Source organism: Ursus maritimus, unplaced genomic scaffold (genome assembly GCF_017311325.1).
Source record: "Ursus maritimus isolate PB19 unplaced genomic scaffold, ASM1731132v1 scaffold_3, whole genome shotgun sequence".
NCBI classification, from domain to species: Eukaryota; Metazoa; Chordata; class Mammalia; order Carnivora; family Ursidae; genus Ursus; species Ursus maritimus.
In genome coordinates, this window is record NW_024425563.1 from 100,566,138 (window position 1) to 100,638,226 (window position 72,089).

At 36.4% G+C, this 72,089-nt stretch overlaps 1 pseudogene; it reads left to right on the top strand.

The window, feature by feature from the left end:
- Positions 1–32,841: 32,841 nt before the first annotated feature.
- LOC121105916 lies at positions 32,842–50,893 on the top strand (annotated as a pseudogene).
- Positions 50,894–72,089: the final 21,196 nt, after the last annotated feature.

Here is a 72,089-nt window from a genome sequence, read left to right on the forward strand (position 1 = left end):
ATATTATTTGGAAAACTAGCGAAACTTCAATGGTGTCTGAAGAATACATGGTATATCAAAAACAGTTTCATCAGGTAACAGCCACTGTGAGTGATTTAGATTTAGGGATTTACAACTTTAATCTTTACATCTGGATTTGTAATGAGAATATATAAAGAATCTTAAACTTAACAATGAGCCAAACAATATAATTTTAAAATAGGAAAAATGCATAGAAACAGAAAAAAATCAGTTCAAAAAATAATTATACAACATAGCCTTCTGGGTTGTAAATCATGTATTCAGGCCTTGTCCAGTATTTGAAAATCACTCAGTACAATCCTTTATACCAATAATAAAGAAAAAACACACATGAGTATACCAATAGTTGCAAAAAAAAGTATCATTTCAACACTGATTCATTATAAAAACTGAACAAACTAGAAATACAGAATAATTTCTTCACTTTGATAAAGAACATCACAAACATATAACAAACATCATGCTTGATGGAGAAAGAATAAACGCTTCCCTGCCTCGTGTCAGGAACAAAACAAAACACAAGAATGCTTCTACTCTTCTTACTCAATATAGTACCAGAAGTAAAGCCAATGTAATAGGACAAGAAAAGGAAATAAATTTTATATAGATTGGAAAGGAAGAAACAAACTGTCCTTGTTTATGGATGACATTTGTATATGTATAAGATCCCCAAAAGACTTCTAGAAAATGAAAAAAAGTTAGAACTAATATATGAATTCAACAAGGTTTCAGATCAACATATAAATCAACACAAAATCATTCTTATTTATCTAAATTAACAATGACTGTTAGAAAAGTGAAATTAAAAAATACAATGCCATTTACAATAGCTCCAAAAATGAAATACTTATGTATAAACCTAACTGAACATGTACAAGACTTGTATACTATGAAACACAGAAGGAAGAAATTATATAAGACTTATAAATGAATTACAGGTCATGGATTGAAAGATGAATTTGGTAGTATGGATAATTCTCCCAAAATTGATCTATAGATCAATGTAATGTTTTTCAAAATCCTTGCAAGCTTTTTTTTTTTCCTCCTCAGATAGACATGCTTTCTCTAAATGATATGGACAAGCAGAGGAATTAAATAACTAAACAATTTTGGAAAAGAGGAATAGATTGGAAGGAATCATTCCACTTGGTATTAAGACTTACCATAGCTACAATAAATAGCACTATATGTTATTAATGAATGGATAGACACATAGATCAATGAAAAAGACCCCCCAAATAGACCTACACAAATACACCCCGCTGATTTTTGTCATAGCTACAAGAACCATTCAATAGAGAAAGGATGGTCTTTTCAATAAATGGTGCTGGAGCAATTGAACATTCATTGACAAAACAATTAAATAAATAAAATAAAAAATAAAATAAGTAAAATAAAATAAAATCATATCTTATAGGAAAAGTAACTCAATATGGATCATGAATTTAAATGAAAAACTCTATAAAACTTTTAGAAGTAACATAGAAAAAAACATTTTAGCACCTAAGGGAAGGTGAAAAATTCTTAGACATGAGACAAAGAGCACAATCATGAAAAGAAAAATTGATTAAATTTTCTCAGAATTTTAAGTACACTTATCAAAATTATTTATTTATTTATTTATTTATTTATTTATTTATCTATCTATCTATCTCCTGAGAAAAGGATATTGTTAATTGGATAAAAAGACTGGAAGAAAATGCTCAAACCAATTCCTTGACAAAAAACAAATCTTAGACTTCATAAAGAACTCTCAATACTCAACAGTTAAAACAATTAAAATTACACAATTGAAAATGAAAAACAGGGGTGCCTGGGTGGGACAGTGGTTAAGCGTCTGCCTTCAGCTCAGGGCGTGATCCCGGCGTTATGGGATCGAGCCCCACGTCAGGCTCCTCCGCTATGAGCCTGCTTCTTCCTCTCCCACTCCCCCTGCTGTGTTCCCTCTCTCGCTGGCTGTCTCTATCTCTGTCAAATAAATAAATAAAAATCTTTAAAAAAAAAAGAAAATGAAAAACATATATGAATGGACACTTTACTTGGAAAGATATACAGATGGTAAAAGAGCATGTTGCTATTAGAGGAAGCCACATTAAAACCATAATGAAATATTACTACATTCAAATGGCTTTTAGAAAATAATGATAAGTAAAAAAAAAAAAAGAGAGAGAGAGACTAAACAACATGATACTAAACAACTAATGGGCAATCAAAAAGAAGCAATCAAAGAAGAAATCAAAAAATACATGGAGACAAAAATTAAAACATAATGGTCCAAAATCTCTGAGACACAACAAAAGTAGTTCCAAGAGGGAAATATATAGCAATACAGGCCTCCCTCAAGAAAGAAGAAAAAAAAAAACTCAAATAAACAATCCACCCTTAAAGGAACACTTAAAAGAACTAGAAAAAAGAAGGGCAAAGCTCAAGGTGAGTAGAAGAAAGGAAATATTAAAGATCAGAGTAGACATAAATAACATACAGACAAAAAAGAAAAATAAAAAAGGAAAGGAAGGAAGGATGGAAAGAAGGAATGAAACTACAAGCTGGTTGTTTGAAAAGATAAACAAAATTGACAAATCCGTAGACTCATCAAGAAAAAAAAAGACACAAATAAATAAAATCAGAAATGAGAGAGGAGAAGTAAAAGCTGATACCACAGAAATGGAAAGGATTATAAGAAAATACCATGAAAAATTATATTCCAACCAACTGGACAACCTAGAAGAAATGAATAAATTCCAAGAAACACAGTCTTCCAAAAATGAACCAGGAAAAAATAAAAATCTGAATAGACTGATTACAAGAAATGACATTGAATCAGTAATCAAAAAAACTGCCAAAAAATAAAAGTCCAGGACCAGATGGTCACAAGTGAATTCTACCAGACATTTAAAGAATAGTTAATACTTACTCTCCTCAAACTATTCCACAAAATAGAAGAGTAAATAATGCTTTCAAGTACATTCTATGAAACCAGCATTACTGTAACACCAAAATCAGACAAAGGTATCACAAAGAAAGCAACAGGCCAATATCCCTGATGAACAAAGATGCAAAAATCCTCAGCAGAATATTAACAACCCACATACAACAATACATTAAAATGATAATTCACCATGATCAGGTAAAATTTACTCCTGGGACACAAGGATGGTTCAATACTTGAAAATCAATCAACATCATACACCGCACGAACAAAATGATGGATAAAAATCATATGATCATCTCAATAGATGCAGAAAAAGCATTTGACAAGATTCAACATATATTCATGATAAAAACTCAACAAAATGGGGTTAGAGGGAAAATACGTCAATGTAATAAAGGCCATATATGAAAAAATCACAGCTAACACCATCCTCAATAGTGAAAAACAGAGTTTTCCCTCTAAGGTTAGGAACAAGACAAGGATGTCCACTCTTGCCACTTTTAGTACTTGAAGTCCTAGTCACAGCAATCAGACAAGAAAAAGAAATAAGAGATATCCAAATTCATGAAGAATTTAAACTATCACTATTCATAGGTGACATGACACTATACATAGAAAATCTTAAAGATTCCACCAAAAAACTAGTGGAAGTAATAAATAGAAGTAATAATCTTACTAAAGGGGCATGATACAAAATTAATACCGAGACATCAGTAGTGTTTCTATATACCAACAACAAATTTACAGAAAAAGAAATTTTTAAAAAGCAATACCATTTACAATTGCACCAAAAGGAATATGATACTCAGGAATAAATTTACCAAAGAGGTGAAAGATTTGAACTCTGAAATCTATAAAACACAGATGAAAGAAATGGAAGATGCCACAAACAAATGGAAAGATATTCCATGCTCTTGCATTGGAAGAATTAATATTGTCAAAATATCCATATTACCCAAAGCAATCTACAGATTCAATGTAATCCCTATTAAAATACCAAGAGCATTTTTTGCAAAACTAGAACAAATAATACTAAAATTTGTATGGAACCACAGAAGACCCTGAATAGCCAGAACAATCCTGAGAAAGAACAAGCCTGGAGGTGGCACAATTCCAGATTTCAAGATATACTACAATGCTGCAGTAATCAAAACAATATGGTACTCACACAAAAATAGATGCCTAGGTCAATGGAACAGGATGGAGAACCCAGAAATACGGCCAGTTAATCTATGATATTTATATGGTCAGTTAATCTATGACAAAGGAGGCAGGAATAAACAATGGGGAAAAAGATGGTCTTTTCAATAAATGGTGCTGGGAAAACTGGCCAACAACATGTAAAAGAATGAAACCATACTGCTAACATCATACACAAAAATAAACTCAAAATTGGTTAAAGACCTAAATGTGAAACTTGAAAGCATAAAAATCCTAAATGAGAATTCAAGCAGTAATTTCTCTGATGTCAGCCCTCTAAATACTTCTCCCAAGGCAAGGGAAATGAAAGCAAAATAAACTATTGGGACTATATCAAAATGAAAAATGTTTGCAAAGCAAAGAATACCATCAAAAAAACAAAAAGCCTACTGAATGGAAGAAGATATTTGCAAATGATACAGCAGATAAAACTCGTAAACTCGATACCCAAAAAAAACAATCTGATTAAAAAATGAGCAGGGACCTGGATAGACATTTTCCCAAAGACATCCAGAGGGCCAACAGACACATGAAAATGTGCTCCACATCACTCATCATCAGGAAATACGAACCAAAACCACCATGAGATATCACCTCACCCATGTCAGAATGGCTAAAATCAAAAACACAAGAAACAGCAAGCTCTGGTGAGGATGTGGAGAAAAAGGAAACCTGTGCACTGTTGGTGGGAATGCAAACTGATGCAGTCACTGTGGAAAACAGTATACTACTGTTTCCTCAAAAAACTAAGGATGGAAATACCATAAAATCCAATAATACCACTATTGGGTATTTACCCAGGGACAATGAAAACAGTAACTGGAAAAGATATACCCATTCCTATGTTTATTGCAGCATTATATGCAATAGTCAAGGCATGAAGCAACCTAAGTGTCCATTAATAGATGATTGCAGAAGGAAAAGGTGGTATAAATACACAATAAGCCATAAAAAGGATGAGATCATGACATCAGAGACAACATGGATGGACCTAGAGGGCATTCTGCTAAGTAAAATAAGTCAGACTGAGAACGAAAAAATACCATATGATTCCACTCATAAAATGAAATCTAAAAAAAATAAAATAAAATAAACAAACAGCAGAATCAGAAGTATAAATTCAGAGATCAGATTAATGGTTGCCAGAGGAGAGGGGTGTGGGATTTGGGGTAAAATGGGTGACAGGGAAAGGGAGATACAGTCCTCCAGTTATGGAATGAGCAAGTCTCAGAATAAAGAGCAAAGCATAAGGAAACAGTCAACGATATCGTAATAGTGATGTGATGGGACAAATGGTAACTATACTTGTGGTAAACATAGCATAATGTATAAATTTGTTTAATCACTAAGTTATATACCTGAGACTAAAGTAACATATTCCAAAAACAAAACCAATTAAAAAGGTGTGTCCTAGGTATCACTACCTTTGTAATCCTTTTCTGATCCATTCTCCAGACTGCATTAGATGCCAAAGAACACTTTGAGCACATTTATCTCAACTGCTAGCACACAAGAAAAACCAAATTTCCTTTTCTTCTCCTGCTGGTTTTGAGCATTGTGAGGACAAGGCTAACTTCTTATCATTTAATCGTTGGCACCTAGAACTCAGTTTTAACTGCAGAAGATATTAAAATCTGAACTAATAAATAAAAGAATAAATTAGTGACTCTAATAATAATCTCTATTAAATTAATATGATGGGGATAGTGGCATATATGAAGTTTAAATTATTCAACCTGTTGTTACTTAGAGTTATTTAATAAATTGTCTGAAGACTACAGATAGTCTACTTAATTAAATCTATTTAACACAGTCACCAGAATAGCAGAACAACAGATGTTTCTTCCTCTTCAAAACTTGTGTTTTTGTTATGTAATAGAGTTTAGATGGATCTTATATGTGTAGCTTTTTATCAGAGGAATAGGGGGAAAAAACAAGCAGATGCAAAAAATACCTTTTCTAATTAATTTTATGAATTGATATCGCTAGCAATTTTTTATAGCCTTCAGTGGTCTAAAACATCATTTCATCTGCCAGAAGGAAGAACAATTAATGTTTAAAATATGTGCTTTATTAAGGAAACTTTATAAAACATCTACCCTTAAAGGTATAAAATTAGGACCCCCACGTAGCTCACCATTTTTGATAGTATGTTGCACTGGATGTATTTTAAAAAGATGTTTGCGAGATAAAATTCAAACATTTTAATGGTAAGATTAATTTTGTGTAATTTCATTTCACAATATCCCCTTTGTATTTTTACTATATTCATAAGTAATGAAATGCTGACTTAATCTGATGTGTTTTCCTGAGAATACTATATTGGGATTCTAGGTTAATCAAGAAATATCAGAGGGAGTTGTTAAAATCTAGCTTGGAAGAGATGTCCTAGGGTGCCCGTAACATCTATTAATTTACACTTCTTTGTGCCACATGACTTGAAAAAGAGACAAAAATGAAAATTATTCCTTTTGATCCTAATGCTTGATTAGCTGCCCTTGTCACTTACCACCCAGTGCCTCAAGTTGCTGGTCAGTCAATGATTGGTAACATGGGTGCAACTGGTATATTCCTACAGTTTGCATTCACTTAATCTTTTCCTTCAGGATTTATTTTTCCGTTTGAAAATGAAATCATATCTAATACTTGCTGTATAACTCTCCCTAGTTTTCTGCACAAGGTCTCGACCAATAAACCAGATCTGCTACTTTACATTATTTTCCCTGCTAACTCACACATTTCAAACCTATTATTTAAAAAAAAAAAAAATCAACTCTGCTGCTCATTTCAGTTTTAGGAACTACATATTTTGAAGAGAGTCTATGGTAACGGTTTAGTTGAAATAAAATTGAACTTTATTGGACAGCACTGAATTCAAATCCATGGCACAGAAGCCAGGGCTGAACAGCAGTGAGTTGGATCCTGTTATCTACAACATGGGAAATAATATTTTCCTACTGCCCTTTCAGAGTTGTTTTAAAGCTGAATTGAGATAATGATATGAAAGAGCTTTATGGTAACGTTACATGAGAACACAAAACTTTTCCAAATGGAAGAAAATGTGAAAGCAGATATGAATTCAAGAAAAAAAGAAAAAGGGCCAAGGGCAAAAGAGTGGTTCAAATCACACAACTTCATCTGCCAAATAGATTGACCTCTGTTCCAACTTTGAATCCTAAGGGTAGAAAGGTAACCAATAAACAGTCAGTAAAACAGAAGGTGCTTTTCTCTGAACTACTGTAAGATACTAAGAAGAAAAAGCTTTCATAACCTTCCCAACAAAAGCATCGAGGACAATAAGTGGTAAACCCTAAGGTGTGGACAACAGGGATGGGCATCCGTGGGCTCACCTGCAGGAGCAATCAGGGGTCCATGAGCACACGTTACAGAGAAAGCAGCAGTCGAGCCCCCTTCACATACTGCAGAGGATGCAGGCCAGACTCCCGAGAGGACTGCTGCTCCTCAGTGTCCCATTGCTCTCTGTGGAACAGCACCTGCTGGGAGCAGTTGGCAGGTAGCATAGACGAGGATCATCTCACTGTCAGGGACACTGCTGATGGGTGGGGGGACACAGGAGGAAGGAGTGAGGAAGACCTGAGGGTGGAAAAGTACAGCATCAGTGGGGCCCCAGTGGAGTCTCCCAATAAGGAGGTCCCCAAATTAAGATCTCCAATAAGATGACCCCCAGAGGCACCTCAGTCACTTAAGCATCTGACTGTTGATTTTGGCTCAGGTCATGATCTTAGGGTCGTGGGATCAAACCCCACATCGGCTCCTCTCAGCACAGAGTCTGCTGGAGATTCTCTCTCTCCAGCCCCTCCCCCCACCCGTGCTAAATAAATAAATAAATAAGAAATAAATAAAGAATAAATAAAATCTATAAAAAGGTAAGACTACCCCCAGATATGCAGATGAACAGGGCAGGTCCAGGGAGGACTGAGTTCTTAAGGCCAATGCCCTCAGACAACTGTGACATTCTGAGTTTTTACACTGAGGCTGCAGTGGGGACAGTACCTTCTTTCCGTGAAGCCTGCCGGGCAAAGCCTAGAGGCAACCTTATGATCCTGACGTGAAGAGGCCCTGGGCATCAGCCCCCTCAGGAAAGATACAGCCTCTGGACAAGAGTTGGCAGCATTACCAGAGCTCTGGCAGATGTCTGTGTGGGTGAATACCCCGTCAGTGTTGTTTCTGTGTTGGTGATTACACCACGGTGGGCACTGATGATGAGCTTAAAACTCCTGACAGTAACACTTGCTTTGGTAAGAAGTATTATCTGAGAGATCTGGAGTCAGGCCACAGGATCGAGATCAATATCTCCAATAGGCATATATAGACTTTCCTGGGAATCATCTAGAATGAACTTAACTGAGGCTGGAATTGAGACAAATAAGGTTAAAACAAATAGAATTAACATATTTAATATACTGCTCCCAATCCTGGAATTGAGGGTCAGAGGAGGATTTATACACCTGCTCCGTCAGTTAGGATCTGGGAACCCTGAGGACTTAGCCAATCTCCCTAAGCTTCAGTTTCTGCATTTTGAAGGAAGGGATAATAACAGTACTCAGCACGTTGGGCTGTTGTAAGGGTTAAAGTGATACTTCATGTGTTACAGGAGTGAAAAGGAAATCAAGACATTCTCAGAGAAAGGAAAACTAAGAGAATTTATTGCCAACCAACTTCCTCTAAAATAACACTTCATGGAAAGTACTTGCCCTTTGTCTGGCACACAATAAAGTCTTAATACATTTCAGATATTAGATTGTGATCTCATTTTGTCGCAAAATATATGTAACCTCAGAAAAATGTATTTTTCATATTTATGTGTATTTGTGATTCCTTTTAAAAGTTACTGCTTAAGGTTTCTAATTCTTTGCAATATAGTCCTAAAATTAATTTCCAGCAAGAATAAATGTTCTATGTTCTCAATTTCCTCCATATTCAATGAAAAGTTTAAAATAGACATTCTCCATTTTCCTGCCAAAGCATATTCTGTGATTCCATTAAAATACACTGCATTTTTAATAGTTTTTCCATCCCTCTCTTCAATATTTAATCACCAAAGTCTTATATCGACCAGGTGACAACCATTTATTTAGCACGTGTTCTCTACATATTTACAGGCTGTAAGGTTGGGGGTGGGGATGGAGAGAAAGAAAAAGAAAGTTAAAAGTGATGAAGCCAGTGGGGCAGCTGGGTAGCTCAGTCGGTTAAGCATCCAACTCTTGGTTTCAGCTCAGGTCATGACCATGGGTTCCTAAGATCAAGCCCATCTTCAGGCTCTGCACTCTGCTTGAGATTCTGTCCTCTCCTTCTGCTCCTTCCCCCCCTACCGCCTCAAATAAATAAATAAATAAATCTTAAAAAAAAAAGTGGTGAAGTCAGGCTGTATTTATGTGCTAGCAGTCAGCATGGGAGACTGAGATTTCGCTTGACAAATGGGAGCATGTTGTTACAGATGTTACAGTAGGAATACATTATTGTGAAAACAGAAATTTGTAATTGAAAAGGTTAATTTCTTTTAAGACTATGAGGGAATGACGACCAGAGTGGAGAAAAACCAATAATTTAATAAATATAATTGTATATTCTCCATGTACTTTTTACTCATCTAATTAATTGGAAAATGGGAGAATCCTATAACACAGGTTTCCTTTGAAAAAGAATGGAAATTACCTTAAATAAACCTTGGACCAAGTCGCATCGAGATGTGAAAAACAAACAGCGTCCATAAAGAAGTAGATGTGGGAGTATGTAGAGCGTGGATATAAACTGGACAGATTCTGTTTGTTTTTGGACCGAGGGGAACAGTCCAAAATACAGAAGATTAAGGCAAATCTGAGGTGGAGTTGGCCTCTGCTAATTTCCTAGCATAAACTGTAATCCTTATTTTGCTGATCTATAAATTCAGCACCATAATAATATGTACCTTAAATACTATTTTGAAATTTTAATGGTCTAACCAACATAAAGGGTCACCAAGAAGTAGGAGACGTCAGTTAAATATCACCTTTTTATCCCTCTTAGACGTTTCTAACTCAGTCATTGGTAGCTTTTCTAGGAAGAGTTCCTCGAGCTTTTGTTCCTTTCTTTTTGACTCACCTACTCTTCTATCTCCCATATTGTGTTGATCAGTAATAAACAGCTGTTTTGTCCTATACACTAATTCCAACTGTAATAAATGGGTGTGTTTGTCCTATATATTAATTCCAAAGCATTGAGGCTCGTCCTAAATTGGAAATAGTCAATTTTATTGGAAAGCTCCTCTAGGATGATGAGCCTTCGGCTGGATGTAAGATCTGAACAAGAACTCCTCAACGTGATTACTAAGAAGAGAAACCTTGTCAGAATCCCACTGAAAAAGGTTACTTTTTTGTTTCTTTTGCTGTTTCTGTCTTTTCTCTCCTTTTATTTATGACTTACAGTATAACTTAATAGTAAAAATAATGGGTTTTGGAGTCAAAGTTCAATGGTGTGTAAGGATGCACTCAAACTTTATGAGAGTAGATTTTACTTAGTTCTTTACTCTGCATTGGTCATGGTAAGGGTATTTACACCATGGACATTGGCAAAGGCCTACAAAAAATGACCTTTCTTTTGAGAGCTACTTTTTAATCATTTTGCATCATGCCAGTGAGTTAGACAAACTTGTAGTTGAGTCCTGGTCACATACAAACTCAATGAACTTCATCGAATTTCTTATTTCTCTGTGAGTCTTAGCTTTCACAGCTGTAGAATTGGTAAAAATAACAGTTATCCCATAGGATGATTTTATTAAGTGAGATAAGGTATATAAAGCGTCTGATACATTGCAAATTCTTAAATGTTAGCTATAATCGTCATTATTCATATTAAAGTTTCTAAATTCCTTTGCTAAAATTAGAGCTCAGATGTATCCTGATAATTACCCTCTACGGACTGAATATGGTCTTCAAGAGCTGCCAATTATAATGACTGCTAATACCAATGTACTGGTCCCCTCTGGTCTGCTTAACCTTGGAATCACCCGGGTTCATAAAAAGACCTAATTTACAGAGATATACTTTTGTACCTATACAGATATATTTTTATTTTTTTACTTTTTCTTTTTCTTTTTTTTTTTTTTTGGGCTGAAGCATATGTGCATTATACAATCATCCTTTTACTCACAAGTTGAAATCTCCCCTGGCAAAATTACTTCCAAAACGAAATGTAAAAATCCCTGTTGCTTTGTTTGGGTACGGTGCCAGTTTTCGTGACCTATTATCATCATAAGTATGCACACAAAACTCACAGGAACATTTAAAATGCAGACCAAACATTGGCAAACTTTTTCTTGCATGTTTTATTTTTGTTACATTATGAAAATAAATTCCATGGTAACCTCTGAATTGTATAGTATTGATTCCTACACACTTTTCACATATACACTGTGTCTTTGCATCATTTGACCAATTTTCTGGACCATAGAAAAGGTCCTTCTCTCCAGTGCGATAGGTTCAAGAATTCTCTTGGTATGAAAGGTGAGAAAAAAGTAGTAAAAGCAGAAATTTTGCTTAGAATCCTATACAAATGAGAATCAGTCTCACTCCAAGGAAATGTGAAATGGCATACAAGAGTAGTTCTTTCTTTTCTATTCTCAGAAGACCCATATACCCTGTAGCAGATGGGAGTATCAAGCTCATTTCCTTAAACATGGAAATGTAACTGAATTATAATACATGGCATTTAAATGGAATATAATGCAAATACATCTGAGCACACGATTTGATAAGCTACATCAGCCCATCAGCCCATAGCTGCATTATATCCGTTACAATGACTTAGCCCTACCCTTCAAAGGAAGGTGAAATATCCCATTAATGTTCCTCTATAATTACGCCACTGGTGGCAGGATGCTTCTCCCTATGACAATCAGCTAAAGTTCTCAAGCATGAGATTTGATTACCATTGTTTTGGTATGGAAAGCTAACACATAATTGTCATAAAATTACCAGCATCCCTTGTTTAATGTTCAATAGCAATCACATTTTCATATCAAAAGCACCAGAAGGTGCTTTATTGAATATTGACATTAAAGTCACAGCAATATAAAAAAAGTTTAAAAATGGAAAAAAAAATCTTCACAGCCATCTTCTACTTTTCAGAAAATGGGAATTCAACAGTATGCTTTTATAAGTGTATGCATATATAATTTGCGTTTTTCTATTTAGGATAGAGAAACTACAAAATAACCCCGCCTCTTTTTTTTCACTTCTCTAGTTTCTGCAAAGAGACAAATATTCTGTAGGGTGATTTTGAGAGTATGCAAATCTTCCGTATCCACTACATGGTATCTTCTTCAAAATGGTGTATTACAGAGTGTGTTTCTGCTCTGCTGACTACACTGACAAACAGCTTCTCAATCTAGAAACACAAGACTGAAAACAGTTCTGTAGAGGGAGGATCCTTCAGCTTGGGTCTTGAATAATGAAATATTCCTCGATTACACACGATAGAGCAGCAGTAGGTGACAAAGGCGTTAGGTCACCACGCGGCACGTCAGTGCTCTTACCATCATGCCTCCAACTCCCCTTAAGGCTCCCTTGCCCACATTAAGGACATGTGCATATTTTCTAAAACTTAAGATAGAAACTTCAGAGAATATAATCCTATCCCCAAATCTTTATGCTTTTCACATTTAATAAATCACAACATGCTTCAACTTTACTTCAGAACTGAGTTCCAGTATTTATTTTCCTTGTGTGTTCCCGAACTCACCACCACCATTACTCTTGTGCTATCCTCTTTTCCCATTTCCCAACCAGTGTGCACATGGCTAAGGGAAATTTCCTTCTAAAACACAACACTGAATCTTTCACCTGCCTGTTAAGAAATAGCTATGTCCACATTTTCTAAACTATAAAGTTGACATTCTTGAATATTGCAAAGTTCTTTAGATTCCAAATTTCACAGTTAACCCCGTTCTCCAAATATAGACGTAACAGACTGCATCCAATTCCCACACCCATCCTGAAATTCTAATCTCTACATTTTTCTTCACTTTCTTTATCTCTTCAACAAAACTTAATCCAACTTCCCTGATATCATTAAGTGTCCCTTCTTCCTTGGGGCCACTATTTCCTAATCAGATGGAACTAACCAATCTCTTAATTTTCATGACATTGATTTTATAATCTATTTTATCTCTAAAGACTTAGAGTGTCTATAAATAAATATAAATCTATAAATTATACAGAGTAATGTACTAGTCATTTATAGAGTTGGCACTTTTCCCTTGTATTCCTTGCAGTGTCCCACACAATGTCTTGCTCATAATATATATGAGGAAAGAAAATGTTACTTTACCTGTAATTAAAAAAAAAAATTTCTTGGGAGGCCTGGGTGGCTTAGTGGGTTAAGCGGCCGCCTTTGGCTCAGGTCACGATCCCAGGGTTCTGGGATCGAATCCCACATCAGACTCCCTGCTCAGCGGAGAGCCTGCTTCTCCCTCTGGCTGCTGCTCCCCCTGCTTGTGTGTGTTCTCTTTCTCTCTGACAAATAAATAAAATCTTTAAAAAATAATAAATAAATAAATAAATATTTCTTTGTAGATGCATTCAAGAAAGGAACCACATATTAATCTATAGAACAATATTTCACAAAGTTTAGTTTCTGAATTTCTGCCTTATAATTACCTGAGGATGCTGCCCTAATTGTAGATTACAGGGTCTTCTCGATTTATTAATTCACTGTCTCAGAGTGGAACCCAGAAAACAGTATCTTAATGGGCTCCCTTGCTGATTCTCATACACACTAACGCTGAAGAACCACTTATGCTACTGAACATATTTCAGAGCTTTCTTTTGCATAAGTAATTAAGATATTAGCAGAGACAATGCACCATATAGGATATTATCACTAGCCCATTTGACATTCTAATCTACAATTCTTGCACCTGTTCTAATTTGCACATGTGAAATGTGAAGATAATATTGAAGTATAAATGTACCACAGGTAAGGGGTTTCCAAGACATTTTATTAAGCTATTGAGATAAGCATATTAAAATGCTGGGGAAAGCCAAAATATCCTTATATTAAGCATTGGGTCTAAAAATAAAGCATCCTTTTGTAAATTAGATAATGCATATTTTCTTAATTTTTAAAAATGTTATATAAAATGAGACTTAGACTATAAAGATCATACTTTATATGGTCCATGGTATCTTTTTATACCTATTTCCCTTATGTAACTTCTTTTTTCTTAATGTCTTTTTTTGTCTTTGAAGAATGAAAATTGCTCTAATGTTTTTGATCATGAAACTAATATATTTTCATTGTAATTCTAATAGTACATTAAGTATATAAAAAAGGACTCTTAAAAGCCACTCATAATTCTATTACCAAGCTTAACATTTTGGTGAATATCTTTCCAATTTCTATCACTATGCTTGTATAAAAATATACAATTTTAACAATTATAAAGACTTAATACATAATAATTTATAGACTACCTTTCTTACCTTTCAGTATGTTGTTGACATATTTCCTGTAAACATTGCTATATATAATCATATTTTATGTTATGTAGCATTTAATCTCTTTTTTTAAGGATTGATTTATTTATTTTAGAGACAGAGAGAGTGGGGGAAGGATAGAGGGAAAGAGAGAGAGAAAGTCTTAAGCAGACTTCATACTGAGTACAAAGCCCCATTTGGGGCTCAATCTCACGACCCTGGAGATCATGATCTGAGCTGAAACCAAGAGTCCAATGGTTGACTGACTGTGCCACCCAGGTGCCCCTGCAGTATTTAATCTGATCCACTCACCATTCCTTATTTAGACATTCCTAACACATGTTTGTGCCCTTACCTGGTTAGTTACTTAAGATAATCTCTTAGACGAGAAATGCAGAGTATCAAAGTCTTTCCTTATTTTCTCAAAAAAGTTTCTTGTAAAATTTCCCCAAATTGAGACTATTTGGATAAGAGACAGATATTTTAGCTGCACGTAAACATACCCAATTGATAGGAGAGAATTATTGCTGGCCAGTGAAGTTGTTGCAGTCTGACATCAGAAGAAAGACAGCAGTGGATGAGTAGGTCAGTGACATAAAGGGGGTATAAAATAGCAGTTTCTTGCCCACATGCAATTCCCTTATACAAAACAGCATACCTTAAAAGTCTATCCCACTTACTTTGCTTTTGTATTTCCTTTACTATTAACACTTCCAATGGATTTACTAGAAGATCAGCATATGTATATATAAGAAATTAGGGAGATGTGAGGTGTATCTCAAATTACTCAGTAACTTCCTCCCTTGGAGGAAATCCACTCTGCATAGTCTCGTAATTGTGGTAGGAATCAGCAGTAGGATTGCAAGAAATACTGATGCTGGAAAAGTTGAAGTTGACGTGAAATGAACCCTCTTTATACTGCTCTCGGCTGCCAAGCTGTGCTAGGAACTCATGGCTATGTTCCAGGAATGTCAGCGAGTGAACTGGGTCATTGGTGGGGCAGGGACAGCCTCTAAATTGTCTGCAGGGACTCATCACAACTAAGTCCACCTGCCCGACTGGGTGCTGGGCTTTATGTTCTGGCATAAAACATCAGATCCAATTGCTAAACTCCTCCATTGCCGCATGTTAAAAACTCCTTGACTCGTTAGTGTTTGTAAAATTTATGTTTATATTTCCCTCTCTTCCAAAATTAGCAAACTAAAAATCCCTAATCTTTATGTGACCTCCTGGAGACTTCTGTGCACATTTCTGTTATCGGACATTTTGATGCATGAGTCATATATCAATATCAACACATCAGTTTTAGTGACAATACTTTAAAGTCTGTGCTCACAGAGACGATAACACATATCCAAATGAATAATAAAAGACACCATCATAGAACCTATAACATGGTCAGTGGAGCATGTCTAGGATGTGAGCGTTTTTCAGTTCATTAAATTCACACACACGCAAACACACACACACACACCCAGAACCATGCTTTCAAAGACTATTTCTCTGTTCAAGATATGTTTGATGTGAAGTCAAAGTCTTTTGTCAATGTATAAATTAACCTTAATAGGATTAATAGGTAATCAGGGAAAACCTTCAGTATTATCCAGTGGCCTCCATCATATGGGAGAATATTAGTTTATCATGGATATAAATACCCTCTGAAAGGACAATATTATTGGCTCCATCTATATGGCCATTAGACAACAAAAATTAGATTTTCCTTAAGAGAAATTAAAAAAAAAAATCAGACACCTTTACTAACTTGAGCGTAATATCTCATTTTCTGTTCCATTAATTCTGTGAAAAAGTGGCATAATGTGACTTTCTTCTGATTTGACATATTTTGGAGTTAAATCTTATGGTATCTTGAAGGAGAGGAAGGAGAGGAAGGTATCCCTTCTCAAACCTTGTGTCAAATGTCCTGTGGGAGGCACTGTTGTGTGGTGCTTAGTGTTGCCAGGCCCGGAGCTGAAGTCCACATGGTCCCCAAATTATTCTCTTACCTGAGAAACATCGCCTTTCCTGGGAAAATGAAAAATTGAGGGAATACTCTACTGGTAAGTTGTGATAAAAGCTTGACACATCACCTCATATAAAATGAACAAGCAACAAATATTAATAAACCTTCTAGTATTAGAATTATACTTCCTTAAACTTATTCTGTTGTTATTTATTTCTAGTAAAACAACTGAGCCATATAAACATGTCCATAGCTAATGAGGTCAGAGTCAGGATCCAAACCTGTCAGGATGAAACCAAATTTCATGTGGCTTCCATTGATTCTTACCGTCTCTGCTAGATCAGAAGTCCTGGGTGGGGACTGGGGGGAGATGCCCCAAATCTGTAAACTCCAAAATCGACTTGAAGCTGAAGGACAGATGGAGTGAAGAATTTGAAAACCATTTTCTAAATTTCCCTTCCCATTTTAACATTCGGGAGCTCAGAGCTAAACCTGAATTAAAATCCTGCAATATCATGGACACCATTGCTGTCCTTACATTTTTCACTCTTCTGTTACATATGTTCTATCGGTAAAAGTCCTCATAGCCTAACAAGGTTAGCATATAATAAAAATAATGTAGATATGATACAGTTCTGCAATTTGAATAAAATCCATTGTGATTTAGTGCCTTGTCAGTTTTTAATAAGCCTCTTTTTTACATTTTTAAAAATTTTATAACTAAAGACATAATTTCAAACTTTGAATCACATACACCTTGAAAGTTTCACACAGCATTTTGAGTTACACAGGTACCCCATTTAAAGATTTATAACAAACAAAAAATACCTGAAAACCAGGAATGAAACAATTCTCAAAAGGAATCTGTAAGTGGCAAAAATATCACTGCAATTAGATTAAAAATGGGAACTGAATCTCCTTCTATTGGAAAATTGGCAATGGAAGCCGGAAATAAAGACCTAAAGAGAGATCTCTTCATTCATTCACTTTTTCCCTCATTCCAAAATAAATTCCAAATAAATTCCATTCCAAAATTAATTTTGCCTAGAAAAAAATCCAACCTTCTTCCCAACATCACATCTACTACTCGGACAGTCTGGTGTTCTTTCTAATGTAATGCTCCACCTTGGTTTTGCCAAAGGCAGTTTGAGCCTGAGCACCAATTTTGTTTTCTTTGTTTTTTAGTTTTATTGAGATATAATTGACATACAGCTCTGTATAAGTGTAAGGCTTATAGTATAATGACTTGACTTTCATATATTGTGAAATGGTTACCACAGTAAGTTTATCACCATCCATTAGCTCATATAGATAACGCCCCAAAACGTAGGGTTTTTTGTGGGGTTTTTGTTTGTTTTGTTTTGTTTAATCTGGTGATGATTACTTTTAGGATCTACTCTCTTAACGATTTCTGAATATACCATAGAGCAGTGTTAACTATAGTCATTATGTTGTACATTACATCCCTAGTAATTATTTGTCTCACACATTTTGAACATCTTCATCCAATTCTCCATCCTCCACCCCTGCCTCTGGCAACGACTAATCTGTTCTCTGTCTCTATGAGTTTTTCTTAGATTCCACATGTGAGAGAGATATACAATATCTGTCTTTTTCTGTGGGACTTATTTCACTCAGCAAAATGCCCATAAGTTCCATCCTTGTCTCTAAAAATGTCATTTAAAAAAAATTTTATGGATGAATAATATTCCATTATATATATAAAATGTTCCATTATATATATATATATATATATTCCATTATATATGTAATATTCCATATAAATAAATATATATGTGCCACTCTACATATACATTTGTGTGTGTATATATATATATATGGAATATATATATACACACATATACCACACTTTCTCTACCCATTCATCTATCAGTGGACACTTCGGTTGTTTCCATGTCTTCCCTACTATAAATAATGCTGCAATGGATGTAAGGTGCAGATAACTCTTCAAGATTGAAATTTTGTTTCCTTCGGATAAATATCCAGAAGTGAAATTGCTGGTTCATATAGTAGTTCTATTTTTAACTTTGAGGAGCCTCCATACTGTTTTCCAGAGTGGCTGCACCAATTTACATTCCCACCAACAGTGCACAAAGGTTTCCTTTTCTCACATCCTTACCAGTATTTTGTTATCTGTTGTCTTTTTGTAATAGCCATTCTAATAGGCGTGATGTACTATCTCATTGCAGTTTTGATTTGCATTTTCTTAATGATTAGTGATGTTGAGCACCTTTTCACATACCTGTTGGCCATTCCTGTATCTTCTTTGGAAGACTGTCTATTCACATTCTTTGCCCATTTTTAAGTGGAATTTTTTCTCTTTTAGCTATTGAGTTATATATTTCTTATATATTTGGGATATAATCCCTTATCAGATAATGATTTTCAATTATTTTTCTCATTTCATAAGTTGTCTTTTCATTTTGTTGTCATTTCTTTTTCTGTGCAGAAGCTTTTAAAATTGGTGTAATTTATATACCCTAACAATGAATTATGTGAAAAAGAAATGAAGAAAATGATCCCATTTTCAATAGCATCAAAACCAATAAAATATTTAGGAATGAATTTCATCCAGGAGATGAAAGAGCTCTACACTAAAAACCATAAAACATCGATGAAAGAAATTGAAGAAAACACAAATAAATGGAAAGATATCCCATTTTCATGGGTTAAAATAATATTTTTAAATTTCCATACTACCCAAGGTCATCTATGGACTTACTGTAATCCCTATCAAGATTCCAATAGCATTTCTTTACAGGAGTAGAAAAAAAAAATCCTAAAATGTATGTGAAACCACAAAAGACCCCAAACAGCCAAAGCATTCCTGAGAAAGAACAAAGTCGATGGCATTGCACTTCCTGATTTTAAGCTATAGTAATATAAACCGTATGGCACTGACATAAAAACAGACAATAAAAACAGTAAGCCAATGGAACAGAATTGAGAGCCCAGAAATAAACCCATGCATATTCCTTCAGCTAATATTTGATGAGGTATTCAAGAATACTCAGTGGGGAAAAGATGGTCTCCTCAGTAAATGGTGCTAGGAAAATTGGATATTCAAATGTAAAAGAATGAAACTAGACCCCTATCTTCCACCACTCACAAAAATTGACTAAAAAACGAATTAAGGACTTCAGTGTAAGACCTGAAACCATAAAATGCCTGAAAGAAACAGGGAAAAAAAATCTGGATGGGTCAGATGGATGGGTCATGGCAATTATTATTCTTTTTTTTTTTTTTTTGATTGACACCCAAAGCACAAGCAACAAAATAAAAAGTGAACAAGTCAACTCTTTATCTGTGGTTTCCCATGGCAGTGTCTGTATCAGGGAAATTTTACTGAGAGGGCCATACTTTCTTATAGCAGCAGGACCCTCTCCAGTAGCAACAACCACGACAAAAGTTGTTACTATCTTATCTGAATGGATCTAAGGTCTGTAAGATAAACTGAAGGAAGCCTAAAGATGGTCCATGCATCACCACTTTTCCTAAATGAGCATTACGTCCACTGGCCCTTCATCTCGCAAGTGAATCACCCAAAAGCCAAGGTTCTAACAATTTGTTTGACTTCTGCTCATATTGTTCACAGATTTCCTCTTCCTCAACCTCCCTCCTTCCCCCCACCACCCTTCTCTTTCATGTTCTGGTGGTGTGCCTCTCCTAAACTGTGGCCTGGAAGAAGTCTGAACTTTCTGCCCACCCGGGGCAATTGTTAGCACTGCCTGTTTACAGTGAGATTAATCTGAGTCTGGCTGCCCGCTTGGTAATAAAGTCCTCCTCGTTTACTCCCCAGTGAGGTATAGAGTTTGGTTAATATATTTTCTATTGATTACCATGGACTTCCTTCAAATCCCACTGAAAAGTACACTGGATGCCCAACCTTCTTCTTCCAGAAAGCACATTTCTCTCAGTTTTCCCTCTCTCTTAACAAAAGTGTCAAGAACCATGAAGGCTCTGTTATTTTACATTCCTTTTAACTGGCAAATCAACTGCCCCAGTTTAATTGGTGCTGGCAGAAGAAACAAGACTTCTGTGTCACAGACAAAGGATTTTATTATGGCAATAGTGATAGTCGGAATGCCAACATTTTTCCCCCGACTGGTTTCCCCAGTCCCGCCGTCACAGAGTAACACGAAGAAGGCCAGGCGACACCTTCACCGGGAGTGAATGGTATTCCAGAAACTGTTTATAATGGGAAATAAGCATGACTACCTTTCTCTTTGGAGAAAGATATCAAATGTATTATATCAGACAGTAAGCAGGCCTACTCTTTGTTCTGGGGGAGGTGCTGTCTCTGCTTCTCAAAGTTCTCCACTAGACAAACATTCTTGCAAAGACAGAGCACAATAAAGGACAGCCAGGGCTCTGAGAAACCCAGGGATTTACCTCCCAACAGTATACAACTGGTTTCCTTTTTCTGCTTTGTTCAGATAATTTGCTTTGGGCATCAAAAGTGTAATCCTATGGAAGAAAAAAAAAAAGAACTGCAATTGTGTTTAGATTAAAAATATCTGTTTCATCAACTTGTTTTTCTATTTTCTGAAAAAATAAGGTTTTTGCCATTTTGACATATGCAGAACTTTTGATATGACATAGAAGAGGTGATTAGTGATGGAAGAAACATGCATCCAGAAGGTAAAGGAAGCTGAATCGTAACTTTTTGAATGTGGACATCAAATGTACACTGTGTAAGAACATTAAAATTAACTTCCATCTGTAGTATTGATACATAGAAAGTCCCACAGAACATCAATCCCTGCATTAACGCTTGTAACTAATAATTTCCTAAGTTATTCTAACTGGAATAAGTTACTGAGTGTTTTATTTCAGAAATAAATGAATAAAATGATAGCCCAATCAAAACTTTAGAAGTTAGATTTTATAAAGCGCAAAAGCAGCTATTTTGGGCAGTAATTGCTTTTTAAGCCATTTTTAGACCTCTGACATGCTAGCTGCTTCCCATGTATTCTCCATCATTTTCTCATTCACCTCAGTCCTGGGAGGCTGATCTTTATGGACTGTACCAACTAGATGTTTAGCCTCTGTTTCCTGGTTCACTTCAGCCAATGGGACTTCATAGCCATAGATGGAAGGCCACTTGGAGGGAGAGGTCTATTTCTCTGGTTTCTTCCCTGTGAATCATAGCCTGACAATAGTGTTTCTCTACGGAAGACCAGAGTCCCCATCTAACGGCCTCCTTATACAGGAAAAAGTGGTTCTGATAACCATTCTACTTGACATGTATGTTTAGAAATGGAAAAGGCTTTCTGGTTTTGTTATCCCGAGGGTGTTTACCCATATCTTTGTAAATGACCATTGATTTAAATGCTTGTCAATTTCCCAAGTGATTAAGCCATCTCCTTCTTTCCAGAAACCTTTTTGTGATAACAGATAGCAGCAGGCAAGAAAAGAAAAGGGGAAAAAAAAAAAGTCTAACAAATTTGCAATGGCTTTTATTTTTGTTTTTATTAACCCCTTTATGGTGTTGTTGATTCCTGAAGTTGTATTATGCAAACAATACCATTTCCTATATCTACCCACTCCTTGTTTGGGGATTTTGGTTTAGTGATCATGATCGATCAGTTAGTACTTAATCATCTACAATCCAAACTTCAAAAATGTATTATAACTATTTCCTCTAAAGCTGTGCCCATTTTTGTGAGTATAGAGCTTTCTAAAAATACTAGTTTACTGGAATGAAGTCAGCAGAACAGCAGAGTTGGCAGCTCCAAATTCCATTCCCTAACAGAAATATCAAAAAACAGCCAGATGTTGTCTATGTAAAGTTTACTTTGTAAACTCTTCAGAAAATAGCTAAAGGGTGACAGACACAAAAGAAATGGTCTATTCAGAAAAAATCATCTTCGAAAGGGCAGGAAAGTTTCATGACATTTTTATTCACCTTTGCCTCATGCTTTCCCAGCAGAGTGTAGGTCATGGTTTGAGCAGGTGACAGGACAGTCTCCAGGACCTCTCCCCCCTTGAACCAGGGGACACAGAGAAGAAAAATGTGGCTCTTCCAAATGATAAGGTAAATTAACAGATACATCCCAGAGGAAGCCCAGGCATTAAACTTACTAGACAAAGACCTTAAAACAATTGTCTTAAGCTTGCTCAAAGAGCTAAGGGGAAATAAGGACATAGAACTAAAGGAAGTTGGGAAAATAGATGAAAAAAATTAGAATATCAACAAAGAGACAGAAATTATAATATGAAACTGAACAAAAATTTTAGAGTTGCAAAATAACAATAACTGAAATGGCAACTCTATAAGAGGGTTACAGCAGCAGATTTGAGCAGACTGAAGAAAGATTCAGGACACCTGAGGATGGGAAATTGAAATTAACAAATGTGAGCATCAGTAAGAAAAAGGAAAGAAGGAAAGTGGACAGACCTGTCTTCATCTGTTCAAGTTGCTATAAAAAATACCAAAAAACTGGTACTTGTGTAATGAGACTTTTGTTTAAGCACCAGATCATTCTCCAACATAGTTAAAATCTGCAATTATCTCAAAATAAAAACCTAAGAAGTATATATTCCTACCATGTGATCCAACCATTTCACTACTTGATATTTACTCCAAGTAAATGGAAACATATGATTATACAAAGACTTGCACATGAATATCTATAGAACCTTCATTTGAATTCTTTAAAAATATCTAAAAACAGAAATCAACCAGCTGCACCAAATTACCTGATAGATTGGAAATTCAATTGGAAAGGAAATTATAGAGAGAAAAAAATAACAAGACAGGTCTGCTTCTTATAATGTTAATTGAGTCCAATTGAATCTTGTCTTTGATTAATTCCCTTAACATTGAGATCCATAGATAAATAAGTCATACTCCAAGGCAGGATTGTTCATGTTTATTAATTTAGCCATTGAACAAATGGTTACCAAGTACTTGCTACATGCCATGCACAGTTGTGAAGGTTGAACATTCAGTAGTGAACAACATAAACAAAAATTGATGTTCATATGAAACCTCTAGGATGCTTCTCATATGAAACAGTGGCCTGAGGAAAGATTTCCCTTTGTTCTCTCCCGGACGTCACACAGAAGCAAAAGTTGCAGTGTAATAATAATCCGTTAACTCCATTTTCAGCTAAACTACGCAGCTTTAAAATTTGAAATTAAAGTCTATATAAGACTTGCCAAAACCACTAAGGATGATAAAAAGCCAGAAATGTACAAATCAGTGAAGAGTGAAAGAATCTGCCACCCCCAAATATGCCATTTTGGCATCAAGATTATTTGAGCTAAAGATACTTAAAAACCAGCAGGCACAAGGAGAACAGTCTGACCTCCCATTTTCTTCCCGAAAACAGAGATCAAACTCCCATGTGAAAGATGTTCTCCCTGTTCCAGTAGGAAGGGAACATTCTTATCACTGGAGACATGGAGTGGAGTCTAAAGAATTCTGTACAGAGACCTTGTTAAAGTAACTCATCTTCCTTTAGCCTCCTCACTATGCGCTGACTTTTCCTCAATTGCTTCTCCTTGTTCAACCTAGTATAAAAAAGCATTTTAGTTGTGTCACATTTTGGGGTCTTTATTTCCCTACAATGGTTCTTTTGTCTCATAAAACTAATACTAAATAGATCTGTATGCTTTTCTCCTGTTAATCTATGTCAAATTAATTCTCAGACCCAGTCAAAGAGCCTAAGAGGGTAGAGACAAAATTGTGCTTTCCCTGCAGCAGCAAGCCGCAGCGAAGTATGAGAAGAAATAAGAACAAACCATGTTTAGGCAGCAGATCTCCAAAAACTCTAAAAAGAACAGCCTTCCTGCAACTGAGGGGTTACCTCACAATACCAAATATACATGACTTGGGAAAATCAGGTAGAGATATAGAGAGAGGAGGTTACACGAGGAACACGTGTAATACAAACAAATACAGAATCGCAAATACAGAATTCCTAAATTCTTTTGGAGAAGAAAAGAAAGGACAAGAAGAAGAAAAGATGTTACCTAAAAATAAATAACCGAATGTATAATTTGAAAGTATAATCATGAAGGCAACTACTAAAATAAAAATACAAATCCTCTTAAACACAGAATGTCATGCACAAAACATTGACAAATATATCTCCATGTGAAAAAGTAAAAATTAAAATGTAAACAGAAATATCAAATGATAGAACATTGTTATCAGATCACTAAATACAAATGCACTATTAAAAATGACTTTTGTTTGACTAAACATGTAAAGTTCAACTCTATATTCTATATGACATATTGAAATAAAACAATTTCAGAAAAAATATTATAAAGTACTAAAACAATCCAGAAAGCAAAAAAAAAAAAAAAAGTACATAGTCTTACCTGAATATATAAATTAAAGCAAAGCAAAAGCTGTCATCTTAAAAACAGAAAGGTAGGATTTGGGAGACCCACTTTAAATACATTTAAAACATATATATGCAAAAGGTTTCAAATCACAATGGTAACATAATTATGTAAGCAACAAATAAAACTGCAGTTTTTATAAAGTAGAATTATAAAAATTAAAAAGAAATTGAAGGAAACATATTCAATAGAAGATATTAATGTAACATATTGTTCACAGACAAAAATAAACACCAAAGACATTTTTAGCTGCTATCTTAATACTTAAACATAAAATATACATGTTATATTATGCAAACAGGGACTATTCTTTTTTAAAAGTCCACAGGATACTTCAAAAGTCATACACGTATAATGGCCCATCTTAGTCCATTAGTTAGTCCATTAGTTAGTCTGCTCTAACAAAATACCAGACTGGGTAGCTTATAAAAATCACATATTTATTTCTCACAGCTTTGTAGGCTAAGAAGTCCAAGATCACGGTTCCAGCATGCTTAAATGAGGGCCCTCTTCCTGGTTTGTAGCTGACCCCTTCTCACTGCGCCCGACACAGTGGAAGGACCTCCCTGGAGGCTCTTCTATAAGGATCTAATCCCATTCATGACGGCTACACACCTCTGAAAGGTCCCACCTCCTAATATTCCCAGCTTTGGCGTTGGGATCTCAACATGGCTTTTTGCAGGGCATGAACATTAAACCATAGCAGCACAAAAATTAAATCTCATTAGTGTTGGTGAGATGTGGAGAAAGGAGAACTCCTTTATACTCTTGGTGGGAAAGCAAACTGATGCAACCATTCTGGAAAACAGTATGAAGGGTCCTCAAATAGTTAAAAATAGAACTACCTTATGACTCAGCAATTGCACCTATAGGTATTTACCAAAAGAATACAAAAATATTATAGCAGCATTATCGACAATAGCGAAATTATGGAAACAGCCCAAATGTCCATGGACTGATCAATAGATAAAGAAGATTGCATATATTTATATATATAATGGAATATTACTCAGCCATAAAAAAGAATGAAATCTTGCCATTTGCAATGATGTGGATGGAGCTAGATTATCACGCCAAGTGAAATAAGTCAGTCAGAGAAAGACACAGGCCATACGATTTCAATCATGTGGAGTTTAAGAAACAAAATAAATGATCAGAAGGGAAAAAGGAGACAAACAAACTAAGAAACAGACTCTTCACTATAGAGAACACACTGATGGTCACCAGAGGGGAGGTGGGTGGGGGATGGGTGAACAGGCATTGGGATTAAGGAGCACTTGTCACAATGAGCACTGAGTGTTGGAAGTGTTGAATCACTACATTGTACACCTGAAACTAATATGACTCTGTATGTTAACTAACTGGAATTTAAATGAAAACTAAAAATAAATAAATAAATGTCAAATTCTGATGCAGCAGGACAAAAAATAAAAATTAAAGTATTTTAAATAGAATAGAAATAAAAATGCAAGTATAAAAACAGAATCAGCAAAAGAAAAAACTTCTTTACGTAAAATAATCATAACTCAAAAAGAATTAATAACTATTTTCCAGAAAAAATCTAGAAACATTATAAATAACATCATTGCATATATAATACAGTACTCTATAGCTAAAACAGTGCTTGGAAGAAAACTTATTTACCAAATAATAAAATGACTTAAGCATACCAATAAAAAAGTTGGAAAATGAGCCATAAAGTGAATAAAATAAATCAGAAAGATTCAATAAAGGAAACACCAGAAAAAAAAGTTTAAAAATATAAGTAATAAATATTTATTTTAAAGTTTTAAAATAATGCAATATATAAAGCAAATCTAAAACTGAGAATAAAATGTAAACTGTCAAATAACAAATAACAGTCATATAATACATAAACAGAGTGTTAAATTGGTACACTTGGCTTATTGTAATGCAAACATATTTTAAAACCCAGGTACAGCAGTCATCTTCTATGAAAAAATAATTTGCTAAAAAAAAAGAGAAAATCTGAAGTTCCAGAAGCAGAATATATATAAACTTATGATACAATTCAACCAATATTCTATGTCTTTTATGACATTGACATGCCAAAAGTAAGTTTCTCACTGTGACACAAAATTCCAGAATTCATGAAAGAAAATGTTGACCACACTGAAATAAACAACATTAAGAAAATAACAATAACCACAACCAAAAAAAAAAAAAAAAAGGACTTTTTCTGTGTGTGTGTAAGACACCATTGGCAACGTTAAGATACAGATGACAAATGTGGGGGGAGGTTAGGTTCAGGGGTATCACAAAGGGCTACTCTTAACATTTCACGAGTTCCAGGGAACCATTAGGAAGACAGATGTGCCAAAAGAAAATCAAGCAAAAGACATTTTTTAAGAAAAGTTCACAAAAGGGAAATTTCACAATATTTAAACACGAAATGATATTGACTCTTTTACATAGTAAGAGAAATACCTATTAAACTTACAAAGACATAATTTTCACTTATGTAAATCAAAGGGTAAAATTTAAATATTTGATAATACTCTCGGTTGGCAAATTATAGGCAACAAATGTTCTCATACTTTGCTTGTAGAAATAAAATTTGGTATAATACCTATAGAGAGGGAGGGGATCACAACTATAGGTTAATTTAATCTTTAGCCTAATAATCCCACACCTAGGAACTGACTGCATAAATTCATTAACACAAGAAAAATGACATTTTATACACGGTCACTTTTTGGAACGTTGTTCTAATGGCAAAAATTGAAAATAAAAAAAGGGGGCAGGCTGCTGAAGGACGTGTGGTGAAGACAGATTGCTCTTTTCTAAAGGGATTACCTGCTGCATAAAAACGAATCAGTGATAGGAAAACAAATGTCTGCAAGAGCGATGGCCATCTATTCTGGAGTATGTCCTTGAGTGGGGAGCTGGCGTGTTACCCTGCACTTGAGTGGCCTGGAGAGGTGGGTCTTAGGAGCCTAACGAATGCATCCAAAGGAACAGAAGGGCCCTGTGGGGACCAGTGATGGGGAACCTGGAACTTCTCCTCTAATTACTTCTGCTCTCTTCGTGTAAAAAAAGTGGTTAGCCTCTAAAAGGGAAGAAGGAACTTATCCTTATGATTTTGCTTTTTTCCATATGGATTTATGGAAAATATACTTAAATTTTAATACAAGAAAAGTATAAAGGTTTTCAAGGCAAGAATTACATTGTTAAATAAAGTCAGGGATGGTTAGATAATTGATTTTTTTAATCAATAATCAGAATTTATCTACATCAACTCTTGTACATGCCCTCTTCCTCATTTTCAAGTAAGTGCAACCCACCAACCAGTATAATTCTATCTGAATTAATTGCCCAACACTCATGTTTAGCACTTTTTAAAAAAAGATTTTATTTATTTATTTGAGAGACAGAGAGAGAGCATGGTGGGGGGGGGGCAGAGGGTGCAGAGGGAGAAGGAGAAGCACGCTCCTGATGAGAAGGGAGCCCATGCTCCTTTCCAGAACCCTGGGATCATGACCTCAGACAAAGGCAGACACTTAACCCACTGAGCCACCCAGGCAACACTTGTTTAGCTTTTACATTTAAAATAATAAGACTAAAAAATATTCAAATTATCTTTACGAGGTTGTCAGTGTGCTGTGTTCTATTCTTCTAACCACATTGCAGCTTCTTGCTAGCAGGCAGTCACATATGTGAGCCCCTCTCCTGTCTCCCCTCTGCCATCCTGGCTTTTTCTTCCTCCTCTCTGTTAAATATTTCTTTTCCTTTTTTTTTTTAATAATAATTTTTTATTATGTTATGTTAGTCACCATACAGTACATCCCTAGTTTTTGATGTAAAGTTCCATGATTCATTACTTGCATATAACACCCAGTGCACCATGCAATACATGCCCTCCTTACTACCCATCACCGGCCTATCCCATTCCCCTACCCCCCTCCCCTCTGAAGCCCTCAGTTTGTTTCCCAGAGTCCATAGTCTCTCATGGTTCATTCCCCCCTCTGTTTACCCGCCCTTCCTTCTTCCCTTTCTTCTCCTACTGATCTTCCTACTTCTTATGTTCCATAAATGAGTGAAACCATATGATAGTTGTCTTTCTCTGCTTGGCTTATTTCGCTTAGCATTATCTCCTCCAATCCCATCAGTGTTGCTGCAAATGTTGTAAAATCGTCCTTTTTGATGGCTGTGTAATATTCCATTGTTTATATGGACCAAATCTTCTTTATCCAGTCATCTGTTGGAGGGCATCTCGGCTCCTTCCACAATTTAGCTATTGTGGACAATGCTGCTATGAACATTGGGGTGCATATGACCCTTCTTTTCACTACATCTGTATCTTTGGGGTAAATACCCAGTAGTGCAATGGCTGGATCATAGGGTAGCTCCATTTTTAACTTTTTAAGGGACCTCCACACAGTTTTCCAAAGTGGCTGTACCAACTTGGATTCCCACCAACAATGTAAGAGGGATCCCCTTTCTCCACATCCTCTCCAACATTTGTTGTTTCCTGCCTTGTCAATTTTTGCCATTCTAACTGGTGTAAGGTGGTATCTCAATGGTTTTGATTTGAATTTCCCTGATGGCTAATGAGTTTGAACATTTTTTCATGTGTCTGTTAGCCATTTGTATGTCTTCATTGGAAAAGTGTCTGTTCATATCTTTTGCCCATTTTTTTGATTAGTTCTTTGTAGATCTTGGATACTAATCTTTTATCTGTAGTGTCATTTGCAAATATCTTCTCCCATTCCGTGAGCTGCCTCTTAGTTTTTTTTGACGGTTTCCTTGGCTGTGCAGAAACTTTTTATCTTGATGAAGTCCCACAAGTTCATTTTTTCTTTTGTTTCTCTTGCCTTTGGAGATGTGTCATGAAAAAGGTTGCTGTGGCTGATGTCAAAGAGGTTGCAGCCTATGTTCTCCTCTAGGATTTTGATGGATTCCTGTCTCACCAATATTGAGGTCTTTCATCCATTTGGAATCTTTGAACAAACACATTCTTCTCCGGCCAAGTAAGACCCTTAGCCAAGAACCATATCTCAACAGTCACATTTCACAAAAAAAAAAAAAAAAAAAAAAAAAAAAAAAAAACAGACAAGAACTCTGCACCTTATTCAATAATTCTTAGGACAAGATGTTTTGAATATCTTAACGAAGCATTGTCCTTCCTTCAGGAACATGTTGATCAGCCATGTGGCTTGTGTGGACTGCAGAAAGAGGGCAGACAGCATCAGTGTAAACATGATGAAGGAGAAGCTGAAAAGAAAAGACATAGAAAAATTCATTTCAGTTAAAGTTTAACCAACGTGGGGCTCCTGGGGGGCTCAGTCAGTTGAGAATCTGACTTTGGTTCAGATCATGATCCCAGGGTCCAGAGATCAAGTCCCATGTCAGGCTCCCTGCTCAGCAGAGAGTATGCTTCTCCTTCTCCCTCTGCAGCTCTCCCTCCTTGTGCTCTCTCCCTCCCTCTCTCCCTCAAATAAATAATAAATAAAAATCTTTTAAAAAAATAAATAAAATAAAGTTTAACCAACCTGGCTGAAGTTCTGAGTCAGGGAAAAGTTAAAGCTCCAGGTAGAAAATAATTTGATCTGAGCATGACACTTGTTATTTATGTATTTTTACCTGATACTGAAATTAAATGTGAGAATTTCCTAGAAGAAAAAATCCAACTGAGAATATTGGCTATTTTTATAAGCCTTGTACCATCATTTTGGGTTCAAAATTTAGGTTATATTATCTTGGTCCCTCTAAGTAATAGTTAAAATGCTCTATGTTTTAGAATACCAAATAATTGAAAATAGCATTTTAATTTAGTAATACTTAAAAGCAATCAATGTCTTTAAGATTTATATAAATGCAATGTAGATTTCATTTTTTCTATTTTGTGTAGTTCTGTTGAGTTCCTATAGGAATAAACACATTTCAACTTTGCCCATTTTTTTTTTCATTCTCAAATATCAGTGTGGTTTATTTCTACATATAAAATGCCTCTCTAAACATTTAGCCCACTGTGAAAATGTTTATCTTACTCTTCATAGTATTTTTAACAATGTCACACATTCTCTATGTTATTTAACCATCAAGAAGTTATGCATTTAAGTGCTGTCTCCATGAAGTCAAGAATTGTTATGGCTTGATTTAGTTTTTCTGCCTCCATAGTGGACCCAGAATCTTGCCTTACGCTTCTTTGCCATCCCAACTACCTTGTATTTGTTTTATCGCAGACCATAATCACTTGGCACTGCTTCTTGTTCTCTTCCAGTATTATACTAACAAAAATTTTAAAAGTGAAAGGTTTTAAATGGTGACCCAAGAACATACTTTTGGACTTGCCATGTCTGCTTATATGAAGAATAGACATGCTTTGTGTCAAGAGATAGGATCAACACACGCTGTATATGTCGGGTGGGAGGAGCACATACCCTGTTCACTTGATCTTGCAGAAATCTCTTAGATGCTTTCCAGAGAGTAAGATCAGTGTCCATTTAATCCACATAGAAGTAGCAATAGTTTGTATTCATAAGATGTCTCCTGATCCCAGCATCTCTTCCCACGGACACATCCAAAGTTTTATGAAACAGATCTATTTTTACCAGGAGGGGAGCAGAGGCATATGGAAGCGTGGACACCTGGAGGAACCCCACTGAATTCATCTGGATGGTCCGGGCATTCATCCAGTTTAGGAAGATTTCTTACTAATCCAGTCTGTGTTTGGTTGCATGAGAGCAATGAGATAAATTCTCAGAACGAACATAGGATAGTAGGTAGATGTCTTCAAAGTGATCACAGAGAATACAAGAGAGACTAGAGACAGCAAGACCAAGAAATTGGGAAGTTGAGCACTGAGCTGTGGGGCTTGCTACGGACAGTGCATAAAACGATCACAGATTTAGTCAGCTGAGTTTGAATTTCTCATAGTCACTTACTCTTTACTCTTGAGCAAGTATCTTAACCCGTCTCTGAATTACTTTCCTCACCTACAAATGAGGAAATCAGAAATACTAGTTTTGAGTTGTTAGTAATTTGTTTGGTAAAAAGTTTAGCAAGGTTGGCGGAGGGGATACAAACATATTTCTTTGCTTTTTAATTCCAGATTACTCTTTGTGTCTGAAGTAAAAGTGATCACACAGAGTCCTTCACATCGATAAACTTTCCATTACACAAAAACAATATTGACAAAAACTATAGACAGATATATGGGTCAACAAGAATGCCAGCTCTCCGAGAAGAGGAATTCTAGCTCATGCTATAACCCCAGCGCTTGAAGCACTAACAGGCACGTAGTAGGGGCTCTATAAATATTTATGGCATGAATAAAAGAATTTGCTTTTGTGAAAGATCCACCAATTTGTTTTTGGCATGCATCTGTGCTGGAGCAAAGAGCTTTCAGAGACAAATTAAGCACATGTTTAAATTTGGCATTAAGGACTCTGCCAAGACAGGGACTGACTGAGTCCTCAGGAATGACAGAGTGGAGGGTTGTAGAGATTATGTGCCACAGAAATAACTTGCATCTACATCCCTGAAGAGACTCAGGCCAGCTGTCAGTCTTGGCTGCAGCAAGAAATACCAACACTTTCTTTCTACATCACAGCTCTGGCAACCACACCTCTCTCTCTCTCTCTCTCTCTCTCTCTCTCTGTTTGTCTGCCTCTCTGTCTCTCTGTCTCTTCTCTTTTCCCTTGGCCTTCCCCTACTTACCTCGCTTTCCTTCCCCTCCCACCCTCCCTCCCTCCTTCCTTTTTTTCCTTCTCAACTCTCTAAATGAAAATAAAATATGAGACACCTAGTTGAGAAACATGTATAGCTGATATTATCAACCGAGGGAATAGAAGAGACTACATATAGTACAGATAGTTGGTGCCTCGTTAAGTACTTCAGAAAACTGAAAGATGAATGCCAAGCAAAGTAGGAAGGCGAGTCCCTATCTTGGAACACTGTCTAGTATTTCCAATGACCTCCTGACACAGAGGGAGAAGGGTGGGACAAATCAGCTTCCTGTTAACCCTTTAGGCTACCTGACAGAGGAAGTGGAAGTGCTATCACATCGATTTCAGGGTGACATTTTAATACCCAGTTCTCTGGCAGGAAGTCAACAAATGGGCTCAGGAATTCTGTCTTATTGACAATTGTAAGCAGTTTATTTGATGCAGCTTTCATAATTTTGATATTGGCAACTACAGAGTCTTGGGACTGCCAGTTAGCCTTCTTCAAATCTTCCCTACCTCACACATAGATCACATTGTGGAAATTCAAAATAAATCCTATTTTCCAGAGTTATAAGTTGTGGAGACCATGAGGGTGTGGCTGCCACAGTTGCTTTTGTGTTAGTGAAAATGGCACAAAAGAGGGAAAAAACAAAAAGCAAGCAAACAAACAAAACAAACCTAACCCTAAACATCCTCCTGGGAGGAGGGTTTCTGCATGTAGCAATAAAATCCATACGAGTTGTCCTACCAGGCTTATTCTTGACAACCCAATTCCTACCCTACAGCATAAGCCTTCCTAACCACGGCNNGGGGGGGGGGGAAGTAATGACACAAATAAATACATAAAGAGAACCGATTCCTATGCAGGCTGAATTCTGAGTGGGCTCACTGTTAGACGTCAGAACAGAGCTTAAGCAAACATGCTTTAATTGTGGTTTTCTGAGAATCCATAAGGAAGCGTGTTCTCACCTACTGTTTTAATAAGAAAAAAATGTACAACATTGTGTGCTTATCTGATGGTTTCATTTCTACTAAATTGTTATAATAAATGAAAAATAGAAAATGTAATAAAGATTATTCTAAATGTATTACATAAGTTTTAAGTTTCTTCATTTAATGCACATCCATGATTTCTGATGTAAAAAGGTTTCCATGCAATACATACTTTTTAAAAGTATTTCAAAATGATCATTCCTCACATCTTACAAGTATGTATGTGTGTATATATGATCTATCATCTATCTATCTATCAATCTGTCATGGCACTTAATTTGAAATACAGGTATTGTGGTCAATTTTTTTTTTTTTTTTTTTTGTGGCCAAATATTTTTGACCCAACATTTTGAATAGGAAGTTGAACGCAGAACATCTTCTGATTTCATGCCTAACAATTTACCCCTAAATCAAAATCCAGCAAAATAGATTTAACAGTTTTTGTACTTTCCTCTTTAAAACTCTTTAAAATTCAATGGTATGCTTTGCTTTAATGTGTCCCAGCAATTTGATAGCTGGATTTCATAGACTTTTAATTGTCCATCAGTTAATGCAAACCCTCTCATGCCTCAACATCACATGCAGGTTTGATTTGTTTGATATAATCACATTAATATTAGAAGAATATTACAACTTCAAGATACCTTTTACTTACAAAAAGGCTAATTAGTTTGAGCTAGAGAATAAATAATTGATTATGTGGATAATGAAGCAAATATCTAAAGATAAAAACCAGCATGTAATTGACATTTCCTGTTGGCAGACTCACTAAAGATTGACAAGAACTGAAACTTTTCTTCTGAGTATGTTATATATATTTTTTCGTAGTGTGATGATCTTTTTTCAAAGAAATTGTTGAAGAATTTTTTGTTGTTCGTAATTATGGATTTTGAGAGGTTTTTCCTAAGTATTGTGATTAAGTTAATTTGTCTACATGACTAGACTAAATTGTGCAGTCTGTTGAAAGACTTAGCTCTAGGGCCCAGATGTGAAACATCATTTAGACAGGAACTAATGAAATTATCCTTATCTGAATGCCTTCAAGGAGATAAGGAAGTAAATGTCAATTCTGCTATTTCTATAAGGCAACAAGTCACAGTACTCAACACATAATCAAAAGAAACATTTAAAATAATCTCTGTAGTCTAATTAAAAGTTCAATTAAGGAAACTATAATGATCTTCACTGATGAACTTTTACAAAAGACACATTTTAATAGATAAATTTTACTCTGAAAAAAATTAAAATAAAACATTACAATTTCAGTAGAAGTCCATTTGCCATTGAAATGCTTTTGACAGCAGTTTTTATTTTACTGCATTTTCCAAAAAAGCAAAATAAGGATCTACGGAGCTTAGAGCAAGCTGTGAGAATTCTTTGGAGGAAAGCTGTGTGCTGATTTATTTTGTAGAACCAAAATCCACCTTCTGTTTATCTGTACTGTGTCCTAGAAGACAGTGGTTTAGAGATGTATGGATGTCCTGGTCACTGTGTCAGTATATTAGCTAAAAACAAAAATAGGAAGAAAGGAAGGAAGGAAGGAAGGAAGGAAGGAAGGAAGGAAGGAAGGAAGGAAGGAAGGAAGAAAGAAAGAAAGAAAGAAAGAAAGAAAGAAAGAAAGAAAGAGAGAAAGAAAGAAAGAGAGAAAAAGAAAGGAAAGAGGGAAGGAAGGGAGGGAGGGAGGGAAAAAGATTCCTCTGTAGCAGGCTTTACAAACAACATGTTTCCATATCTCATGCTCTCACCGTGTTACCGGATTTTCACATTATTACTAAAAGTTATAGAAGACAGCTCTTATTGTTCTTAATATGTAAATGCAACAGCCACTACCAAACCATCAACAGCAAACACTGCAGCTCAGGGATGATAAGTGGTGTTGACCTAAAAGGTCAAAAAGACAGTTCTTTTATTAGCAAAATGGGTTTGTTTGGGAATAGCCGAGGGACTACAATTTGGGACAGGCAAGCTTTGGCAATCCATGGGAAAGTCCAGAGATCAAAGGAGAAGAACATTCTTTTATACAGAAAAGGCAGAAGTTGGGAGGAATTGCTTTGAACAAAGATCCTTTGGAAGAAAGCCAGAGTTCAAGGTAGTGACGGTTTCTCATTGGCCTGATTGCAGTATTTTCTTGTTGGCTAAGCCTGCTGCTGGGTGAGGAGAAATCTTCCTTCCTCTTGCGGGGGTAGTAAAGTAGGCCACTCCCTGTTGGGAATGTAAGGTAAGTGTCTTCCTATTGGGTCTGCAATTGACCATGGATGGTAGACAGGAGAGCTCTTCCTTTTGCCTCCTGACTCCATTCTGAAGGAGGTTTCCTTTATTCAGTGTCACAGTGATTTGAACTAAGTCACAAAGTAAATCATCAACAAAGATGATAAGGATCGGACTCTCCCATTGACTTATATGGGCTGTGTTCTTTTCACTACATAAACGGACTTCAATGCAAAGAGTCAGAAGTTGGTTTTCTAAGTGTTTCTTGAAGTGTTGAGAGTTATTTAGGAAACTCCATTAGCTGGCGACTGAAAGAACAGCTAAATCCACAGATAGCGTAATTTTCCCAGTGACTTTCTTGCCTTTGAAGCATCCTGAAATTATACATCTCTCCTAAAGGGATATGTGAATTTTTGAAAAATATTATATTTATTTACTTCCTGAGAGCAAGTGAGAGAGAGAGAGAGAGATAGCATGAGCAGGGGGAAGAGCAGAGGGAGAGGGAGAAGCAGACTGCCCGCTAAGCAGGGAGCTGGACATGGGGCTCAATCCCAGGACTCTGAGATCATGACCTGAGCCAAAGGTAGATGCTTAACTGACTGAGCCACCCAGATGCCCCACGGGCATGTGAATTTTCATGGGATCATAGGTCCCACTGAAAGAGGTGAGAAATCAATGGAAAGGTTTTGGGGGCCATAAGTGCCCCTCGTTCCAGTGACTTAGTATACTCATGAAGAAGAGCCCCAAAGTAGAAGGAAGATATTATCAGGATAGTAACATAACTGTAGAGGAATTTACAATTTACAAAACTAGGTCACCTCTATCATCACATTTGATGGTCAAGACAAACTAGGTGGTAGATACTATTACTCTTGGTTTACAGATGAGAATCTTGAGCTCAGATAAATACAATTAATTCCCCCAAGGTCAGAGATCTACAGTGGGACAAGCCGCAATTCCAATTCAAACCTACTGGCCCCCCTAGACTGCTGCATCAACTGTTGCATACAGCTGCTGGGTATGGGTAAGCAGTTCCAAGAGTGTAACATGAACACACGTGTGCAGTGCTCATTTGCACCCACATTTGAAAATGACTCACCATCATTTGAATTTCACCACTTCACAAAAAGCTGGGCTTTGCTTCCTTTATTAGCATTAGACAAACTTGCTTCCCTCTCCCCATGCTTGTCTTCTCCCTTGCTCCTCCTGCAATCACACCTGCTTTCTTACGTTGATGAAACCTGGTGCTTGCCTTCAGCTGGGGAGGGAAAAGGAAGAGAAACAGAGAAGTCAGGGCACCTGAGTGCTGTCTGGAAAAAAATCCGCCAGCACGTGTGGCTCCCGAGCATTTGAAATGCAGCTGGGGAGAGTGAATAACTGATTTTTTAAAAATAATTTAAATAAAAGACTAATACTTGATTCAGTTACTGGAAGACTTTTTGAAACAAATTGGATATGTGACTCTACTTTTTCAACTCTTATTTTATGTAATCTGTATACACACCAAATATTGAGAAGTTCAAAAAATATAAAATATCTTATTATATTTATATAACTAATATTGAAATCACCATATTTTTCCATATACTGGAATACATTTTTAAAAGATGCCATAAAAATTATTTTCCCTGTTTTCTTCCACTTATATTTTTAATAGAAATTTAAAACTGCATATATATGGCTTACCTTTATGCCCATTGGACAGTTCTGGGTGAATGAGTAAAGAAATGTGTATTTAAGAACTAACTTTTACATGGATATTTAACAAGATTGGCCCTGAATCTATTTTATTTCCCAACCCTTTTTTCACCTTTACTCCAAATTACCCAGTTCTGTTTTTATTTTGAAACGTTTTGACATGGAAACACAAGACATGGTCTTCTGCCTTATGTGATTCTACCTTGAGTTTAATCATGTATTGCCACTGTTGAAGTACTCATTAGAGTATTTTTTCCCTAATACCTGTGATGCTTCCTTTGTCAACTGCCCACATATCCTCTGACAATTCATACCCTAATGATCATTTAGTTAATTGCAAAATAATATTAATAATAACAATAACTTTCTGAGATTATTTTCTATAATAAGATCTTTGAGATTTGCCAGAAAGTCCCCCCAAATAACAAATATTAGTTCTTTTACCTCATAAAAAGAGATACTAGAAATTATTAGATTTTTTGTTATTACTGTAAGATATGTGTAAGAAGTTTCAATTTGAAGAGATATTTAGCCCCTCCTAATTTTCTATAAGCGAAATTGTCCTAACATAAACATTTCAGAAATTTTGTGCTTTATAGAAAGTCCCTGGAGATTTCTCAGGATCCTCACCATCTGTGTAACATGTTATAGCCCTAAAGGGAAACATGATCAAAACTCATGAACAGTTATGTTCTAATAGCGTATGTCCCAATAGCATACTGTACTCTCCTTCATTTTACTATTAGATGTTATGGTAATAAATTAACCACTTTCATTATAGGCTAGCAGAATGAGTCATTGTTTGTATTATTATTTGTTTGTTTTTTAATTTTCTCTGATGCTTCCTGTGTTAACAGGATTTCTTCTTCGGCGCATGTGGTTCTGGGACATGGCACGTCGAAGAATGAAGAGATAGACCAGATGAAGAGTGTGGGCAGCAAAGCAAAGTTTATTGAGCATTAGTAAAGTTTATTGAGTGATAGAATGCAAGTCCTAAAGAGGGAGGGGACCCAAGAGGGTTTCCATTGGAGTTTCTAAGCCCAGGGGTTTTATGGGCTTGTTGTCGAGGTGTTTTAATCTAATTAATTCTCCATGAGCCTGTCATTCAATCAGATTTTTGTCATCTAGCACTTGGGAAAGGATGGAGGGCTCCTTCCAGGGTGGTGTAAAATCCTTTTAAGGCTGTTTCTTCTTAGGGCGGGGAGGCCCCTTGTCCCTGCCTGCCTTTCTTCCAACTATCCTTCATTACCCATACACTCTGCTATAAAGGATAGGCCAGATTTTGTGTCTTCAGCAAAGAAGGACTCTCTCAGGACCCCATGGAAGATCATTGTGCCAGTTACTTCAAACTACTGCTCCTTTCAAGAGTAGACTGGAAGTTGGCATGCTTAGACAGCGTTCACACAGTATCAGTGGACTGAGTTAGGATTTCCATGACTTTTTTAGCAGACTGCTAATCCAAGATGCAGTGGAACAAGAATCTGTTATATAAGTCTGGATAAATTGATAAGGAAAACAATTTTAGTGTTTTGTTGTTTTTGTTTTGAATCTTGCTAATGTTTTAATATTCTATTTTCTGAGTGTAGGAGGAAGACCATTCTTTCTTCTTAAGCAAGTGGTAACCCACTTAGGAGATCATTTAGTAGGGTCTACTTTGTAAATTAAAATGACAGATTTTCAAATAAGAACTGATTTTTACTCATGCCCCAGAATTCAGACTTTTACTGAGTCTCCTTACCTTTTAATGCAACGAAGTTATTTGCATGAGTCTGATGAGAGTATGTCCTTCCTTTTACAGGGTATATGGATAAATCAATTATTCAAGGCCTTACCCTATATCCTCCTGAAGCAGAAGGAGGGCAAGAGAGGTCTCAGGAATCTCTTTGATAAGGGCATTAATCCTATTCATGAGGACTCCTAACTCATGACTTAATCACAGTCCAAAGGTCCCACCCCCTAACAGTTCACACTGGGGGTTAGGACTTCAACATATAAATTTGGGGGAACACATTCAGTCCACAATATTCCACTCTGCCCCCCCCAACTTTATGTGCTTCTCACAGGCAAATTCTATCCATTCTATCCCAACATCCCCCCCTCTTCCACAGTCTTGTATCAGCATAGACTCTTAAGCCTGGGTCTAATGTCTCATTTAATGTTGTCTAATTCAGGTGTGGGTGATGATATGGGAAGCAAAGGCAAAAGAAAAAAATAATAAATTTCCTTACTACTTACAACCCATTGACAAGTTCTTGAGACAGGCAGTGATCTTCCTCTAGGATCTCAACTGCTTGGATGTTAATACTTTGCTAAGGGCAGAAGGCAATCTTAGTCCAACCCCCAGGATCCTGTAGGTCTACTTTAACATATAAAAATTCCTTTGGAAATTTCCTTTATCTCTACCCCACCCCACCCCCCACCAAGATACATATTAGCAGTTATCCCCCAGGCATATGACCCACTGATAATATATCTGATGGGTCTCATGACTAAGATTGTGTTAGACAGTAATAGATGACCTTTCCAACAATAGCTAACCACCTCAAGGTCTTGGAAACCTTACTTCCAAAATTCCTTAGGGAATCCCTATCCCGTCTATCCCTAACCCCTCCCAATGTGAGGGCCACCCCTCACAATCCCAGTGCAGCTCTTTCTGCCTACATGTCCTGATCCCCTGCTTCAATACTACCACTTTTTTGTGCCAAAGATGTCTCAAGAATTCTTTCTTGGCCGTGGGCTCCAAACCCCAACATTTCCACCTCAGGTAACATTCAGGGTGTGGTTCATCTGGAGGCAAATTCACCCCTGTCTGTGAGCCTGTGGGACCAAATGATATATGTGCTTCCAGAATACACTTGTGGGATAGGAATAGGAAAGACATAGCTAAGCCAAATTGAGAAATAAGAAAAAAGAAAAGGGTAATTGGTCCCAACAGCATTAAATCCTAAGGCCTGAGTATAATCCTTTATGCATTGACTTTGGGCCATTCTTCCATTGTCTTGAAGAATCGTGCCTCACTTCCGTTGAAATGGCTGATTCATAGTAATCTCTTTATTAAAGGTCACTTGGCTACACCCTTAGTGTTATTTTCTACTGTATTTGGGATGGGATCTTTCCAAATCTTTATGTTCGGCTTCCATTTTAAGTAAACATTTCCATCTTTTTCTTTTTTAAGGTTTATTTCTTTATTTTAGAAAGAGAAAGTGTGCAGGGGAGAGGAGCAGAGGGAGATAGGAGAATCTCAAGCAGACTCTCTGCTGCTGAATGCAGAGTCCATTGTGAGTCTCGATCCCATGATCCTGAAATCATGACCTGAGCCAAAATCAAGAGTCAGATGTTCAACTGACTGAGCCACCCAGGCGCCCCACCATTTCCATCTTTAAGTCATTTCTCCCTTACATTTCACTATGAGAAATCAGGCAGAGCTCAGGTGCACCTTCAACACTTTGCTTAGAAATCTCTTCAGCTAAATCATTCAATTTTATCACTTGCAAGTTATACCTTCCACAAAACACTGGAACATGAAAACAATTCAGCCAAGTCCTTTGCCACTTTATGAGAAGGATGGTCTTTTCTCCTCATTCCAACACCGTATTCCTCATTTCTGTCTGAGACCGCATCTGAATGGCCTTTGTCAGCCATATTCCTACTGAAATTCTGTTCCTGATCACTAAGATATTCTCTAAGAAGAAAGGACTTTTCTTGACAGCTCTCCTCCTTTCTTTCCGAGCTCTCACCAGAATCGCGTTGGAAGGTCCATTCACAGCAATATAGGCTTTTTCTAGCATGTACATCAAAGGTCTTCCAGCCTCTATCACCTAATTTCAAAGATGCATATATTTTTAGGTATTTGTTACAGCAACAACCCACCCCTGTTGCCAGTTTTCTGTCATAGTCCATTCAGGCTGCTATACTGAAAATACCATAGACCAGGTGGCTATAATCAATAGAAATTTATCCCTTACAATCCTAGAGTCTGGAAGTCCAAGATCAGGGTGCCAATGTGGTTGGGTTCTGTTGAGGACCTGTTTCCTGGTTCATAGATGCCCATCTTCTCATTGTCCTAACATGGGAAAAGGAATGAAAGAGTCCTTTGGGGTCTCTCTTATAAGGGTATTAATCCCATTCCTGAAGGCTCCCCTCTCATGACCCAATCACTACCCAAAAGCCCCATTTCCAAATACTATTATATTGAGGACTAAGTTTCAACACACGAATTTTAGGGGGACATAAACATAAGCAGTGTCCTATGGAATGCCAGAGGTGTGATTTACTGGGAGGGTCCGCAGACTACCACCTGCAGGCCAGCCTTCCATTTTGTAAATAAAATGTTATTGAAACACAGCTACACCCATTTGTTTACATATTGCTATTGGTGCTTTGTGCTCCCACAGCAGAGCTGAGTAGTTTCAATAGAGGTATTAAAGTAGAAAACATTTACTATCTGGCCCTTTAAAAAATACGTGTAAACTTCTGGTCTAAGAAAGCCTTCCATCCTATCTGATTCTGTACTAGTAGGTGCTTTTAATTGTCTTGGACTACTTTACAGTTACCTATGTGTAAATTCATTTCAGCACCTTTGAATGTCTATGTGTGTGTATTTTTTCATTCTCTTTGCCACTAATTATAAGAACTTACTGGTTGCCTCATTAACATAAGTAAAATTATATTTTTCACATGTATTCATTCATTTACTTTTAAAAAAGAAATTATTCCAGTATATAGTTAACATACAGTGTTATATAAATTTCAGACAGAGTCACCTGGGTGGCTCAGCCAGTGGATCTTCCAACTCTTGGTTTCAGCTCAGGTCATGATCTCATGGGTCTTGGGATTGAGCACCATATTGGGCTCCATGCTCAGCCGGGATCAAAGATTCTTTCCCTCTGTTCCTCCCCTCATTACATGTACTCTCTCTCTCTCAAATAAATATTTAAAAAAAAATTGCAGATGTACAATACAGTGATTCAACAATTACATACATTACTCAGTGCTCATCATGGTAAGTTTGTTTTGTTCCCTTTTACCTATTTCATCCGTCCTCCCCAGCTACCTCCCCTCTGGTAACCATCAGTTTGATCTCCATAGTTAAGAGCCTGTTTCTTGGTTTGTCTCTCTTTTTTTTTTCTTTATTCATGTGTTTTCTTAAATTCCACATATAAGTGAAATCATATGGTATTTGTCTTTCTCCTACTGACTTATTTCACTTAGCTTTATACCCTCTAGATCTTACCCATGACACTACAAATGGCAAGATTTCATTCTTTTTCATATAGTTTGTATATATAATTCAGGCTTTACACACACACACACACACACACACACACACAAACACACACACACACACCACCTCTTCTTTTTCCATTAGGCTGCTTCCGTAATTTGGCTACTGTAAGTAATGCTGCAATGAACAAGGGTGCATCTCTCCCTTTGAATTAGTGTTTCCATATTCTTTTGGTAAATTCTTTTGAATTACTGGATCATATGGTAATTATATTTTTAATTTTTTAAGAAATAGCCATACTGGTTTCCACAGTGGGTGCACAACTTGTATCGCCACATACGTGGCACAAGGGTTCTTTTTTCTTCACATCCTTGCCAACAGCTGACGTTTGTGTTTTTTATTTTGCCATTCTCACAGATGTGAGGTGGTATCTCCTTGTAGTTGTGATTTGCGTTTCCCTGATGATGAGTGATGTCAAGGATCTTTTCATGTGTCAACTGGTCATCTGCATATCCTCTTTGGGGAAATGTCTGTTCATATCATCTGCCCATTTTTAATTAGATTTTTTTAATTAATTAATTAATTAATTTAGGTGTGTTGACTTGTGTAAGTTCTTGATATATTTTGGATACTAACCCTTTATTGGATATATCCTCTGTAAATATCTTCTCCCATTCTGTAGTTTGCCTTTTAGTTTCATTGATTGTTTCCTTCACTCCGCACAAGCTTTTTATTTTGATGATGTCCAAATAGTTTATTTTGCTTTTGGTTCTCTTGCCTAATGAGACACATCTAGAAAAATGCTGTTCTGGCTGATGTCAGAGAAATTACTCCCTGTGCTCTCTTCTAGGATTTTTATGATTTCAGGTTTCACAGTTAAGTCCTTAATCCATTTTGAATACATTTTTGTGTATGGTGTGTAAAGATGGTTCAATTTCATTATTTTCTGTGTAGCTGTCCAGTTTTCCCAACACCATTTGTTGAAGAGACTGTCTTTTTCCCACGGCATATTCTTGCCTTTTTGTTGAAGCTCAACTGACCATATGATTGTATGTTTATTTCCGGGTTTTCTCTCTGTTCCATTGATCTTGCATTTCTTTTTGTGCCAGTACTACACTCTTTTGATTACTACAACTTTGTGGTAATCAAATCTTAAAATCTGAGATTGTGATACGTCTAGTTTTGTTCTTTTTCAAAATTGCTTTGGCTGAGGTCTTTTGTGGTTCCATACAAATTCTAATATTATACATCCTAGCTCTTTGAAAAATGATGTTAGTATTTTGATAGGCATAGCATTAAATCTGTAGATTGCTTTGGGTAGTACAAACATTTTAACAATTATTTGTTCTTCAAATCCATGAACATGCAATGTCTTTCCATTTGTGTCATCTTTCATTTCTTTCATCACTGGTTTATAGTTTTCAGAGTACAGGTCTTTCACCTCCTCAGTTATATTTATTCCTAGGTATTTTATTATTTTTATTCATATGAGAGTCATAATTTTATCACTTTAAAAATATTATCCTTTGACAACATAATTTGTCATTTTTTTCCATTAAATACCTCAAATAATGGAAAGGAGTTGGTCGATAAGCACAATGTAAGCAAATATCTTTGCTATGGGACCATCAGGTAGAGAACAGATAACCCAGTAACATAGGGAAGATTCATTACATTGAAATTTGAATAATATGAAGTGGGAAAATGTTTTTAAAGCATGCAAAAAGAACATGAGAGAAAATGTCTGGTTTGTTTAAATGAGAAGTGCTTACTGTGCATTCTGGAAGGGCTTGTAATTGTTTTGAAAAGAACATTTTCATAGGACTGTGTTTTAAGCATTAGTTCTCCGTGTTCACTATCCTCACACCCATGTATGTCCACAATGACTTGAAACTGTTGGTCAGGCCTAGGAAAAAAGGAACTTGCCGCCACAGCCAATAGCATACTTAGATGCTCAGAAGCCTTATGGCCCCCACCTTCTGAATACACAGACTAGACCCAGTTCTGTACGAGAGGAAAGGGACTAGGATGGTTAAATCATAAGACTGTAATTACTTACAAGTCCTGTTTACTCAGAGACAGTGAGATGTCTACACCTTGACACCATCCAGTCACAGGACTGCAGAGTAGGAAGCACTAAGCTCAAAGCTGGCAAAGGATGAATTCCTCCTCGGACAGACATGCCTAAAGCCTGTCCAGTAGACATGTCACTTACCCGTCATTCCAGACTGAGCAGTGTGTCCCCTTTCATGGGAATTTGGGGGTGCTGATTTCAATACCATATTGTTTATTAGATTGCATGATAGTGACAGAGTGAACCAAACTTTATCCTTGAAAACTCACCACTACTAGACCATACTGGCCTAGGAGGGTGTCCAGTGATACTCCAGGACAATGTGGATTTGAAATCTAAATTTTATGTGGGATTTTTCTTTCTTTGTCTGACTTAGTGCACTTAGCATAATACCCTCTAGATCCATCCATGTTGTCACAAATGGCAAGATTTCATTTTTTTAATTTATAGTTTTACCTGAGTATAGTTGACACACAATGTTACATTAGTTTCAGGTTTCCAACATAGTGATTCGACATTTCTATATTTTACACTATGCTCACTACAAGTGTAGCTACTATGGGTCACTCCTATAATATCATAGACCCTATGCTCTATGCTGTATTTTTTATCCCCATGACTTATGCATTCCATAACTGGCAGTCTGTATCTCCCACTCCCCTTCCCTCTGGCACCATCAGTTTGTTCTCTGTATTTATAGGTCGAATTCTGCTTTTTGTTTGTTTATTTGTTTGTTTTGTTTTTAGATTCCACTTATGAGTGAAATCACAAGGTATTTGTCTTTCTTAGTCTTACTTATTTCACTTAGCATAATACCTTCTAGGCCCATCCATGTTGTCACAAATGGCAAGATCTCATCCTGTCATATGGTTGCATAATATTCATATATATGTATATATATGAATTATGTATATATATATGTGAATTATGTATATATATATATATATTTATATTTCTATAAAACTTCTTTACCCATTCATCTAATGATGGACACTTAGGTTGTTTCCTATCTTGGCTATTGTAAATAATGCTGCAATAAATATAAGAGTGATAACTTTACTTATATATGGAATCTAAAAAAACAAGGAAACAGAACAGACTCATAAATACAGAGAACAAACTGGTGATTGCCAGAAGGGAGGGTGGGAGGATGGGCAAAATATGTGAAGGGCACTAAGAGGTACAAACTTCTAGTTATAAAATAAGTAAGTCACAGGGATAAAGAGTACAGCAAAGGAAATACAGTCAACACATTGTAGCAACTTTGTGTGGAGACAGATAGTAGCTATACTTGTCAAATCACTACATTGTATACCTGAAACCAATAAAGCAGTGTATTTCAACTATAGTTAAAGAAAAAAGAAAGAAAGAAATATGTGGGAATGCTGTTAGAAGATGAAGTTTGCAGATCGAAAATACCAGACCAAAGGATTTGTACTTTATTTATCTGGCTGTCTTAAACAGGTTTGAAGCAGGGCCTCGAAATAGCTTTTTGTTTGTTTTCTTATTTTAATCACAATAACTATGTCAACATAGGAAAAATGATGACAAAGAAAACTGAAATGTTCTGTAGAAAATAATTTTTCAGATAAGAGGTTCTTTTGTAAAGAAGCAAAACATCATTTTTCACTCTTCCGACCAATTCACAAGTTAATAAAATAGATTATTATAAGAGATCCTTTTAACAATTCGTTAGAAACTTTTTTTTATTTTGAAATTTTGGTTCTTTACTGTTGTGTTAAGTGTTAACATTATGTTAAGATATTTTACTTTTACTTTATCATGGCTTCTATTCAGCTTGTGTGTGTGATTAATCCAAGACCAATTCACTTCACTTTGCAAATAATAATGAGGCTTACAATCAGATATACATATAGCTATATCATATCTGAATGGAACTTAAGTATATAGAACATTAAACAAAATAATGAAGTAACAAAATACCATAATATTTAAAGAATAAGATGTGGACCAATATTTTATTTGTGTTCTGCATTTCAAGTTGTCTAATTTTATAATAAATAAATACTTATATTTGGTATATATAAATCTTTGGGGCAATATAAGTATAATAATATGAGCTATGATTCCACTTCTGCGGAAATTGTTTAGTAAGGGAGACATGTTATGTTCAAGTAGAAAACATTAATAATAGTATTTAGAGCCAACATACCTGGTTTGAATAAGTATAAGACAACAATAGGTTAGACTAATATCTCAGTCAGACCATCTTCAAATTACAAGCGTTATAGAAACAATCGATAACGTTGTAAATAATAACAAAAATGTATAAATTTAGCAATGAAAATTCAAAATCAGCTTTCTTAGTAATTTATAAATCAAGCACTTAAAATTAGTAAGCATATTAAAGATTTGAAATCTATCCACCCACATACATATTATGTTTAGTCTAAAAGTATCATAATTATAAATTTGCCCTATGAGATGAAGACTTATTATGTAGCAGTAATCATTATAATGGTATAGAATTATCATGGAGATAGACAGGAAAAGCGATGGAATTTTTTTTCTAAGATTTTTATTTATTTGAGATAGAAAGCATAAGCAGGGGTAGCAGAGGGAGAGGGAGAGGGAGAAGTAGGCTCTCCACTAAGCAAGGAGCCCCAGACAGGGCTGGCTGGATCCCAGGACCCCGGGATCATGACCTGAGCTAAAAGCAAACATAGCTGACTAAGCTGCCCTGGCACCAAAATTTTTTAACCAGATGTTGCAATATACACCACTGGTAAAGATGGACAATAAAATTTATTTTTTCTGGGAAAATATCCTCTGGGAAAAAGAAATTTAATCCCTACTTCACACATTAAAAGAATGAATTATAGGCTAATTAATGGCATAAATATCTGACCAAAAATTTAATTTAAGAAGAAAACATAAGAAAATACCATTATGATCCCTGATGAAAACAATCAGAGATTACCTAAAGACAAATTTTGCATAAATAAGAAAAAAAATAAAACCAAAACAGATTATGAAGCAGGTCATCATTATAGGAAGGGAAAACCACATGACCAATAAACATATGAAAAGATGTTCAAACTAATAACCAAAAATGCAAACCTAGGCAAAATGTAATGCCAGTTCACATTCATAAGTCTGGAAAATGCAGAATTATAGAAATTCACATGTTCTATGGAGAGGACTGTAAATTGGAAGTCCATGCTTGGAAGACACATGTGACAAGAATTAATTAACTTTTTAAAATAGTTTTTTAAATTTTCTTTAAGATTTTATTTATTTGACAGAGAGAGAGAGAACAATCAGGGGGATCATCAGGCAAAGTGAGGGAGAAGCAGGCTCCCCACTGAGCAGGGAGCCCCACACGGGTGTAGATCCCAGGCCCTGGGATCATGACCTGAGCCAAAGGCAGTCGCTTAACCAGCTTGATGAGGGAACAGAAGGCAAGCTGAGGACAAAGCAGAAACTGACACCACACAACCACCCCCCCCCCAACATGGGATGTACGTGAAGTTCCTCAGGCACTCCTGGCTGCCCTAAAGGGCAAAGAAGTAGTTAACCTATAGAGACCACAATCCTGCAAGACTTAAGTCTCCTCGGTTTACAAATGTCTTAGCAGTTTACAAGAACGAAGCATTTCTACCAATAACCTAGCTTCTGGAAGGGAATGTAGATACAATTAAATGTCCTTATAATCTGCAGCCTCCAGGAAGTTCCCAACCATCTTTATGTTAATGCCTTGCAAGAGGGAAAAACAACCTTAACCTGACAATGGCAAGGTTGTGAATCCTCTTTAACATGTGAAAGTACTTTCTCAACCTCCCTTTCTTTCCTTACCTCCCCCAACCCCATGATATATAATCAGCCTCCCCTCACAACCCTGGGCGGCAGCTCTTTCTGCCCACGGGTCCTGTCCCCCTGCTTTAATAAACCACCATTTTGCACCAAAGATGTCTCAAGAATTCTTTCTTGGTCATTGGCTCTGGACTCCATTCCACTGGACCTCACCTATATTCCACAACCTCATCAAACTGAGCCACCCAGGCGCCCCAAGACTTTATTAACTTTAAGATGAAGTACGTATGACCCTGAATGTCCAATTCTAGCCATCAATATTTAGCGAAACTCTAAATGTGAGTGTTACAATCTTGTATCACAACAGCGTAAGATAATGATGAGGGAACAGAAGGCAAGCTGAAGCCCAAGCAAAAACTGACACCCCACAACACCACCCACCCCATGGGATGTACTTGACATTCCTTCCTCAGGCACTCCTGGCTGCCCTAAAGGAGAAAGAAAGAGTAAACCTATAAAGACCACAATCCTGCAAGATTTGAGTCTCCCTCAGTTTGCAAATGTCTTAGCAGTCTACAAGAACAAACCATTTCTATCACTAACCTAGCTTCCAGAAGGGAATGTAGATACAATTAAATGTCTTTATAACCTTCAGGCCATAGACAGATACTTGCAGGAATCTGGGAGTTCCCAACTATCTTCATGTTAATACCTTACTAGAGGGGTCAACAACCTTAACTTGACAATGGCAAGGCCTCAGGTATCTTGCGAATCTTCTTTAACATATGAAAGTATTTTCTCAACCTCGCTTTTTCCTTACCTCCTCCAACCCCAGGATATATAATCAGCCACCCCTCACAACCCAGGTCAGCAGCTCTTTCTGCCCATGGGTCCTGTCCCCGTGCTTTAATAAACCACCAGTTTGGCAGCAAAGACACCTCAAGAATTCTTTCTTGGTCTTTGGCTCCAGACTCCACCCCACTGAACCTCACCTATATCCCACAACCTCATCAGATAACACACTAGACCTCCATGTCTCAACTTTAAATCTCGGTAACAGCGATCATTTAAAAAACACTCCCCTGCGGGCTTTTTGCATCTGCTGCAGCGGGGCGAGGAGGTGGGGAGGGGGGTTGGGGAGTGCGGGGGCGGGCAACAAGGTGGCAGGTGTGTGTGGCAGGCGCCCTGTAACCCTTGCAGGAGCCAGCGTTTCCCGTTTGGCGCGGCCCTTCCGGAGGGAAGCCCCGGAGGCCTGCGCCGTCCCCTCGCAGGTGACTGGCAGAGCCCTGGCCTCCAACTCCGAGCGTCAGGACCGTGAGTGGCTGCTGCAAGAGCGAGTGCGCGGTTGGGGGGAGGTGTGCACTGGTTCCGACACCGGCTCTGGCTCCGTCGGGGACACTGGCCTGCAGGTCCGCGCTACCAACGGGGAGACAGTGGCCGTGAAGCTGGACTCGCAGAAGGCCAGGCGTCCCCAGCTGCTGGACGGGAGCAGAGTCCATCGGATGGTTCAAGGCGGGCTGGGCGTCCTGCAGGTGCGGTGGTCGGGTCAGGATGTGCTGGTCACGCACCGTCTTGGACCCAGCCTCCAGGACTCCTCAATTTCTGTTCCAGAAGGTTCACAGTGAAAACTGCACGGACGTTAGCTGGTTAGTAGCACTGAATAAGTGCAAACAGAGAATTTTATACACAGAGACATGAAACCAGCCAACTTCCTAATGGGTATTGGGCGTCACTGCACTGTTATTCCTCACCGACTTGAGTTTGGCGGACAATTAGACACACCGTACAGAGAAGATGCAAACCTCGCCGGCACTGCCCCATATGCTAGCGTCGATGCGCACGTGGGTGCTGAACACGGTCGCGGGGTGACGCGGAGTCATGAGGCTGTGTTGTGATGCATTTTAATAGAATCCGTCTGCCATGGCAAGGACCAAAGGCTGCAACAAAAAAAGCAAAAATATGAAAGACTAGTGTAAAGGAGATGTCCACTCCTGCGAAGTTTTATCGAAGGGGTTTCCTGCCGAATTGGCCATGACTGAAGCTCTGGTGGCTGCGCTCTGAGAAGCCGCGGGTCACCTGTCCCCGAGGCAGTCATTCCGCATTCTTCCCAGGACCCTGAAGCAGCGACGTGACTGCCCGTGAGGCTGCACAGTGTCCAGCAGAAAGCAGCACAGCAGGCCGCCTCAAGTGCGCAGGGGCAGCAGGTGCAAACCCCCGCAGTCAAGCAAAGGGGCAAAACCCAGAGGAATAGGCCGGGTCGCTAAGCATGAATGGAGGAACGGAAGAAGCAGAGCAGGTGATCGCAGCGGCATTTGTTCTCCCCAGATTTCGGAGTTGTACTTCATATGCACGCTAGGCAGTGGCTGGGAACCACCGTTTACTTGGCGTAAAGAACTTAGTTTCGCTGTGAACTGGCTCTGGACAGCATCGGTGACGGCCGGGTCCCGAGTTGTAGCCGCTGTACTCGTGAATATTAACTGAGAGAGTGAAACATGATGTCGGTTTTCCATTGCATTTTTTCAAGGGGAAAAGTTAACTAAATGGTTGACACGTACAAATTGGTGGAGAAATTGTGCATATACCTTTTTTTGTTGTTAAAATCTTTTATTTTGAACTATACTGCTTTGAGATCTCATTTCAGAGGAAGGGCATGACCAGTCTTCAGCCACAGTGGTGATGGTTGTAAATGCTCACAATTGTGCATTCTTAGGGTTTCTCCATCCCTGGGGTTTGCAAGTTGTTCACTTAAAACATTCTTAACACAGTTGACTTCTTGTTTGCAAGCCAGCTGGTATGGTAGCAACCAAAGATGCCAGTGTCTGAGCGTGGGAAAGACTCTGCCTGCTCACCTGTGCTAGAAATAACAACATCTAAAGTGAAGACTCTGTATTAACTCGGTAATGTTCTTGCTATTAAAAAAAAAAACACATAATTGTCACAGAAATTTAGTTAACATCTTACAACTAACATCTACGTATGTTGCTTAGATAAATGTAATCACTATAAACATCTATATGATCTGGGATTTTCTTTTTATTTTGAAATGGGACCTTTTTTTGTTTACAAGTTCATTAAAAAACTATAAGCTGTTTCTGTACGGAAATGAGATTTTAACAACAAAAATGCCTTGCTGACTCTCATTATGAAATCAAAATCTCCCCAATTTTTGAATAGGTTACTTCAAACCATTTGTTACATACTATTCCTTTGCAAATCATTTTAGATTTAGTGTTACACCTTTTCCTCAGATTTTTTAATTTAATTTACTTACTTATTTATTTATTTGTCTTAAGGGGAAAGGAATTCTTTCATTTTTCCTTTTTTAATGACTGGCAATCACCTTACCTAGTGCCGCAGGTGCCAGGACTTGGTGGTGTAACTCCTGCAGCATCAGACTGCACAGCTGGACTGATTTTGAATAAGAATAAAGCATTAAAGGGTTTAACTACCATTTTGTAGTTTTTCTTTAAATTCCTTGTTGATTGGAGTTGAGCAGATTGATTCTTAACCTTGGAGAGCATCCCACCAGGTGAGGTCATGTGATTGCTGACCCCCCTGAACCCCTGTTCTTTTCCCTCAGTTATCTGTGCTTCCTCTCAATCTGAAATGCACTCTTGCCTCTTTCTGACCCAAGAGAAAGAAAAACTTATTGACAGTAATTCTTTAAATAGAGTAATTTATTCATTTAGAGCGTGTCAGGATAAATTAAAAGAACCTTTGTCTGAAAATGCTGCCAGGAGCCTGTTGTGTAAATGTAGGTATTTCGTAAAAATAACCTTGAAACTGTACGTTGACACATGTTTGGTCAGATTGTGTCAGGTTTAATTTGTTGTATTTCTGTTTTCTTTTTAAAAATGACTTTAGCAATAAGTACTCCCATGATTACCACCTTATGCTATTAAAGGATCTGTTAGCACCATCCCACTGCAGAAATCTTCGAGTGTGAATGTCTGGGGTAGGCAGCTCATCTCCTTCCTTTCTATCCACCCATGGCAGTTCAGGTATTTGTTTCTTGACTAATAAACGCTTTGATACTTTTAGCCAGAAATCAGTCTTATAAAGCTATTTTTGAGTATAGTTTGTGTAAAATAAAAATGTTTAGCTTTGGTAATAACTTTTCCAAGCTGAAGTCCCTCTAGCAAGATATTTTTCAGTTCTTTTATTTACTGTGCACTTAGACTATGCACTTTTTCTGAAATATTTCTGTAACACTTACCTTTTTTGTAGTTTTGCCATTTGAAGAGGTTGTGGTGTAGTTGGTCTGTAATTAAGTTGCAGATTTAAAACTGCTATTAGCTTTGTAAATCCAAATATAGGTGTTTTTGTCCTGGTATATGTTCATTCTATCTGAGCTGGAGCTGAAATCCCATTGACCTTCTAGCTGCCATTCATTTTCTTCACAGTTCACAAAAGAAGAAGGTGAAATTCAGTGAATGCTGATACTAATCCTGTCGGGAGATGAATCTCATTTCACCAAAATTGAATTATGTTTTTCCACTAAAATGATGATACAAGTTGAAGACACATCACTCTGAAATCGGAAGACCTTGCCACTTAAGGCTCCGCGGTGGCTTACCCAGATGAACTCTAGGTTACTACCCTACTTTCTTCACCCATTGGGGGTGCAGTTTTTTTTAAATGTTGGTTGATGGCCATTCTATCGACTGTTGAAGTCTCTGTTTTGAGAAGGTATAACAAGGATATAAAAAAGAATATATATGAAGGGAGAGACTGGTTATCTCCTCCCATATGGTTCTGCTCCTGCTCCTATGGCCTACAAATGACATTTGGAGGTTTGTGTTTACTATTATTTTCCATCAACAAACAGTAAGAGATTTTCCTATTTCTACTAGTCTTTGCAACACTATTAAAATATTTCAAGCAGGGAATACTGTAATGATTATAAACTTAATTCCATTGTAATAAAAATATCAAACAAAAAGATTTTAGAACCCAAGTCAAAAAAATATATTGCCCGGTGACATGTCTATTATGACATAACTTATGATAATTCAATAATCACATGGCACAGTGCTGTAAGTATATGGTTATATATCATAATTTGTAGAAAATGTAAAAAAAAACTTTATTTTGAGATCATTGATTAACATAAAGTTTTCCAGGGCAACTGAGATTAAGAATGAAATGGAGAATGGATACAAAACATCTATGTATATACCTGTAATTTCTTGTTTTCTTAAACTCAATTTATCTGAATAAAAAATGACAAAGTTAACATTTATTAAATCTGCTTATTAGCTGTCTTGGTGTTTGTTATAAAAATTTGTGTATAAATATATATATAAATATATACACATAATTGCATACACACACACACACAGAGGCCTATATATGTATACATATAAATGATATCAACATATTTTTAAATTAAGGCAGATTAATACATGCTTTTTGAGATTGGATAGCTCAATGTAGACTCAAAACTTCATGATTTTGTGAAGGAGATTTAAAAAAATCCCTGAAGATTAATAGGATTCAGAAGGGTGTGTGTGAAAAGTCAAGAGACCATTTGAGACAAAACCTCCATAAACAAAAAAACAAAAAGTCCATATATTGTGCTCAGGAAACAACTAGAAGATTGACTGATTGAAATTTAAATTTCATGCTTGACATTGTTTGTCAAACCAAGAAACAAAAACCTAAATTACATGTATTCCTTGAAAGGCTGAGAGCTTCTTGAAAACAGTGAGATGAAAGCAGTATGTTGTATGTATGTAAATGAGTTTTCCTAGTGTTATAATATTTTCCAGATTTTATCCAACAGTAGCAGGACACAAGTTTATTTTTATTTTTTTTACTTTTTGTTTTGTTTTGTTTTTATTTTAGACTGCGGTAATGCTCTTAATTTACCAGGGGGCTATGAGCTAGAAAAAAGAAAATCTTATTCCTATAAAATTATGATATAACAGTAGGACAAAGATGTAAAATTAAAAGAGAAAAATAATGATTTCAATCACAATGAAATCACATTTAATTTCTATGATATCATACCAGCTTTAACTATACATGGGGCCTACTCCATAGGACTGTTATGACAACGAAATGGGATAATTTTACTAAAGCACATTAAAATGAGGTAGTAATCAGTGTTGGTGTCCATCTTGAAATAATTCAAGAAAATCATTTTACTGATTCTATAATCATTTACTTAAATAGGTATAGAGATTTAGACTTAAATGAGTAAAAGAAACAACTAGATATATAAAGCAAGGAAAGAGGAATTAATTATATTATAAAAGTGTAATGACAGCTATATTTCTGACAGTAAATAAATTATTCTTTAAGCTTGGTTCTCAATCTTGAAGTTATAATGCAAGAATTTAAAAACTTATTTCTGTCATCTGCTTTGTGACTACGTTAATCTTGCAGAATGATGGAGGCATTAAATGGAGCTCTTTAATTAGACCATGTCTAGAGACCCTCAGGACTCCACAAATGCGAGAAAATAATGTATTTCTGACTTAATTCATGTCAAAATGTTTTAGAGCCCATTAGAATTTATTAATTCACTTATTCAACAAATATTTATTGAACATCAATCATTGGCTGAAAGGTACTGCAGGAAACATAACAGACAGTCCTATTCTCAAGAAACTGTATTCAAAGGTGGGAGGGGGACAATAAACAAGCAAATATCTTGTCCGCAAATTGTATGTTCCAAGAAAAAGTGGGTAGGAGATTAGAAAATGGTAGTGTGTGTATGTGTGTATATGTGTGTGCACGTGTGTGCACATGTGTGCATGTTTAGGGAAATGCCTCTCTCATTAGGTAACAATGGAGGAGGGACCTGCAGAAAGTGAAGGAGTAAAACCTGAATTTCTGAAAGGAATAATATGACAGAAAGAAAAACAAGTGCAAAAGTCCTGAGGCAGTTGTGATTATATACCTGTATTTACCTGTAATTAATTTAAAATTAATTTAATTTTATTAATTTTTATATAACATTAATTATATTAATATATAATATATAAATAATAAATCAATATTAATTAATTTAAAATTAATTTAAAAATTAATTTTTTAATTTTAATTTGGGGGGGCTATTTTGGAACACTCAGGAGGCTAACGAAGCTGAAGCAAACGAAGTGAGTGTGGATAGGGGCTAAAGTCAAGGAGGCCACGGGGACCCGAATAGAAAGTCTTCAAGTCTATGTAGGATCTTTGGCTTTTTTTCCTGTACGAGAAGGGAAGACACCAGAAGGATTTGAGTAGGGAAGTAATACCGGAGAACAGGAGGTGCGTATCACAATGGTCTTTGCAGGAGATGGTGGTGACTTAGCGTAGTGTGGTAATAACGGAGATAGGACAGCTAATGTGATTCTGGATTGATTCCAAAGGTAGAAATAACCTTAAAAGAGAATATATCCCCTTCAGTAACATTAAATTCAAAGGAATTTTTTAAAACTGCCTAATTAAAAAAAATAATAACTGTAAGAGCTACAATATAAAAAAACAACAAACCAGCCTAGACTCAGAGAATATGGTGAAAAATCAGATTAGACAGAATCTGAACATCAGCAGAAGTCACAATCTATATCTTGGCTGTGGTTTCCAATTATGTCTGAGTGAAGAAGAACCAAACTTAATATCCCAACTTTATTCCTTTAAATCAGGTGGTAAGAAAAATCTCTTTAGAAAAATGGCTGATGAGAATAGACTGAAACGATAAAGTAAGTAAAGAAACATCTGGAGGTAGAGAACCTCAGGCACAGGAAAGAGCAGGTGCAAAGGCCCAGCAGCAGGACTCTGCTGTGTTTCAGCAGAGAGGTGTCCAACGTCTCTGTGCATATAGAGGAATTTCTCCAAGGTGCTTAGGTAGTAAGCTGTAGTAGCACATCCCAAAACTATGACTGCCTTGTCACAATACCTGTTTTATTTATCCCCAAGCAGCATTGACAGTATATATGTGTGCTCTGCATGTACTCCTGACTAATTCAGTCCTGATCCTGGCCCAAAATCCAGACAAAATGAGGTCAGCAGTTCTTACAGAATATTAGAGAATTTTATTTCTATGTCATGTGGTCCAAGAGCAGAGCTTGCAGCTACAATTCCTCAAGCAATCAAAAGGCTTCTATTGTGATATTTCTTCCTTGCATATCACCTCCTGCTCCAGGCTGTGCCAAAAAAATTTTAAGGCTTACATTGAAGATGGATAAATCAAGAATGAGAGCCCCGGATATTCTCAGACACTGGTGTTGGGATTACAAATAGTATTATCTTTTGTGATGGCAATTTGGAAAAATGTAAGGAAAAAATACATGCCCTTTGACATAGCATCTTACTTCTAAGAATCTTTCTCAACAGCATAATTAAGTTCATTTTTTAAAAAATTAGTTATAAGACATACAGTAGTAAAATACTGAAATTAAACTCAGTTTTAAAACTAAAATTGATGTTGAAATGTACAAATAATTCATGAGGATATATATATTTATACCAATTCTTGCTAAGTACTGCAAAATGCATTAAAATATTTTTATAAGAATTCATATAGAATTGATAAAGAAGTAAATAGATAATCGTGTATGCATACATGTATAGACATACATTCACTTTTTCTCATTTTTTTGTATTTTATTCTTATAATCAACATATTTAGTTATTAAAATAAAACTATAGGATTTTTAAAACAAAATACATACTAGCTTAGTTAAAATATTATTGTTGAATGTTCATGTAAATTTTTAAAATTCTTTAACTTGAATTTAATTCAAATATCACAAAACAAAATGGAAATTTCTTTTATGTACCATTTCTGTGATTTTTCTTTTTACTACAGTAAAATTTGGGCGAACATCATTACTCTATAGAGTCTTTCTTTAGTCCTAGAACTCAGTTGCCACCATTCTCTTTTGTCTCAAGATGCTCTGCTTTTGTTTGGCCAGAAATAACTTCTTCCTATATGTAATGGAAGGATATATTGCTACTGTTTATCTGAAAAGTATTAGCACCTGTTTGTTGAGAGTCAAACAGCTTTTGCTGACCTACACTTCTGTTATTCAGCACCTGCTATGAGCCAGGCTCCCACCAAGCAAAGGGAGTAAAACATGTCATGGGACTTAAAGTTGCTGATGGCGTGTCAACAAGTTTCCCAAACCATATTCTGCAGTAAGGAGCCAGTTAAAAATACAGGTTCCTTAGCACAACCCTCAAATATATTAATTCAGTAGGGAGTGAGTGATTTTCAGACTGCCTCTGTTACAGAGTTGTTCTTACAATCATACAAAAGAGATGCCATGGTGATGTGTTTAATGATGTTCCCAGTGTGAAATACATTCTTTAAAAAACGTGTGACCAGTTTTCAATTGACAGCACAATTCCTACACACAGACAAGAAAGGTCCCTGTTCTGGTCTCTGTGCTTGAAATGGCCTCACCAGATACTGCTCTCCATCCAAATAAACAAGTACATGAAAAAATTAGTGGATGGGTGGATGAATAAATCAATAATAAAATAGCACGGAGTGTGCAAGCAGCTCCATTACTCAGGGTTCCATGCTCACAGCTAGCTTAGCCTGGCCCATATCATGAACACTCACTCTTGTAAGTAGCACCATCCAGTCCTCAAGGACTTGCTTCTTCATATCCCTTGCCTTATGTCCCCAAAAGAAAAAAAGTATCCTGAGAGTGTGTGCACTGTGCCTGTACCAACATAGATGGATGATGACAAGAGCCTCCAATCAACCAACAATTAATTTGAGTAAATCCTATGTATGTCAGGCTTGTGGAGTGGGAAGTGTGAAAGGTTTGGGAAAGTTTGAATGACAGATGTGTTTAGTGAAAAGAAAAATTTGTTTAACTCGTTAAATTATTTTTCATAAATCAAGACTGTTGTGATGACCACAATAATTGTGGGAACCTTAGAACCCACAAATTTGGAAATGTAGAGAAGCATGAAAATGGATGTTGTACATTACTCAAAACTGATAATCCATCATGTACGAATCTATTCCACTTATGCTATTTATGGAAAATAATCCTGAGGAGTATTGTGAAATACAGAAAGTAGAACCCCCTTGTATGTGGTTTTGACTTCCATGGTTTCAGTTACCTATATCAACTGCGGTCCAGAAGGAGGTGATCCACCAAGTGCTACATCCCAATGCCTACATCATTCTCCTCACTTCATCTCATCCCATAGGCATTTTATCATCTTATATCATCACAAGAAGAAGGATAAGTACAGTACAATAAGATATTTTGAGAGAGAACACGTTCACATAACTTTTATTACATTGTATTGTTATAAATATTCTATTATTAGTTACTGTTGTTAATTTCTCACCATGCCTAATTTATACATTAAACTTTATCATAGGTAAGTAAGTATGTATAGCGGAAAAAAAATATATATGTAAGGTTGGGTACTATCCATGGTTTCAGGCATCCACTGGGGGTCTTTAACCATATCTCCTGCAGACAAGGGGGGGTACTATATTAAACAATTTATATACTATTAAATTTGCTTAAATACCATTGTATGTGCAGCATGCTTGAAGTGTCATACTGATTATTTACATAAGTCTTCACGTCGATTTTGTTTATATTTTTATTCTTATATAACCTTTCATGAGATCTAATTAATCATAAAAATAAACATATTAATTCTATTTATTTTGGATTTAATTTTTAAATATATGTTAATTGTAATTTGTACTTGCCTTCCTATTATAATAAGCAATTTTGGATATTAGAAGAAAAATAACTTTGAAAACCTATACAAAATGTCTTAACTATTTTTTCAAGTTTTTATTTAAATTCCAATTAGTTAATGTATAGTGTAATATTAGTTTCAGTAGTAGAATTTTGTGGTTCATCATTTACATTGAAAACCCAGTGCTCATCACAAGTGCCCTCCCATTTAACCCATCACCCATTTAATCTATTCCCCTGCCCACCTCCCCTCCAGCAACTCTCAGTTTGGTCTCTACAGTTAAAAGTCTATTTTATGGTTTTCCTGTCTCCTTTTCCCCCCATGTTTACCTGTTTCATTTCTTAAATTTCACATATAAGCGAAATCATATGGTATTTGTCTTTCTTTGACTGACTTATTTTGCTTAGCATAATACACTCTAGCTCCATTCATGTCATTGCAAATGGCAAGATTTCATTCTAAAATGTCTTAACTTTTTAATTAATCTATTTTTGAAAATATATTCAAATTTTTACATCTTGTATATTTTGACCATTGCTTTCAATAGTACACACATTATGTAAACATGTTGATAAAGACAACATAATTCGTAATTTTGCTACTGTGGAGATAGGAGAAATAAATTACGTGAAATGAACACAAATATTTAAATTATGTGTGTATTTATTTTATTCACTTAAACATTTCCTGTCCGTAAACAGAATACCCAGACCTGTGTAATCAATCACCAATCAATCGATCAATACAATGGCCCTTGATATTTTGGCAATTTTTGGTGACACAGGCACAGATCCTGCATATATTCTTAAATCTGTTATTATGTAGATAGTTGTGTCATTCTAGTAATGGGGATACTTTTTAGTTAACACTATATTAGCTTGATTTTAATTATATGATATGTAGGACTCTGTGTGTAACCTTGCCTTGGACACTTGGAAATGTTAAGGATAGGGCTGGCCAAAAGGGAGCACATCTTACTTAGTTTCTACAACTGAATTCCTAAAGATGATTGAGAGCCAACCAGTGGAGGGGTGCCTGGGTGGCTCAGGTCGTGATCTTGGGGTCCTGGGATCAAGCCCTGCATGGGGCTCCATGCTCAGTGGGATGTCTGCTTGTCCCTCTTCCTCTCCCCCCTACTTGTGTTCCCTCTCTCTCTCTCAAATAAATAACATCTTAAAAAAAAAAAAAAGAGCCAGTCAGTGGAATAAATATGTGGGATATTTCAAGTTGAGTACTGAACAAATACACTGAAAACAAAATAGAAGCCCCACAGACTTTAGCATTCCTAGAGTACGATGTGAAAAGAAGAGTCTGGCAGAATGTGAAAAAGATGCGGGCAAGCTTGAAGTATATGGCAACTAAGAGCCTGGGTTTTATCTTGAAGCTGTTGACTATGAGTTTATATCAGGGGAACACCATATTCATAGTTGTTTTGTACACTTACACTTGGCGGATGTGTGGATAATATGTTTGAAGAGAGAAAGATCAGGAGGAAGAGGTAATATCTTGGATATTTGGAAAATATAGAAACAAGAGACCAGCTGGCAGAAAAATACCTATTTGGAAGTAAAATAAAAAGATTTGAAAATTGATTAGTTGAAGGGATGAGGGAAGGCAGAACTTTAAGATCAATTCTTGTATTCACTTAGAGGGTGTTTTACCACATGTTATAAAACACATCATTTCAGTTTTGAAAGTCTTGAATTGTCCTAAGATATCTTATAAATTTGATTTTCACTTCTGGGAAACTAATATTTTAAAAGTTAAAAAGTATAGATTTTCAACATGAACCAAGTTATGAAATACTTCCTTAGGTGTTGATTTTAGGAAGAGGCTCATAAGTATTCTCTTAGCAGAAAACATGTCAGGAGTTAAAAACGTCAATATTTGTGAGAGAGCCTGTTAACTGAGGGACCTCCAGTGATCTTCAGAAGAGGGGGTCTGTGGTTATGCAAGCTATGGTTGAAGATACTGTTTAATGAGCCAATCAGTGACTGAGAACATAAACATTTAACTTTATTTAATTGTAATTAAATTTAAAGGGCCATATTTGTCTAGCATCTACCATATTGAATAATGTAAGTTTAGAGAAAAAAATCAATAACTTTATCAATAACCGCATACCACAGGCCAAGAACCTTGTTAATTTGTTCAGCAAAAAGAGTACATCGGGAGTAGTAATTGGAGGCACCAACTAAACCAACTTATGTTAATTCACTCTCTTTCTCACAGAACCATGTCTTCTCTTTGCAAAATTAACACAGGAGTTAATTGTGAATCTGCTGGGAATCATTATCCTTCATATTTTAAGGTTTTGATGTTGACACTAATTTATAAAATTCCTTTTGTGATGTGATATTACATTATCTTTCCTATTTTGTTATGAAGCAAGCACTCCACTCCTTGATTTAAAATTATGTTTCTCTGCGGCATTGAGCAGCCCAGAATCCACTCTCTGACATATCCAGAGGTTTTTGTGGATATAACTTGGAAAAATGTCTGTATTTCTAATATTTCTTATTCCAGGCTGATTTTGTAATTGGCCTTTTTTGAATGAATATACAGTTGCACATGGTATTACTGGCATTCCTTAGAAATCTGAAAGCTACTTAAGGTTAGGAGAGACTGGCGCATGAGGATAATATATGTATCTTTGCAAGGCAACATATGGTCCTCAATCAGGAAAGATTTGCTGTATCCAAAATGTTTACTTTTGAACACAAGAAACTCAATGGTATTTAAGGAGTAAGGTATTTGGAGTTATTTGAGTTTTCTCAAATCTTTCTGTTTCAAAATTTCAAAATATCATTCATTCTTAAATAAAGACCTAATTTTATGGGCTCAAAAACACAGCTAGTTTGGGAATTACTGTTGTAATTTAGCATTCTTCAAGATCAGGTTTTCTCTCTGATTTTTAGTTAAATTTGCCTGACTATTGAGATGGTTGGGTGTGTTGTTAAAAACGAAGAAAAAATTCAGGTTCTGACTATGGCTTCAGCAGAAAATATAGAGGCAGTGTGCTTTCAAGAAGCATTTCATTCCAGGTGTCCTGTTCCTTATTAAATCATATGCAGATCCTTTCTGTCTTCAAAACTGACTACATCAGGTCACCTAATCCAGAGTCCCATCCTTTAGGGTTTGTTAGTTGCAGTCATTTTTGGAATAATTATTGCAACTCAAAGACACAGTTGTAGAAAGAGAAACTGTTTTGACAAGTCTAAGCATAGAGGAATTGAATAAGAGTAATTAGACGTGTACACAATTGTTGGAAAAGATGGTGGAATCTTGGCTGAGCTTTAAAAATGAATCTCAGGCTAAAAAGGAAGCCGCCCACCTCTGTCCAAACAGGAATGCTGTTGCACTAATTTCTGTCTCCAGAATTACCTTTGTGGTAATTTAGTTTGCTCTCATGGATTATATCTGAGCCTGTGTAGTCATGGGCTACAATGGGTTGTGAGCTTTCTGACCACTAAATCATTGGTTCTGGGGACTTGCCATAAATCTCCAAACCAGGATTTTAAAAAGATTTTTCTTTTGAACCTGCCACTCTCCAAGTATCTCATAATAAAAGTCGTCCTTCTTCCACTGATGGGACTCGTCTTCCAGACCTTGAAGTCATCTTTGAATCCTCCATTTCTCTCCCTCCCCTCATACAACTTATCCATAGCACCTCTTTGCACTTCCTTCAAAATGTATCCATGTACTGACCACTTCCCACCACCCACACTATCACCTTTCCAATCCAAGTCACTGCCCTTTTTCTCTGGACTACTAGAGCCCCCAGACTTGTTTCTCTGATTCTTTTCTGTACCAATTTACTCTGTTTTCCAAATTGCATCAGACAGATCCTTTCAAAATATAAACAAGATCATGCTATTCTCCGGTAGACTTGTCTAATGTGTTCTTATCACTTTTAAAATTAATTCAAAATAATACCACATTGGATAACACCCTACATGCTCTTTTCAGTCATGGTCTGTTTCTAGGATGTCCCTCTGATTTGTCTTTTACTGTGCTGTATCATAAGGGATCCTCACATCTTTGCCTTTCCTCAAAAACTCTTGACTCATAAATTTTTCTATTGTTACTTTATCCACAGAAGCTCTCTTTCCCCACATGGGACAGTCTTTGCTCCTTTTAAGTCTACTCTCAAAGGCTTTATTTTTCATGTAAATATAATAGCTTTAATCATCCATTACCCTTTTACTATGCTCTATTGTGTATATGACTTCCATTCTTTGTAATATTAATTTATTAGTTAATTAATTACTCATTTGTTTATGTATTTTGTTACATAAACTCTATGACGTTAGACAATAAGTCATTTTTATTGTTGTATGTGCAGGTCCCTAGTCACAGCTAGGCAGTTAATGCAGTTGTTAAGTGGGTGAATAAATTATTTCATAAGTATCAGTGTAATAACTTTTATTTGTATTTTTTATTTTTTAAAAGATTTTATTTGTCAGAGAGAGAGAAAGAGCAAAAGACAGAGGAGAAGCAGACTCCCTGCTGAGCAAGGAGCCCAATGTGGGAATTGATCTCAGGACCCTGGGATCATGACCTGAGCTGAAAGCAGACGCTTAACCCACTGAGCTACCCAGCTGGCCCCAGTGTAATAATTTTTATATCAAAACTTCCCATACTTGCAATGTGGACTGGATCATTGAAAATAAGCATTTCACTAAAGAAAACTGAACAATTTTTTGAAACATATTTATGAAAGCACCAGTAAGCAATAAAGCCCTGAAGAACTATAGGACCAAGATTAGGGAGCGTATGAAGCCTGTCTGGTGTCTCAGTCAGCTTGGGCTACAACAGAGCACCAACAGAGTGGGTGGCTTATAGACAACAGAAATTTATTTTACAGTTCTGAAAGTTGGAATTTTAAGATCAAGTGCCCTCATGGACAGGTTTCAATAAGAAACTTTCTCCAGTTTTCAGATAACTGACTTCTGCTTATATACTCCCACAGCAGAAAGAGGGCAAGAAAGCTCTGTGGAGTCTCTTTTATAAAGGCACTGATCTCATTCAAGAGGATCTCATCCTCATGACCTAATCACCTCTCAAAGGCCCACCTCCTGTTAGTGTCACACATGTAATAAGATTTCAACATGTGAATTTTAGGGGAGCACAAATATTCGGTCCATTGCACCATACATTTGGGTTTTTTCTTTCCTTAGAATTGTTATCAATTCCCGGGGCGCCTGGGTGGCTCAGTCATTAAGCGTCTGCTTTCGGCTTAGGGTGTGATCCTAGAGTCTTGGGATTGAGCCCTGCATCGGGCTTCTCTGCTGGGAGCCTGCTTTTTCCTCTCCCATTCCCCCTGCTTGTGTTCCCTCTCTCGCTGGCTGTCTCTCTCTCTGTCAAATAAATAAATAAAATCTTAAAAAAAAAAAAAAAAGAATCGTCATCAATTCCCGAAGAAAGCTGAAGAGAGAAATAGTCATATCCACTAATATAGTGAGGGTATTTAGCACATCTCTTAGTAATTAAGATAATCAAAAAGAAAGAAAGAAGGAATAAGTGGGGGTGGCATCTTGATGAATTGTTTTTATTTTCCACTATTCTAGATTTCAACTCCATGATTTCTATTTGTTCCTTTTTATAATTCCTCTCTCTTTGCTGATATTCCCATTTTTTATATGTTGTCTTCCGATTCCCTCATTTCTTTTCTCATATTTTCTATTAGACATTTGGGCATATTTAAGCCAGTGGTTTTAAAGTCTTGGTCTAGTAAGTTTGATGTAATAGCTTCTTCAGGGGTACTTTGTGTCAATTTAATTTTTTTCATATGAATAGCTATATTTCTTCTTTTCTTTGCATACCTCATGATTTTTGTAAAAAACTGGACATTTGAATATTATGATAGTGTGGCTATTCTAAAAACCAGATTCTCCCCCTTCCCTAGGATTTGTTAAGTTTTTGTTTTGTCTTGGTTTGTTTTGTTTGTGTGGGTATATTTTTGTTTTGTTTCATTGGTAAGAGCTATAGCAGCCTATTTGTTTAGTGGAATTTCCCAGACAACTTTTATAAAATTGCATTTCTTATAGAGTGTGATCACTGAATTTTTTTGTTCTTTTAACTCATGTTCAGCAAATGTTTTGACAGAGATTTCCTTGTAGGCTAAGAGCTAACAAACAAATATACACACACAAAAGCAAAAATAAAACAAGCAAAAATAACAAAACCAAACACATCCTCCAGTCTCTATAGATTGAGTCTGTACTGCAGTAGTCTTTCAATGCTATGTTTTGCTTGTATTGAGCCTGGTGACCAGCCCAAGGCTGAAAGCATAGAGTCATTATGAGTCACTTGGGAGCATGTGCCTTGAAGTATGCATGCATGTGACTTTGTAAATCCCCCATACTTTTGGGTGCTTTTAAGTGTGCTCATTTGTCAATAAATATCTTCTGCTGTGCTTTTTCTCCAGTGGTCTGTTGACTCTCAGCTTCAAACTTCTGCCCCAGGTATTGGGTAAGTCTCCTGGAAGGGTTTTTGAACAATGCCTACCCTTTTCTGTCCTGAATTCTGGCAACACAGAGATGAATGCCTTGTATCAGTCTCCAGGTAGCCCCCAGGCAGTTTTTCTTTTTAAGATTTATTTATTATTTTAGAGAGAGACAGAGAGAGAGAGGGAGAGAACATGCACAGGGGGAAGTACCAGAGGCAGAGGGAGAGAATCCTCCATCAGACTCCCCACTGAGCACAGAGGCTGACATGGGGCTCAATCCCAGGACCCTGGGATCATGACCTGAGCCAAAGGTGGATGTTTAAGTGATTGAGCCACCCAGGTGACTCCCCCCCTTTTAAAAGAGTACTTATTAATTTATTTATTTGAGAGAGAGTGAGAGAGAGAGCATGAGCAGGGGGAGGTAGTTCTCTATGTTTATAATAGTTATTTTAACATTTTTTTTCTAAGAAATCCAAGGTCTAGTGTCTCTCATAATCAGATGTTGTTCCTTACTTTTTCCCAGTGTATGGGCTATATCCTAATATTTCTGTGCATGCTTTGTATTTTTTTGTTTGTTTTTTTGATGGAAACTGGACATTTTAGAAACTCTGTGTACTGGTCCTTCCATGACCCATCTCTAGGGTTTGCTGTTGATAATTGTTCTTTTGTATTTATTTTTAGTGACTAATTGGATCATTTTAGTTACGTTTATCCCTCCTATTCCCACCCGACAATGCTCAATGTTCCTCACAAACATGTAGCTGTTGTTGGGCTTGCCCATGGTCAGTCTGGGATGATAGAGTTTTGTAGGTCTCTCTTCTATTTCCTTGATTATACCCATCTGTTAAACTCTAATTACCAGATGACTGCTCTTGTTTTCAATAATGACCTACAGCATTGCTGATCCATAAGAAGAAATGAAGTACTCATAGATGGCATAATATGTTTGAACCTTAAAAACATTATGCTAAGTGAAAGAAGTCAGGCATAAAAAGACACCTATTGATTGATTTTATTTATATGCAGTATCAAGAATAGACAAATTGATAGAGACTGAAAGAAGATTTGAGGTTACTAAGATCTCAGGGAAGAAGGAATGGGGGAACTGCTTAATAGATTGGAGTTTCTATTAGAAGTGATGAAATTGATCTAGAATTAGATAGTGGTTATGGTTCTCAAATATTGTGAATATACTAAAAACAAATGAATAGTGCACTTTAAAATGGTTAAAATCATGATTTTTATGTTATGTGAATTTTAACTTAAAAAAGAGGGGGGGGAGGAAAAATACATGATCCCTAATTCACTCCGTAAATGGTAAATTCAAAATGTGTTGCAGATGTGTATGTGAAAAACAAATTAATAAAATATCTAAAGAATAGCCAAGAAGAATATCATCAAGATTTTTGGGACGATGATATATTTCTTACACAAGGAAAAAAAAAGATAATAAAAATAAAAATATAAATAAGAAAATAAAAATAAAATAAATAAATAAAAAATAAGTAAATTTAGTTTTTTCCCCCTCTCCATTAAGTACGACATTAAGCAAGTGGAAAAACAAGCCATAATATATAAAATATAATTCATAAGGCCTAAAAGAAAATAAAACGTGAACAGGAACTTCATAAAGAAGTAATTGAAATGTCCAATTAAAACAGGAAAAAGGTTCAATATTATTAGCAATTACGTAAGTACAAATCGTAACTGGAATAACAGACTACAGACTTCACACATAAATCCTAAATTAAAAAAAAAAAAAGCTTGGCATTATTTTCTGAGTTTTAAAGAGCCCAAATGAGTATTACTTCTAATCTGAACAAATAAAAAGCCCAGACTAATTTTATATTCAAAATTTTAGGTTTTTTTTCGTAAAGATTTTATTTATTCATTTGAGAGAGAGAGAGAGACAGCCAGCGAGAGAGGGAACACAAACAGGGGGAGGGGCAGAGGGAGAAGCAGACTCCTCAGGGAGCCTGGCGTGGGGCTCAGTCCAGGACACTGGGATCACGCCCTGAGCCGAAGGCAGATGCTTAACAACTGAGTCACCCAGGTGCCCCCCAAATTTTATTTTCATATCTACCAGGAAGGTTAGAACTGGGCCAAAATATAAGGATAGTCAAGTACATGCTGGAAGCAAGAAAATAGAAGGCTGTGTTTACATGGGAAAAATGCAAATAGGCATTTGTATGAAGAGTTCAGACAGAATAACTGATAAGTTCCCCAAGTCTGAGTGTGGACTGGTCAGTGTGAAACCACTGACAGAAACTGAGAAAGAACCAACGTGTGTCCAGAACTTGACATTACAGAAATTGAGAAAGATGCAATATCTCAAATCTCCCTCCCCCCACAAACTGCACCAGTAGCTTTCAAATGATTGGCAGTAATCCTAAAACAGTGTGGATTTTGATATGGAAAGTGGGGCAGAAACTGTGTGAGAGATATAAAAATCTCTCCTATGACCATTCTGGCAACCTCCACCATGGAGTGAAAACTTAATTTGTGAGGGAGGCAGCAATGTTTGCTGCCTTTAGGAAAGTCCTGAAGACTTCTGAAGCCAGGAGGTATGGAAACAGGGAAAGGAACTACTCAAGAAGGTGAAGGAGAACTAGGACTGAGCCTACCAGTACTGATGTTCACATGCCTAAGAGCAAGGGGGGCTGCATAAAAATGAGGTAAAATAAGAACAATTAAAATGCCCACTCCCAGTGCATGTCGCACCACCAAGCAAACAAAATCTGAATAAGAAGTAACACCAAATGGTATTTGTCTTTCTCTGACTGACATATTTCACTTAGCATAATATTCTCTAGCTCCAACCATGTTGTTGCAAATGGCAAGACTCCATTCTTTTTTATGGCTGAATAATATTCATATATACATCTTCTTTTTCCATTCATCTATCGGTAGACAGTTGGGCACTTCCACAATGTGGCTAATGTACATAATGCTGCTATAAACTCATATGTGGAATTTAAAAAGCCAAACAAATGAAAAAAGGAAAATAAAAAGAGAAAGAGAGAGGGAGACAAATCAAGAAACACAGAAAACACAGTGATGGTTACCAGAGAGGTGGGTGGGGGATGGGTGAAATAGGTGATGGGGATTAAGGAGCACACTTGTCATTATGAGCACCAGATGATGTATGGAACTTCTTGAATCACTATATTGTACACGTAAAACTAATATTACAGTGTATGTTAACTATATTGGCATAAAATAAAATAAAATAAAAAAGAATACATTTGGGAGAAATAAAATAAAATAAAAGTTAAAAAAAGAAATTACATTTGGGAGAAAGACAGTAAAAGGAACAACAGTATGAAAATAGATTGTCCTTTAGGCACAGGGCAAAAGAAAGACCTAAATGTCAGAATTAAAGTAACACTCTGGTAAACCAGCCTTCATCTTTCATAGGGTATTTTTGCAGAAATTTGAGAATTTTGATATACAGCGTAAACATAGGAACAAGCCTCAAAGCCAGCCCAAATCCTAGCATAACTGAAACTCTCACAATGAAAACTTAGCAGAAGTGAATATATGTTTATTTCAAAGCATAAAAATTATTTACTTCAGTCTATATTGTCCTACACAAGATGCCCAAATGTCAACAACAAAAAATGAGGCATCTAGGGAGGCAAGAAAAAATACAAACCCATTGTGATGGCTAATTTATATGTCAACTAAGCTGAGTCATTATGCCCTGATACATGTCAAACATGTTTCCAGCCATTTCTATGGGGGTGTTTTTGATGAGATTAACAGTGAAATTGATGGGGGCGCCTGGGTGGCACAGTCGTTAAGCGTCTGCCTTCAGCTCAGGGCGTGATCCCGGCATTCTGGGATCGAGCCCCACATCAGGCTCCTCTGCTAGGAGCCTGCTTCTTCCTCTCACACTCCCCCTGCTGTGTTCCCTCTCTCTCTGGCTGTCTCTGTCAAATAAATAAATAAAATCTAAAAAAAAAAAGAAAAAAAAAGGACATCGATGGAATGTGAGTAAAGCAGATAGCCCATAAAGTGGTGGGCTTCATTGAGTAAGTTGTAGGGCTGAATAGAGCAAAAAGACTGACTTTGTATGAACAAAAGGATATCAGGCTAGCACAAGCCCTCAGACACGAACTGGCTCTTCCCTCGGTTTCTGGTGTGACTGCCTCCAACCTACAGATTTGGGACCTGCCAGCCTCTATAAATGTCTCAGCCAATTCCTTAAAATAAACCTCTCTATATATACCCATCTTATTGGTTCTATTTCCCTGAAGAATTCTAATATACTCATTAAATAAAGAAAAAATCAGATCTAGACTCAGATATGATGCAGATGTTGGAACTACCTGCGAAGGAATTTATCATAACTATGATCAATACGTTAACAACCAGAAAGGGAAAGTGAACAATATACAAGATCAGTGATTAACTTCTGCAAATAAATGGAAACTATAAGAAGGCATACAACAAAATGCTGATAAATAACATCACAGTTATAAAAAAAAAGCAATGTTTTTGATGCTTTTGATATTTTGTCACTAATAGACAAAACACATAAAGATCTAGCAATTTGAATTTAGATCAAGAGAAATTTCCAAAAATGAAAGATAAGAAGACATAATCATTGATATGGGAAACAAAGGGAGGAGAGAAATTATTAAATTTCCTTACTATCTACAGCCCATTGACAAGTCCTTGAAACAGGCAGAGTGCTATTCCTCTACGGACACAGCGCCTGGATGTTGATACCTTGCTAAGGGCAAAAGGCAATCTTAGCCCAACCTCTAGGACCCTGTAAGTCTACTTTAACACATAAAAATTCCTTTGGAAACTTCCTTTATCTCTACCCCCCAAAATACATGTTAGCAATCATCCTCCAAGCATATGACCCACCAATATACATCTGAAGGGTCTCATGACTGAGGGTTTACCAAACATTATAATAAATAACCTTTCCCAACAATAGCTAGTCCCCTCAGGATACTGGAAACCTTGTTTCCAAAATACCTGGGAGGCTTATACTATCCCTAACCCCCTCCCAACTTGAAAGTATATGATGGGTCATTCCTCATGGCCCCAGCACAGCTCTTTCTACCCACGGTCCAGTCCTCATGCTTTAATAAACCATCTTTTTGAACCAAAGACATCTCAAGAACTCTTTCTTGGCCATGGGCTTTGAACCCTGATATCTTACTTACATCAATCATCACCATCTCCATTAACATCATTATTATCAAAACTGAATATTCAAAAGCTGTGTGACAATATCAAATGGACTGACATAATCGGAATTCGAGAAAAAGAAGAGAAAAAGAAGAGAATTGGATATATTTTTTAAAGGAGCCAATAATTTCCTAAAAATTATTACAGACATCAGATCCAAGATACAAGAAACTCAAGGAATATCAAATAGGACACATATGCAGAACAATTTCTTCTTTAAAATGCTTTTCTGAATTTTAATATATCCACTCAGTATTTTATACTCATAAACATATCTTCATGCCAGTTGTAGATTGAAAGCAAGAAATGATGAAATATATATTATGCAAACACTAACAAAAAGAACTATATGGAAGGGTTTTACTAATATTTTATATAGTAGAGTTTGGAGTGAGGAATATTATCAGGGATAAGGAGATATATTACAAATGATAAAAGGATTGATTTTCAAGAGCATATCAAAATCCTAATTATGTATTCAGCTAACAACAGAACTTCAAAATGCTTGAGGTAAAACACGACAGAAATAAAAAGTAAAATAGAAAATTTTATAATTATATTTGGAGACTTCAACATTTTTCTCCCAATAATTGACATAGACACAAACTCAGTCAGGATATAGAAGACATGAGCAACAATATTGAACATCAAGACATTCAATCATGAATAGCAAATATAATATCTTTTCCATTGCAAACAGAACATTCACAAAGATCATATTCTGGGCCATAAACACATCTCAACAAATTTAAAATAATAATCCTACAATGTATGCTCTCGAACCCCAATAGAATAAAAGATCATCAACAAAGGGTATCTTAAACATCTGTACATAATGTGGAAATTTTATAAAACACTACTAACACATGAGTTAAAAATACAGCCTTATGAAAAAATTTTAAAATATATATTTTGAACTGGATGAAACAAAACAAAGTATATCCAAATTTAGGATGCAGTTCAAGCAATGTTTTGAGGAAAATTTAAACCATTAAATGCTATATTAGAGAGAAAGTTCTCAAATCAATACCTCAAACATCTCCCTGAAGAAAACAGAAAAATAAAAATAAACTAAATTTAAATAAGCACTAGGAAGTACATTAAACATGCATACATGAATACATACA